Raw genomic sequence first — 70930 nt, 5'->3', positions numbered from 1 at the left:
AAAGAGGCTACTCACTGTCACAGGAAGTGCCGCAGATGTTCTCTGACTCGGGGACCTCGCTGCTCTTGCACCAGTGTTTGTTACTGATCTGGAAGAGGCCGTACTCTGTGCTGCCGTTGTTTCTGACCGTAGCTTCTGTGTTGAAACCACTGCTATGAAATATAACGCAGGTCCCTGAGGGAGATAGAAGAAAGGTGTTTCACAAAGATGTGTAGGAGCAGCGTAATTGAGGAACTAGTTTCCTGGCAGTGGACAAAGGCTTCCCAGCCCATCTCCAAAAGCAGTGAAGGACAACAGAGTGTCGCAATGAAGTGAGAAGGGGCAGACAATGGGAGAAAGAGGGACGGGAAAGCAAACTGAATGAGAGAGAACAGGAGTAAGAAGAACTAAGTGAAAGGAAAGAGAGAGAGAGAGAGAGAAGAGGAGAGGAGAGGAGAGGAGAGGAGAGGAGAGGAGAGGAGAGGAGAGAAGAGGAGAGGAGAGGAGAGGAGAGGAGAGGAGAGGAACTGGAGGAAGTGAAAGGCAGGATAATAAACTCACATTCAAGTGCCGTAATGCCTTGATGGCCATCCATGTCTTCCACGGCCTGGTACACCTCACATTTGGTGAGTTGTGTGGCTTGAACGGCAGGGAACAAAATGTACACCAGGAACAAAGGAATGAAACCCATCATTTTGGCTGCACCTGAATCTTGAAATGTGGACAGGACTCAGCTCCACCTGCTTTTATTTATGAAGGAAGCCTCCAGATCCCTGGCACCAGGTCTGACATCTGGGAAGATGATGAAGAAGGGGTGCTTACGCCGAAATGGAAACACAGAGCCTGCCAGCTTCCTCCCAACACTTCCCCCTAACTTTCCTCCCCGTCTCCCCACATCTCGTCAATGCTGAGTATTGTTCTCTGCCCACACACTTCCACACATGATCCTGCTTCTCATTCAACTCTGGTAAACCTTCGTTTCTTTTAGGGTCAGTTCTAGGAAGCAGGATGTCCCTAACCTAATTTAGACAATACGAGTGAGGCAAAGGGAAAACAAAGTCGGGGTTCACGGCCAACTTGGTTCTTACTCCAAAACACATACAGAATGTGGAAAGGGGATGCACCACGTCCTAGGATTAAAGTTGGCATTTGTCTGGCCAACCTAGCCATGGAGCAAAGTCCAGGAAGAACCCCTTGATATGGTGGCTCACAGCTGAGCCTCAGAAAAGGGGATGGAACATGGAGAACGTGAACATCAAATACAACTTGGATCCTAAGACTTCCTACAGAGGAAGATAGATAATTTGAAAAGTTTGTATGAAAATATCTAGCTATCCTGTGAGCCATTGCCAAGCTCCCAACCCCAGTCACCACTCCCATAAGTAACTACAGGCTACATTGGCACTAATTAAGACATTGTGTCAATCCAAGGCTAATTTCATAATAACATTGTTCTTCTGAAAGTAGCTTATGTATAGCCCCAGAGTTGACCACAGACAGAAAAGGGTGGCCCAAAACATAGAGGATAGTCCTTTCAGCTATAAAGTCATCTACCCCGAGCAAGTAAGGCCCAGGTGCTAGTTCTGAGTGATCTGTGTAACTTGTTGGCATCAAGTGCTGGATTCACAGTATCAGTAATCATTGCCCTGCTGCCTGCCTGTGCTCATCCTTATCCCAATCTATAAACCTGATTTCTTCCATTTCCTGAGGTTTCCATCCTAACCAAGCCACCTAAGACTTAAACACTAAAAGTCTTCCAATTTGTTATTATCTGTAAGTCTTCAGAGTCAAAGAAACGCTTCTCCGTTGAATCCCATCTCATAACAGCATGGATGGAGCCGGGCGGTGGTAGCCCATAGGTTTGATCCCAGCCCTCGGGAGGCAGAGGCAGGTGGATCTCTTGAGTTTGAGTCCAGCCTGGTCTACAGAGAAAATTCCAGGATAGCTAGAGCCATATAAAAAAATAAAAATTAGGGCTGGAGAGATGGCTCAGAGGTAAAAAGCACTGACTGTTCTTCCAGAGGTCCTGAGCTCAATTCCCAGCAACCACATGGTGGCTCACAGCCATCTGTAATAAGATCTGGTACCCTCTTCTGTCCTGTAGACATACATGTATAGAACACTGTATACATAATAAATAAATAAATATTTTAAAAAATAAATAAAAATGAAAATTAAAAAATAAAAACTGTCCATGAGTTGGCTATTTGAAACCTGGGATTTATACAGGGACGCTTGGCTCAATCTGGGAGAAGGGGACTGGACCTGCCTGGACTGAATCTACCAGGTCGATCTCAGTCCTCGGGGGAGGCTTTGCCCTGGAGGAGGTGGGAATGGGGGGTGGGCTGGGGGGAAGGGGAGAGGGCAGGAAGGGGGAGAACAAGGGAATCTGTGGCTGTTATGTAGAACTGAATGGTATTGTAAAATAAAATTAAATTAAATTTTAAAAAAAATAAAAACTGTCTCAAAAAAACAAAAAAGAGAGAAAAAAGGAAACACGGCATGAATGAAACTCATGTGGGAGATGTGAGAAACCAAGATGATGAACAGAAACTCCTGAATGGGGAGAGGTACATGCTCAGAAACACAGCTAACATGTTGCCACAAACCCTGGAAGGGGGCAGGAATGGGAATTCTGTCACACTGAGCAAGTCACATGGAGAATGTGAGTGAGGGTGGGGGATGACCTTGAGCCATGCAGGAGAACAGTTAGGCCTGGTGAAGTCTTCCCAGCAGTGGCGTCTGTACAAAATGCCTCTGGCCCTGGGCTATGCACAAAGTAACTATGACAGAGTGAAATGGGAGTCCAGAGTCTTAGGACCCACAGGGGCTTTCTACACTTCCAGGCACTCCCACTCGCCTGTAACACGATTGCATCTCTGCCAGTCCCGGCAAGCAATAAAAAAGCAGTATAAGGCCCAGGAATCACAGCTAAGCCCAGAAGAGACATCAAGTGTGCCCTAGGAAAGAGAAACCGTCATTTCCCTAGAAATGTTTGTAAAAAATGGGGCCACCTGGGGGTAGGTAGCTGATGGGAACAATTGCCAACATTCAGAGAAAGATGTCTGTTCCTGGAGGTGGAACACAGACAAAGATCTCGGCACCGAAGGAGGAAGAAACGGAAAGACGTAGGGAAAGACAACTGGCCAGCGTGGAAGGCTCCTGCCCAAATCTCCTTTCCAAGGTGTGGGGAGTTAGTGAGGATCCCTCACACAGAGGCTGAGATCTGAATCAAATGACGAAAAGGGATTTACCACACACTCTTCTGGACGTCTTCAAAGATATCCGAAAATACCTGTTCACTCTATCTGAAAAAGTTAGTGTTTCTAAAACCAGGAGTCATCTTTTGTGGACTTCTGGAAACCGAGTCCAGCTTCTGCTTCAGCAGACTGTCATCCGACCCAGTAGTCTGAAAGTGAATGGCACTGGATTGAGAGGCTGGCACCGCCATTTGGAGTGAACACCTGAAAGCCAGAGTAAAGTTATCGTTGCCTCTTACGGTTAACACTCCCATTCTGTTCCACTTCATTTCACAATTCAGGAAAACCACACCAGGTAGAGAACGAGACAAAATCTTGGACTTGACCCCCAGACTTTTGTTGTTTTAATTTAGTTGGGTTTGGTTTTTGAAGACATGGTCGTGAATTTCGTTTTTAATTTACAATCAAAATCTCATAAAGAAACGCCAAGATACATCACAATGGATCACCTGTCTTCTAAACACATTCTTCCTTGTTCTTATCCTGATCAGTAGGTCAGTCCATCTTCCAAGGATAGTGATTCCTCTGTGTCCGCTAGTCTCTTTCCCTGAGCAACATAGAAGGACTTAATCACAGCTGCGGCTTGAATTTTTTAATATTATTTTGTGCATGCGTGTGTGTGTGTGTGTGTGTGTGCGCGCGCGCGCGCACGCTTGCAAGCATGTAGGTCATAGAACAACTTGGGAGAGTTGGTTTTCTCCCTGGACTCCAGAGATCAAACTCAGGTCTCAGTCTTAGCGGCAACACTTTACCGTCTGGCCCATATGGCTGGCCTGGACCTGTAGCTTAATGTTTAAAATATTTTAAAATGCATCATGTGTATAAGTGTTTTGCCTGTATGTGTCTGCGCATGCCTGGTGCCCATGGAAGCCAGAAGAGGGCCTCGGATCCCTAAACTAGAGTTACAAATGATTGTGAGCGGCCACATGGATGTTGGAAATTGAACCAGGGCCTTCTCCAACTTTCTGTAGCTGGTGAGATAGTTTAATTAACTAAAGTTTAATGAAATCCCTATTAAATCTCCTAGACGCTCTTGTTCACAGGGCTTAAAGATGCAGAGACAAGAAACCATAGTTAAGAAAGGATGTCAGCGGCAGGGCTCGTGAGCAGGACAGCTGTTTGAACTACTTCTGGTTCCCAGGCCCATGAACTTTCATTACTAGAGATAGACCTGTGTAATGGTCATCTGTTCTACGAGGGAGGATGGTACATCATTCCCAAACAATATTACTCAAATCCAATTTTATTTTATTTTTTTGTTTTGTTTTGTTTTGTTTTTTGAGACAGGGTTTCTCTGTGTAGCTTTGCGCCTTTCCTGGAACTCGCTTTGGAGACCAGGCTGGCCTCAAACTCACAGAGATCCGCCTGCCTCTGCCTCCCAAGTGCTGGGATTAAAGGCGTGCGCCACCACCAACGCCTGGCTTCAAATCCAATTTTAAAGACTGCTTTCTTAATATGGGACACCAGCTGTCCTCAGTTCCTTGGGTATAGAATCTTAAGAGCTGCATGCAGTAAGTTTACTGGAGATGAACTTGGGCGTGGGGCCAGCAGCTGGGGGTTCTGGAAGTGGGATTGCCCAGAAGGTGGTGAATTGTATTGCTGCTACATCAAAAGCTTCAGATGACCCTGAAAGAGCCTCTCAAGCTTGCTGGCCCTGAAGAGTTGTCTCCACCAACAACACCTGTCTCAGCTTTTCTGTCTATTAAGTGGTCTTTGATGAGATCTGCTCCTGGGAAGTTGATGTGATCTTAGGTAAGTGGCTGTTTTTAAAAGAGGAAAATTATTTTTCTTCTCTTAAACTCATGGTGGCTTATTCGTGCATTTGGGAAATGTTTTTAGCTCATATTTTGCTAACTTAATCTGTAGATCTTCCAAAGAGGGTTTTATTTATTATATATGTGTGTGTATGTTTATTTATGTATCTATTTATTTATTTGTGTAGAGCCTGATGCTTCATGCATGTTAAGCAAGTGTTCCATCACTCAGCTACATCCCCAGCCCAAGGAGGAAATTTTAAATAAGCCTCTCCCATATTCCACTTTCTCAGCTTGGAATTTCCTTGACTGAATACAATAATGTACGTGTGAACTTCAGATTTGAGAAGATCAAGACGATGACTGTATATTCTCTTCTGAAAAATTTTACTGCTATAAAATTGTTTGTTTGTTTGTTTGTTTGTTCGTTTGTTTGTTTTTCCAAGTCTGGGTTTCTCTGTGTAGCCCTGGCTGTCCTGGAACTCACTCTGTAGACCAGGCTGGCCTTGAACTCAGAGATCTGCCTGCCTCTGCCTCCCGAGTGCTGGGATTAAAGGCATGCACCACCACCACCTGGCAATAGATAGTTGTCTAATGCATAAACTAAGTCACTGGCAAACACCTTTTTGGTATTTTTTCCTGTGGAAGCCAAATTAACAGAAAGTGCTTGCCTATCATCTGTAGTGACAACCTTAACCATCTACATAGAAATCTCCAAATATTGAAATTTATAATATAGTATGAAATTTGCAGTATTTTACATGGCTGAGGTGAGCATGTAGAATGTTCATTTGCAAAAAAAAAAAAAAAAAAAAAAAAAAAAAGTTTCTGCCCTCTGTATTACATTATAAATGACCAGAAAGGAGAAATATCTTATTCTTATTAGCAGTAACAAATCACACTGGGGCTGGAGATGGTTCAGAAGACTCTTCCAGAAGACCTGGACTTGATTCCCAGAACCCACAAGGCAGCTCACAACCATCTGTAACTCCAGTTCCAGGGGATCTGATACCCTCTTCTGGCCTCCACAGCCACTAGACATGCAAGCAGTACACACAAATACACACAGGCAAAACGTCATACACCTAAAAAAAAGTGGCACATGTTTAAGAATAAACTTACTAAAACATCAAATCTATATGAAAAGTACTATAAAATATTACTAGAGTACATAAAATATAAACAAGGGGAAATGTATTTGTTTTGAGATTAAAAGTTAGATGTAAAATATAAACTTTTTAAACTGGCATAGTAGCATATAATAATATAATATAATCCCAGTACTCAGGAGGCAGAGGCAGGAGGATCACTGAAGGGGATTCCAGCACAGTGGGGACTCCCTCCCAGACCCTAGACTTGGCACAAACCACACCCAAACACCCATTTTCACAGAGAGATCCTTTATTAAGCGGGAAAGAAAAGTTAAAGTGGCTGCTTTCTGATTCAGGCAGAAAACAGCAGCAAATAACCTTAACCAAAGAAGGGCAACATAACCAAAAGTTTCAAGCCCTTCAAGAATGAGGATATGAGGATAAGTCAGAGCATCATGTAGACCATCTAGACCACTGAGATCAGCCGTTCTCAATCTTCCTAATGCTGCAACCCTTTAACACAGCTCCTCAGGTTGTGGTGACCCCAACCATAATTCTTTGCTACTTGATAACTGTGATTTTGCTATGGCCATGAATAGTAATGCAAATATCTGTATTTTCTGATGGTCTTAGGTGACCCCTGTGAAAGGGTCATTTGACCCTCCTGGAGGGGTCATGACCCACAGGTTGAGAACCACTGACCTGGATCAACAGTGATAGTTCTCAAGGAGGAGAAGAATCTAAAAATTATAGGAAAGAAAGGAAATGAGTGTTAGTTGCAGCCTACAGACCAGCTTCAGCAGTGGAAGCTTTAATTTGTACCACTAAATGTCTTCGGAGTTTACCCAGAATCCCAAGGGCACGGTCCCAGGACTTAGTAGAAACAGGCAAGTCCAAGTGGCACACAGATAGGCTAGAGAAGACACTGTGGGTCAGCCAGGTTCTCTCCCCGCTTTCAGGTTAGATGCTCATTTCTCCAGAGCCAACGGGGCTCTGCTGGACCCCTCTGTGTCTAAGAATCCCTCCCCAGGGAAGAGCGCACCTTTGCTTCAGGGGGGAAGAACTGTTCAGGGCCACCCCAGCAACATAACCTTCCCATGAGGCTGGCTAAATGATCTACTCCTCTCCTCTCTCTCTCTCTCCCTCTCTCTCTATCCCCCCTCTCCTCCCTCTCCCCGTCTCCCCGCCTCCCCCTCCCCCTCCTCCCCCTCCTCTCCCTTCCCCTCGTTCCCCTCCTCCTCCTCCTCCTCCCTCCTTCCTCTCCCCCCTCCCCTTCCTCCCTCTCCTCCCCCTCTGCCGGGTCACCCTTCTACCACCTCTACCTAAACCCTACCATGGGTATTGACTCCGGATGCAGACTCCAACAGCAGGACTTCTTCAACAAACAACTCCGTTCTCTGCCTCTTCAGTGGCAAGACCATCATGCTTCATCCTTCCCAGATCCCGGTCGGTAAAGTATTCCAGGCAGAGACCCGGTGACGGCATCGCTTGCCCCGCTTACTTCCTTCTCCTGGGGCATTGGAATCTTGGGCCGTGCTTTGCAACAGCTGAAAGCAGATATCCCGTATCTTTTGTGCATTTCGTAGCTGCTCATATCAGGAGGGCTGGCGTGAGACCCATCACTCCTGCATAGGTGGAAAGTGCTGTCCTTTTTAACTCTTTAAAGCCTTTACTCCTCTCAACTTCTGACTCGTCCTTCTCATACTCCACTGAAGCCATCTACTTCTATTTCTGTAACCTCGGGGAACTATGCAGCTCTTTGGGGGCAGGTTATGTGGTACCGATGCCGATTGTACCCTCGTGAATCTGCAGTTAAGTCCTATGTCCTGGATGACCAGTAATGACTAACTTGTTGAACTCAGAAATAGTAATTTTCTGAGCAAATAAGATATTCCAAAAGATATTGTCTTCTGCTGAATAGAACTAGAGAATAGTAGTAACATGTTCCCTCCTCATTTAGTAGAAGATTAGAATACAATAATATGTTTTAAGATCCTTCTCACTCAGAAAAAAATAATTAATTCATTCAGCCAGGCAATGGTGGCACACGCCTTTAATCCCAGCACTCAGGAGGCAGAGGCAGGTGGATCTCTGTGAGTTCGAGGCCAGCCTGGTCTACAGAGTGAGTTCCAGGACAGGCTCCAAAGCTACACAGAGAAACCCTGTCTCAAAAAAAAAAAAAGATCCTTCTCAACTTACAGCTTCAGTGAAAAACTGTGCAAATTATGCCATATCTACATAATGAAAGGGAAATTTTTAAAAATACTTAAAATAAGTGAAACATCAGGATTCACATTGTATGTATGCTAATTGTGGCCGTGTAGAAAAAAATGCATATAAAATCCTACAAGGAACTCTACAGTCAAATAATAGTTGTTTTGACTTACATGTGCTAATGAAACATGTTTTTTTAATTTGGCACAGATTTTTTTTATTAATTTTTATTAGCTCTTCTCCCATATAGTACATCCTGACTGCAATTTCCCCTCCCTCCTCTCCTCCCAGCTTCTGCCCCCACCCCCAAATTCACTCCCTCTCAGATCCACTTCTCCTCCATTTCCCTTCAGGAAAGAGCAGGTCTCCCAGGGATATCAACTGAACATGGCATAACAAGATGCAATAAGACTAGGCACACACCCTCATGTCAAGGCTGGAAGAGGCAATCCTGCAGGAAAAGGGTCCCAAGAGCAGGGAAAAGAGTCAGAGATACCCCAGCTCCCACTGTTAAGATGAGTACTGAAAGACATTTTTGTCCTGGCTGCCTAACTTTCTTCATATATGATGACTTGGTATCATCAATTGTTCCACACCAATACTTATTTTTATTTCCTGTCTTCCAACCACATCCTGAATTTAGGTGATAGTTCATGTGGTCTTCTGAAAGCACATTTTCTCACTAGAGCACCTTTCAGAGCTCATCAGGAAGCTTACTGCTCACGGTGCTGGATTGAGACTGCTGATGATAGAGACCATTGTTCGATTACATCTACTTTATACATTGTTCCAGGATGAAATGTTGTCAATCAACCTACAGGAGACAAGTCAGCTTACAGTCTATGTGGTTCTGCTTATCTGGTGTCTGCCCTACAATGCTTACAATCAGGAGGTTGGAGGTAGCCAACATCTGAAGACAGTTTCTGTGGACTAACTTTTTCCAGGGCAACCCACCATGGCTTTGATCTTTTTCTTGGTGTCTTCTGTTTAACCTATCTCTGTTACCTAAAGAGAAAACTCATACTAGAGAGTTTTCTGACTTGAATTCTAGCTCCACCACTTGCTAACTGCATGATTCTGGACAATGGCGTTGACCTCTAACAAGTAGTCTCTTGATGTATATAAACCTTCTATGGGTCTGATGAAACCCTCTATTAGTTCTGTAAAAGCCTCAGAACATCTAGGGCAAAAGAAAGATTGAGAAAAGAATATTTTTAGCATCATTATTTTGCTCTCTGGTTTAACTACTCATTTTTTATACTCTCTCCATCCTCTCCTGAGAGTTGAGAAGAGAGCTAGAAGAAGCTGACCAAATGAGGTTGAACCAAACTATGTACCTACAATTGGAAAGTCTGCCTCTGAGTGTAAAGGGCATCTTATGAAAAAATTATGGTCCTGTTATTAAAGGGTAGATGATGTAAAATAGTAAGTACATATTCTACCAGATATTGTATTGTTTTATGATCTGTGCCTATGGCCTTAGGGGGGGGAAACGACTGTTAGGTCATAAGAATTCCATAAATATTTATTGGATTAATTAATGTGATTATACATGTTTGTACAAAAACATAATTTAATGCTTAAGAACAACACAGAGATCCTTCGTTTATCATTTAAACACGTACCATTTCAGAAGATGTGTTAAAATTAAAACAAATTTTTAAACACAAGTTCTATACTTTTATCACTATTATCATAAACTCTAAGTCACTAGACACTGGCTTTCTTTCCTGCACAGAAAAGAGCCTAGTCTGTGTTCCCCTCAGGCTACCCACATAACCCAAGGTCTATATCTCTCTATTTTATCCTTAGAGAAAATGTGCTCATTACTTCCTTCCCCGTCACCTTTTCCCCACCCAGAGCTCTGTACTCTGCCCTTCTGCCAAAACAAGACACTTGTGCAATGCTTCCAGGAAGAAACAACCCAGTCTATTATTAGGAGAGTCCAGCTCCCAGCCTTGCCGGCCCCTCTCCTGGTCCAGACCCGCTCTCCGACAGCAGGGACTTGGCTCTGCGGTTCTCTGTTCCCAGCTGTCATTCAGCTATTTGTTATTGATTCTGACTTCGAAGGAGCCTAACTTGGCTTTATTATGCTAATCTACCAAATTAAACAGAACAAGTCATCTTCAGGATCATACGGCCATCTCATCTACCCTCTTCCCTGATAAAAGACCAGAGCAGGACCAGGTTTCTAACCCATGCCAGATGTTAGCACTGCGCACAGCCATGCTGATCCATCCCTATCCTGCAAGAACAGATCACTACACACGTCACACTTCCTCTGAAGGTTGATTCTGAGAATTGATTAGTTACCAGATAAGTTAATGTTTGCTCTGTGGGGCATAAAATATTTGACAAGTGCTGGTTTTAATTATAGCTTCTCAATTTATTTAGTGTGTCTGTATGTGTGTGTGTGCACACGTGCGTGCGTGCGTGCGTGCATGCGTGCATGTGTGTGTGTGTGGGTGTGGGTGTGTGTAAACGCTCATGCCACAACACTGGTATGGAGGTTAGAGACTGATTTGGGGGAATCCATTCTCTCCTTCCACCATGTGGATTCTGGGAGATAAATTCAGGTCATCAGGCTTGGAGGCAAGTGCCTCTACCCTCTGAGCCATCTCGATGGCCTCACCATCCTGTGTTTTGCCAGTCTTTCCTGAGCTCAGACACAGCTGGTTACTGCATTCAAGTGAAAGTAACATACAGTCCCTTGAGAGCTGCAGCATCTCCTAGAACCAAGGCACAGAAGCAGCTGCTCAGCTGGCACCAAGCTCCATGTCTTCTCCAAGGAGGAGCCTCCCCGGCCTTCACACAGGAGGGATGCCGCCCTACCCACCCTATAAAGGGCGGCAGTGTCTGAAGCATACATACAGTACAGGGACCTTGATCTTCTGTGAGTGCTCCTGGCTGGGGGAGGGCTGTGACATGGAGGAGGCTTCATGAGAGAGAAGCAGGAAGCCTAGAGAGTTATCTGCTGGCAGAAGAGTTGAGTCCCAGGGTAACCAGAAGAGCAGCCGTGGACTACCGCCTGAAGAACAGGTCAGTCCACCCCACCACTGAATATCTAGAGTTCATCTGGGCCAACAATGCTCTCTGCTCAGAGCAGCCCAGCTCTGACCCACCCTAAACAGATGGAAAAGGGAGCATGCAAGATGCCTTCAGCTTCCTATGCTTTCCTATGAGAGTCCCGTGGATGAGGTCTACCTTCGCCAACAAACTTCATTCCCTCCACTCTGGTCCTGGGGCCCGTGTGTCCCTTATTTTCATAATCAAAACTAATTCTGTAAGCAGCAGTGGTTGTTTCCTGGATAGGCAGGTACCATTGTACCCCGGGCCTTGTTCTACCCTGAGTGTGTGTAGACTTAAATCTATTCCCAGTCTTCATAGGAGTCCCTTGATCAGCTAAGGGCAGCTTTCGTATTCTTCCATTAGTTGAACGCTACTACATCCTTCATAGAGTCTTCATATTCAGCAGTTCTCACATCCTAAATCATGATAATCAGCAAACAGATCCTAACCACTGTTTTGGAGCCTGTCCTAGATCTCACTCTGTAGCCCAGGCTGGCCTCGAACTCACAGGCTTACATGAAGCTTTACAGAAATTATTATGTCCTTTTCCACAGCTTTCTCCTGATTACTTCATTACTAATTGTCTCTGTAAAGGGCGTTATGTAAGGTTTCCTGTGGTCAGCGTTACAAACCTCTTGGTGATTCTTTATGAGACAACTATCCTATAAATACATATTTGAGAAATTCAGCGGCGGCGGCGGCGCGCACCTTAAATCCCAGCACTCAGGAGGCAGAGGCAGGTGGACCTCTGTGAGTTCAAGGTCAGCCTGGTCTACAGAGTGAGTTTCAGAAATAGCCAGAGCTACACAGAGAAACCCTCTCTCTCAAAAAAAAAAAATCTGTAACTCCAATCCCAGGGGTATGCTATGCCCCCCTCTGACCTCCACGGGCACTAGGCATGCACAGGGCACATGTACATACATGCAGTCAAAATAATCAGATACATAAAATAAGTATAAAAACTTTTAAAACAGCAACATTAAAAATATAATAATCTCACCAAGGCTCACCATCAAATTTACCACAAGGCATTAGTAACCATTTTATCTAAATCATTAGTTCATGTTATAGACTTGAGAAGTTTGGGGTTAGTTGTCCAGTTGGTCAGCTTTACTAGTCTGTTCCAACTCTCTGGCTAATCAAGTGTCCTATTTCGGTCTCAATTCAATTCCCTCCCTGGGGATTTTAGAATCCATTACTACATAGAAGGTACACCATGTTCAAATGCATTGGAGAGTGCTCAGGATGCTCTGTCTCCTTACCACCGTGACACTGGATGTGTGTCTGCACGATGTAAGCCCGCAGAGCAAAAGACAGGACCATGGCAGACACACAGAAGCCAGCAGAGCAAAAGACAGGACCACGGCAGACACACAGAAGCTGTGTGCTCTTGCCGCCGTCCGTAGATATGGAACGTTCTATTTTCAACTTCAAAATTGTTGCCTCCATATCAAGTTGGGTTTTCTAGCCCTCTCCATCTCTCTGTGTCTGTCTGTCTGCTCCCCCCTCCACATACACATACATGTCTCTCTGATTTTTGTCTCTATTAAGTTTTAGCTCCATCTCTAACTTTGAGTGGCAGAATTCCAACTTTCCCTGAGTTATGCAAAGGTCTAGAGATTCCTTCTATCCTTTGGTTCCCATTTAAATGCCTTTTTCTGCCAGGCAAGGTGGTTCATGCCTTCCCAGCATCTGAGAAGCTAAAACAAAAGATTCACCAGAAATCCAAAGCCAGTCTGAACCACAGGGTCAGTTCCGGACCAGCCTGGGCTTCAATGTGATACTTTGTCTCAAAAGACCGTCTTTTCTCCATCCCAAGTAGTAATTGTCACAGACTAGCATTTTCCAGCGGTTTTCCAGAATCTTTCTTGGCTAAAACATTTGTTCGTTTACTTCTTCCTTCCACCCATGCTTACCAAACATCCTCCTTGTATCTGGTGTGAAGGAGCCTGCAAGGCGAGACTAAACCACCCTAGGACAGAAATTCCTAAAGAACTCAGCTGAGATAGATCTGGCATTTGACCAGCACTGGAAAATATAAAGCAGGAGTCAAGAAAAGTAAAGATTCCAGATTCTCACAACTGACCAGAGCCCAAACCAGGTTTGTAAACAGCCTTTTCCGGCATTAGCAAACCACTTGTCCAGGAAAACAGCTTCCCAGAAGAGTAGGTTCTAGACTAACTCAGACCTACACGGAGTCTCATAGGGTAAATGATACAGTGGTTTGTCTGGTTTCCCAAGACTGCCGTGTGTGTGTGTGTGTGTGTGTGTGTGTGTGTGTGTGTGTGCAGGTGTGTGTGCAGATGTGTATACAGGTATGTGTGCTCACAGGTGTGCATGTGCACATGGTATGTGGAAGTTGGGGACACATATTAAGGAATTTCTTCAATAACTTTCCACCTTTTTGGGGGGCAGGGTCTCTCCCTGATCCTAGAGATCATCGATTTGTCTAGCATGGCTGGCCCCAAGCCTCAGGGGTCCTTTATCTCCTCCCCCTCCCCACACCCGGGATTACAGGTGAGTCACGATGCACATCTCTTTCTTGTGGTTGCCGGGAACCAAACTCAGAACAGCAAGCTTGACTGAGCTGTCTCCCCCTCCCATCCTAGAAGAGAAATAGACTGAAATGAGTCGCTTCCCTGGGGAGATGCATGACTTCAGCATAAGGCCACCTCTGTCGTGAAGACGTTCACCCAGTGTGGCTGTCCTCACCAGGTACACAGCTCACTGCTGGGATTCTCTCTCATGTCTATGTATCTGTCCCCAAGAAAAAGTTTGGGGAAAAACACTGCAGAACAGTACGTTATACAGGATTTGGAGCCAAGCAAATGGGTCAAACCTTAATCCCATCACAGTGAGCCTGAGTAACTGATGTCAACTCACTGGATATTGATTTCTCTCAAACTAACAGGAGACAATAAGGCTTGTCTCCAAAACTTGCCGTGATGTGTAAACATTAAGCCAAGCAGAGAGTGCGGCCCTAATAGAACATTCTTACTATTTGTTGGCTGTCTTCCTCCCTTTTGAAAGATCTCTCTTCCTCAGATTTCCATGAGGAAGTCCCACGGTGACTGTGAGAACCAGACCACCTGGCTGATCCTGGTGGGCTTTGGGGAGCTGAAATGCCTGGGCTTCCTCCCTTTCTCCCTCTTTCTAGCCATCTATGTGGTGACAGTCGGTGGCAATATCCTCATTGTGCTTGCTGTGGCCTCCAGTAGGACCCTCCACACACCCATGTACTTCTTCCTCTGCCACTTTTCCCTGCTAGAGATCGCCTACACATCCAACATCATGCCTCGGCTGCTACGGGGCTTCCTGGAAGGAGGGGACAGCATCTCACTGGCCAGCTGCCTCGTGCAGTTCTACGTGTTTGCCTCCCTGGCTGCCGCTGAGTGCCTCATGCTCTCTGCCATGTCCTATGACCGTTACTTGGCCATCTGCCATCCCCTTCACTACCCTGTCCTCATGAGCACCTGGTCCTGCAGCCGCCTGGCCACCGGTGCATGGCTCAGTGGCTTCCTCTTCTCGGCCTTCACTCTGGCCTTGGCCGCCCCTCTGTCCCTCTGTCCGGGCAGCAGGGTGATTGACCACTACTTCTGTGACTTCGCTCCGGTGGTGGGGCTGTTCTGTGGGGAGGTGTGGATCATGTGGGGAGCTGGCGTCAGCATCTCGGGCTGCCTTACGCTCGGCCCCTTCTTGTTGATCGTCACATCCTACGTCTTCATCCTGAGGACTGTGCTGAGAATACCTTCAGGCCAGGGGAGACAGAAAGCCTTCTCCACCTGCTCCTCCCACCTCAGTGTGGTTGGACTGTTTTATGGCACTCTCGTTGTGGTCTACGTGGCCCCCACAGACCACATGCCCCCCTTGCTCCGGAAGGCCTTCTCTGTCCTCTACACCGTGCTCACCCCCATGGTCAACCCCATCATCTACAGTCTCAAGAATCAAGAAGTAAAACAGTCTCTGCACCGGCTCTGGAGACGGCTCGTCTGAGGACGTGCCCGCACTGAGGTGTCCCTGATATTAACTTAGTCCATTCCTCAGAATAAGACAGAGAAGGCCCTTGTGTTGAAAAGACGGAGACAATGGGATCGAAAGCAAGTATCTCATAAAATGAGGTAACTTCAATTTTCCAATGTGAGTGGGCAGAGATCAAAAATGCATGTCCCTACAGGCTTCATTCATAAACATTCATTTTGATGAATTAAAATGGAAAAGAGTGAAAGAACTGGGCAGGAACTCCAGATGGAGACTGCTGACAGATTCTTTCATTTTATTATTTTGTTTCCTGTGTCGGTGGTTTGCCTGCATACATGTGTGTGGACCATGTGTGTGCCTCTTGCTTGGCACCATGGAGAACAGAAGGTGTCGAGCAGTTCCTTGGAACTCAGTTTATAGACAGTGTGAGCTGCCATGGTTAAGGCCGAAACAGGAACAAGAACAATACACCCTGCAAGTTAATGGGAGACCAAGACTGGAACAATAGACCTTGCAGGTTAATGGGAGACCAAGACTGGAACAATAGACCTTGCAGGTTAATGGGAGACCAAGACTGGAACAATAGACCTTGCAGGTGAAGGGTTCTGGTTGCAGTTAAGACAGCTGAGAATAAGTTCCTGCCTGTCCTGTGTTTGTTCGACCCATCTGCACCAGATGTGCTTGGTCACATGTGGGCAGGAAATATGCCATAATGTATGCTTGCCCCTAATTGGGTGCAGGATACATGCTTGCCCATGATTGGGCATGATGGGAAAGACGGTGACTCCGCACCATTTCCTAAGAACCCTGGAATGGTCCACCATTCTGTCCAGTACTTAATTAAAACTTGCTTCAAATTTGGCTCAGAAAAAAAAAAAAATGCAGAACCAGTCTTTCTCTCGATATTCTCAGGTTTGACAGCATGTGGGCACTGAGAACTGAACTCGGGTCTTCTGGAAGAGCAGCCAGTGCTCTTGGCCAGTGAGCCGTCTCTCCAGCCTCTCCTTTCAATTCCTAATCCAAGGCTGCCAGGTCTAAAGTTGGAAGCAAAGGAAAGAGGGGGTGAAGAGGCAGTTGAAACCAGAGTTAAGACAGGACTTCCTGCCATGCTCCAAATGATAGCTCAGAAATGAAGAAATAAACTCTTAGCCTTAAAGTCCACAGGGAGTACTAGCCAGAGGTTGGCCTTGGAAAACAAAGGTCAGTTAGGGAACAGTCAAATGCTCAAAGTACCCAAGCCTGGAGCCCAGGAGACCAATTAGGCCACTGCTCTATGAGTCCCAATTAGTTGCTATCATTGATATTGGAATAATAAGTAGTAGCAGACAGGAAGGAAGGAGAAATTAAACCCAGAGAACTAAGTCTTTCTGCCTCTCTCAGAGAGTCTTTGAAGACTTTAAAAATGGAAAAAGCTAAGAGTAGTGCCATGTGTCCTTAGCCCCAGGGGTTCAGGGCAGAGTAGACAACAAAGTCAAACTCCATCTCTTTAAAAAAGAAAAAAAAAATTCTGCCAGGCGGTGGTGGCGCAGACCTTTAATCCCAGCCCTCAAGAGGCAAAACAGGCAGATCTCTGAGTTCAAGGCTAGCCTGGTATACAGAGTGAGTTCTAGGACAGCCAGGGCTACACAGAGAAACCCTGTCTCATAAACAAAAAAAAAAAAACAAAAAACAGTCTGAGTTATGTCTCAATGATTGCTGAGACCAGGTGTGTATCAGGGGTGTCCCTGAATGGAGGCTTTGAGAGGCCATTGTGTGACGCTGTGAAGGTGAACCCTGGATTGCCTTGGAGACCCCAAGATACGGAAGATACCAGAGTTGTGGAATACCTGCTGAGGAGAGCGGCTAACAGGGAGTGGAACCAGCCCAAGAGAAAGAAGCATGCTGCAGTCAACAAAGCTGAAAGGAGCTGGAGATCTGAAGAGCGCTTTGACATCAGACATGGAGACGCAGAGTTTGGAGTTTGCCCCGTTGGTTTTCATTCTTGCTTTGGACCGTATTTCCTCACTATCTCCCTTTCTTACATTTTGGAATGCTAATGTATATCCTGTGCCACTGTATGTTGGAAGTCTGTGATCTGCTTTTTTATTTTGTTTTTACAGGGGATGACAGTTAAGAGATTGCATGCATCTCAGAAGAGACTGTGAATTTGGATTTTTAAACATTGCTGAGACTGTAATAGACTATGAGGACTTATTAAGTAAGACTGGCTGCATTTCTGCATTACGTTATAGCTGCGAGCCTGTGGGGGACAGGGAGTGGAATGTGGTGGTTTGAACAGGTATGTCCCCCATAGACTCATGGACCTGAATGCTTGGCCCATAGGAAGTGGCACTATTAGGAGATGTGGTCTTGTTGGAGGAAGTGTGTCCCTGTGGTGGTGGGCTTGAGGTTTCATATGCTCAGGCTACACCCAGTGTGGTACACAGCCTCCTTCTGCTGGCTGCTGATCAAGATGAAGAACTCTCAGTGTTAGGATCCTGTGTATGTGCAGCATCTTACATCATCAGTGGGCACTGGTGACTATGTACCCGCCGCATGGTCGCACAATCCCCGCCTTAAAAAGCCAGACACCAACCCCCACCCCCTCCCTCCCTCCCTCTCTCTCTCTGTTCCCTCCCCCCAGGCCTGGCTCTCCTCTCTCTCCCTCCTTTCCCTTCTCATAAAGCCCTCTGTAACTCTGATAGTCGTGGCTGTGGCTCATGACTTTTCCACCAGTAACCAGCTCCGCCACCAGCTCTGTCCATCCTTTCATTGGTGCTATGGACTTCATAGGAAATTCTGCGTACTCAGCGTCTGGGGCTGAATGTTGGAAGCCTGCGACTGCCCGGCCGGCTATGCATTTGCCCACCACCACGATACCACGTCGGGATTGTGCTCACGACCCCCGAAGCTCCTACCCACTGCCACATCTCCCCAAGATTGGTGAGTCCCAACAGCTGCAGCCTGAGCTATATCATTCACGCCGCTGGTACCACGACACATTCTAGCTTGATGAAGTATAGGATGCCGTCCAGCCCCCAGGGGGTCTTATGGGTACATAAGCCCCAGCCCTTACCCCTACTGTGACAACGGTCTGAGAAACCTGTGCTGTTAATGCCGATTCACAGACTGCCTATTCCCAGGGACGCTTGAGATAAGAGCCTGGGATCCCTGTTTGTTATTTTAATTTTTTATTTTTCTCTCGGCTACAGCCATGGGACATAAGGGAGGATACCAGTAAATTTGGTCACATAACAGCTTCATGGGAACTTCTGCCAGCAAATGGGCAAATAAAAAGAGTTACCTTATCCCCAAGCTTTCTACGAAGCTCTGAACCCTCCTCCCTCCCCCTACAGCCCCCTGCCATGTGCAACCACGTCTGTCTGTCTGACTTCCGCTTTCTGTTCTCCAGCAGTGGGCGGGCTTTAACTCACCTTAACTCTTCCCACTCATTCTCAAGCTGCCCTGAGAAGCGCAGATGGGTCTGAAAGCCAGCTAGGATGCATGCAAATAAGTTTACAGTCAGGACCCACATGGGGATCACAGTAATAAGGATGGCTCTCTAGCCAGAGATCAGTTTATAGCCTGCCTCCTGGCAGGTCTTGCAAAAGATGTCCTCAAGTCAGCAGACATCAAAAAATTCAAGACTAGGAGTAAAATACATCTCTTGTTTCCCAGAACCTCCCCCCTCAACATAGGACTAAAACTTAAGCATCTGGAGAGCAAGGCTCTTGACCCCAAAGGCGAAAGTTTCATCTGTGGCATTCAAGGTGTTCCAGAGAAAGAGAAAAAAAAGCCTGAGAACAAAATTGCTAAGTGCTGGTGCATGCTGGGATCTCACCTCTCCTGTTTCCCTATTGTTGGGGTAGGGAGGGCAGCCTTACACACACACACACACACACACACACACACACACACACACACACACCAGATTTAATTGTACTTTCAGGGTTACTTTATGGATAAAGATTTTCCAGCTAAGGTAGGGGCTTTCATTTCACTGCTCCCTCCATGTGCCTCGCTCCAGACCTGTCACAGTGCTTCTCCTCCTCGCGCACACAGACAGGGCCCTGATCTCTGCCCTGTCCCTAATTCCAAAGAAATGAGTTCTCATGCACCACAAGCTTTTCTCTTCCCAGTTCCCTCTCCTAACTCACTGCTCAGCTAATGGTACAGGACCACCACAGAACTAGAGCTCAGGGATCATCAAGTAAGAAACAGTAATAATCAAAAGGTATTTACACCCCCAGACCCAAAAGTGTCTGGGCTCTGCAAAAACAGACTCTAATGTAACAGTCTATCACTGTTGAATGCTCTCAACAATTGGTCACCTGTGTCTCCTGGATGCTAAGCTAGTAAAGGAAACAGGTGCCTTAAATGATCTGTCTCTGATAAAGCTTAAAAACATGTTCCAATCTCTCTGTCTCTCCCATTAACACTAACCAATATGAGCAGAGTACTAAACGATACAAATGGTCACTAGTTTTCTCATGGCTGCTTAACATGTTCAAAATTTTTCCCAAGCTCCAGAAACCAGCTTAAATCCATCTGGACAGGTAGGATCTACTTCAGGCTTTTCCTGTCTCACCAGCATCCTGTCAGACACAAAAGAGGCCAGAGTGCCAAGCCAAGAGGGATGGACAGCTCCAGGGCAGCAGGACAGCCTTACCCACCATCCCAGGACACCTGTCTGCCTCAGAAGGCCTCCTTCCTTACCCCCCACCAAGAGCCAACCGATGCCCACCAAGTCAGCTGGAAGCAGTTTTTCCAGGAGAAACAATGCCCCTGTTTCTATTCACTCACTTTTTTATAATAAGCAAAAGGTGTGGAATGTTAGGATCCTGTACATGCACAGCATCTTACATCATTAGCGGGCACTGGCATCTAGTACCCACCATGTAGTCATGCAATCCCTGCCTTAAAAAGCAAGACACAGACCCCCTACCCACCCCCCTCTGTTCTCTGCTCTCTGCTCTGCTCCCTCCCCCCAGGCCTGGCTCCCTTCTCTCTCCCCCCTTTCCCTTCTCATAAAGCCCTCCATAACTCTGATAGTCGCGGCTGTGGCTCATGACTTTTCCGCAGGTAACCAGCTCTGTCCATCTTTTCACTCAGCTCCTTCTCCAGCACCATGTCTGCCTGCACGCCACCATGTCCTACCATGATGACAATGGACTAAACCTCTGAACTGTAAGCCACCCCCATTAAATGTTTTCCTTTATAAGAGTTGCCATGGGCCGGGCGGTGGTGGAGCACGCCTTTAATCCCAGCACTCGGGAGGCAGAGGCAGGCGGATCTCTGTGAGTTCGAGGCCAGCCTGGGCTACAGAGTGAGTTCCAGGAAAGGCACAAAGCTACACAAGAGAAACCCTGTCTCGGAAAACCAAAAAAAAAAAAAAAAAAAAAAAAAAGAATTGCCATGGTCATGGTGTCTCTTTACAACAATAGAAACCCTAACTAAGACACATATTAACTCGGTCCAAGGGTTCCCCCTCTCCTCTCTCCAGCTCTCCTGGGTCTTGCTACCATCTTCTACAGACTGATGGAAACAGCAATTTAAAATGCAAAACATGGAACTGGAAAGATGCCTTTTTGGTTGGGGGGGTTGGTTTTGGTTTTTGGTTTTTGGAGACAAGGTTTCTCTGCATAGCCCTGGCTGACCTGGAACTTACTCTGTAGACCAGGCTGGCCTCAAACTCACAGAGATCCACCTGCCTCTGCCTCCCAAGTGCTGGGATTAAAGGTGTGTCATCACCACCTTTGATGGGGACCTAGTTTGGGTTCCCAACACCCACATGGCAGCTCCCAACCATTTGTAACTCCAATTCCAGAAGCTCAGACCCTCTCTTCTGGCCTCTGAGGGCACCAGGAATGTATGCAGTGTGCTCACATGCATGTGCTCACACACAAGCACACAAGACACTCACACACTTACAATAAAAATAAATATTTTTTAAAAAGTAAAAAAAAAAAAAGTTAATCAGGTTCCCAGAATCTCTTTTGTAAGTATTTACAGTCTTACAAATTTCACTTTAGAAAGTGGCCTCTGTTGTCAGAGGACTCACATGAAGTGAAAATGAACAGATTTCCCCCTTAATCTCCCGGAACATCCTTTCAAGTTTTACAAAACACTTTAAGAAACCAGATCCTGCTGGGTGTGTTGGTACACACCCGTAATCCCAGCACTCAGAGGCTGAGGCAAGAGGATCAACAGTCCAAGGCCACTCTTTACCCCTCCCTCGGTCACATGATGTTCCTAGTCCCTCCTGTGGACAGTGTATATTTTCTGCCTTAGGTGAAGGGTGAGCTTTGGCCACATGACTTGTTTTGGTCAGTAGAATATCAATAGATGTGATACTAGGAGGAACTAGAAAGGTGTTTACATACTGTTGTCTGAGTTTTTGTGCCCTTATGATTACAGAAAAGAACACAGCCCCACACTCAGGTATTAAACCCAAGGCACAGGCCTGATCTCAACCCAGATTCTCCTGTAGCATCAGATCGCCAGCAGCACCACAACCTGCCAGACCCAAGAGCCAGGAAACAGTGATGCTGGAAGCCACTGAGTTTTGGGGGGGCGGGGGATTTACAACCAGCAAGGAAACTAAATACTGAAAATTTCCCACCCCAAGATGGCCTCAGAACCATGTTCTTTGTGTTTTCCCTTTTTAAATTGCGTGCATGTATATATGTGCACATTCATGTGCACACATAAGTGAGCGAGCCCTCCCCGTTCCGTGTGTGTGGGATTGGAAGGTGGACCCCTAGTTTGCTGCTGTGCACAGTGCCCCCCCAGGCAGGTGCGGCCAGGCTGTGGGAGAAAAGAAGCTCAGCAAGCCACAGGAAGCAGAGCAGAGTTCCTCCGAGGTCTCTGCTTCAGTTCCTGCCTTGGCTTCCCTGGATGATGGACTGTGACCTGTAAGCCAAACAAACCCCTTCTTCTGCCAAGTTGCTTTTGGTCGTGGGGTTTATCATAGAAAGAACACTAGCACAGCCTCCTCCAAATTCTGTGCACACGTGGAATGCGGAGGGCTCCCTTAGACTATCAGCCATATTGCCCTAAATCAGGCCCCCTGGCCGCCTTGACCAACTCCTGTTTCTGTCCAAAGGGCATCAGTGGACAAGGGCACTGTCACTCCTTCTCTGAGGCTTATGCCCCACTGTTGAACCGGTACAGCAGGTGGGGGGTTGTGGCGGTTTGAATAGGAACGGCCCCCATAGGCCCATAGATTTGAACACTTGGTCACCAGGGAACGGCACAATGTGAAAGGATTAGGAGGAGGTGTGGCCTTGTTGGAGGAAGTGTGTCATGGCGGGGAGGTGGGGAAGGGGGCAAAGTTGAGGTTCAAGGACCCAAGCCAAGCTCAGATCCTGCTGCCTGTGGATGCAGATATAGAATCCCCTTACCTTCTCCAGGACCGTGCTCCCCTCCATGAGGATGATGGACTAAATCCTGAAACTGTAAGCCAGTCCCAATAAATGCTTTCCTTTCTAAGAGATCATGGCGTCTCTTCACAGCAATAGGACAAACACCGAGACAGGGATGCAGAGCAGTCCCTTTCCTGGGGGACTTGGTTCTAGGAGACCCATCTCTTAGGAGCCTGTATCTTATATTATCACATATATTGGTCTCAAGACTCTCCTATGTCTGTTGTTAGGTGACTCCTACTTAAGTGTGCCCTTCCTTGGTACAAACAAACCAGACACACTTTGGAATAGTTCAACATCCATCTCTATGAGTTTTAGAGAAGTTCCCAGAATAACTCTCAAACTCACAGCCATGGATTTCAAATCAAAGGCTAGCATGATAGATAGATAGACAGACAGACAGAGAGAGGGAGGTATACAGACAGATATATAGATAGATAGATAGATAGATAGATAGATAGATAGATAGATAGATAGACAGACAGACAGAGAGAGATAGGTAGGTAGATAGACAGATAGGTAGATAGATATAGATAGATAAAGTGACCATCACCTCAGGCCTTTCTCAGGACACCAAGTCCTGAGTCTCCAATCCACAGCAAATAGTAGGGCTACATAGAAATCCCAGAGGTGGGCCTGGAGATGTGGCTCAGTGGTTAAGAACACTGACTGATCTTCCAGAGGACCCAGGTTCAGTTCCCAACACCTACATGGTAGCTCACAACTGTCTGTAATTCCATTTCCAGGGGACCTGAAAACACCAGTGCACATAAAATAAAAATATGTTTTTTAAATCCCTGGGGTAACACGATCCAAAAAGTGTCCATTGCCGACCTTCCCAGGTGAAAACAAATTGCTCTTCCTACGCCACAAAATGGTGCTGACCCAAAGTCAGGGTTAATTCATGTGTGGTCCCAGAGCTGCGCGCACTCTTGGCAATACAGGCCTTTCGCCACACGGGGGCGCTGTCTGGCTGTGTTTTGCCCGTACTATATCAGCTTGTCTGCCAAGCAACCAAATACTGCCGCAAACAGACCACCCCTCTTGGTGGGAAGGGGTGACCCCTCACCACAGGCTTTATCGTCTTTTCAAAATATCCATCCCTAGACTATACTCAACCACCAGGAGACACACTGCAGTCTGCTTGGCTGGAGTCCCAGCCCACCAAGACCCAAAATGTAAACACGTTTATAAAGTTAGGTGTGTCTCAGGAGCCAGGCTCGGTCCCACACAGCATCAGCACCTGCAATGAGGCCAGAGGCAGAGCTGGGGGCTGGGGGAGCCCCCGACTGCTCGGCCCACAGAAGTCAGCTCTTTCCAGCTCCTGCAACCCTGTGCACCTGCTCATCAAGCATGGCCCCCAGAGGAAGTCTGGCACATTTTTAACTCTCAGACTACCCACATTAAGTCGGTGCAGAATTCTGTTTGCTAACTATCTCTGTCGGCTCGCCAGCATCGGCCTACAGCAGATGCATCCCAGCTGTCACCTGGCTCAGTAGCTAGTGTTTCTCCCTGATTCTCTGGTCCCAGGATCTGTAGGCTCTGCTTTAAAGAACAGGTTATAATGGAGACTAATTTTTCTACACCCTCCACAGTCAGCAAGGAACTATCTGCCCGTCCCAGGAACGCAGTAGCCGGGTAAAGAGCGGCTCCTCCGCTGGGCTCTGAACCACTGCTTTCCAAGCTCCCGCAAAGCCGTTACAGTACAAGGACTGTATGTAGCTCAAGTGTTCTGTGGCCGTTCTCTGCTTCCGGGCGGACAGTTTTGGCCCATGCACTGTCTTAAAGAGCTCATTCTCTAAAAGACAAGCCCAAGCTTCTCATTTCCCTCTGGGTTGGCGTCTTGTGCACGCTCTGGCTTCTCAGCCCTTGGCCATGAGAATGCAGATTCTGCACTTCCGTGGGTGGGTCTGCAATGCCCCCACCCAGCACTGGGGACGGACCCTCGGCACCCACATAGCTGGTTTGCCTCTACTGCTGAGCTACAGACACAGGCCGTCCTTGAGTTATAGTTACCTATACGTTTCCTATACCCTTATTTTGTGATTGTTTACCCCAAATGGAGGTTGAGGTGGGGCTCCCTGGCCTTAATCCCAGTTATAGTCTGATGAAAGGAATTTAAAGTCCACGCCTAGAACAATCCACCCATTAACTGACAGGCTTCCATTCTTATCCAAAATCTAATCTAATTCCTTTTTTTCTCCCTATATAAATCTACCAGTGCTGAGTTTAGGTACATGTTATTGTAGATGCTAGTTCTGTATTTCTAAAATAAAAGCATTATTTTATATACAGCTTAAAGTGTATGTGTGTGTTATTTTATATGTAGTTTAACTCTCTGTGTGTGTGTGTATAAAATGTCAAATTAGAATCACCTGAACAGGGAGCCACACCTGAGGAAGTACCCTGACTGACCTGGTTGCTGTGGGAAGGCCCGCCCCAATTGCGGGCCTAGTATAGCGTAGATGAAAATCTTTTTTTTTTTTTTTTTTAAGCTGAGGATCGAACCCAGGGCCTTGCGTTTGCTAGGCAAGATCTCTACCACTGAGCTAAATCCCCAACCCTGAAAATCTTCTTTGGAAGGAAGTTGTCTCCCTCTTGCCCGAGTGGCCTTCCCTCTTGCCACTGAGTTTATTTACCCTGTTGCCGAGGATGATTCCTTCCCTGATATCAGAATCAGCATGTTAAAGCTGTCAGTTCTCCAGGAACCTCTGGACTTCTGGTGCCACATTAGGACTGAGCCACCCTGTCTAGGTACAGAGCAAATAGCAGCTGCCCCCCAGTGGGAGACAGCTCTTGTGGACTACTGAGAGGCATCCAGCTTCAAGCACCAAGTAACTTCTGTGGCCTCAGCTCTCTGGTGGGATGCTGCTATTGTTACTATTTTCAAACTGACCTAATACAGTCTTATGTATGTATACATATGTTCATCCTATTGGTTCTGTTCTCTAGAGAACCCTACTAACACAAAGGGCTAACGCCTTCCACGTGACTCTTTAGTGGGCATCTTTTGACAATGCTTTGATGCAGGATGTTCATACCTCTAGAAGTCCATCATGGCAGCGTGACAGCTCCAGAGAGTTTGAGTCCATGATGATGGAGGGAAGGTTCCAGAATGAAGGCAAGGCGGAAGGGGCAGGAAGCTGAAGGCGCACATCTGGAACCACAAACAGGAAGCAGAAGGAATGAACTGGAAATAGTTCATGGCGTTGAATCTTCAAGGACACAGCCCGCCTGGCCCCCAGTGACATGCCTCCTCCCACCAGTCCCCACCTAAACCAACCCAAACAGCAACAACTGGAGACGGAGAATCCAAAGGACTGAGCCTCCGGGGGACCTTCTCATTCAAACCACCCCACGACCCCAGTGCCTTCATGAAGGTGTTGAGCCATCGTTCCAAAATCTGGGAACCAAATCTAGCATAACCTTGTCACCTCCAAAAGGACCTACAATGGTGTTTTGTGTTTGCTAAGGCTAAGTCACAGTTAGCTGTGTGTGATCAGGAGACAATTGTTTTGGAGGACAATTTGAGCCTTTTGGACACTATCCCCTTGAATCCGTGAAGTTTAAGGTCTTTATGGTATTTTGTTAGAAGTCTCTGACTGGCCCGGTGGTGGTGGCGGTGGCAGTGGCGCACCCCTTTAATCCCAGCACTCGGGAGGCAGAGCCAGGCGGATCTCTGTGAGTTTGAGGCCAGCCTGAGCTACAGAGTGAGTTCCAGGAAAGGCGTCAAGCTACACAGAGAAACCCTGTCTGGGGTGGGGGGAGACGCTGACTGCAGATCACCCACATACTAGAAAACAGCCCCTGCCTCTAAGTTATCCAAGGTCCCTTTCCAGGCTCTGGCAAATCAATGGGTACTACCTCTGAATGTCTAGGTCAACACAGCCCGTGCACACTGCTTCTTTTGACAGCTCCCCATCAAAGGCAAATAGAAACGGAGTTGGGGCATCTCTAAGGTCCAGGACCAAAAACTGGGCACCTCCCGGGAGTTGACTTTTGTGAGGCGGGGGCTTAGTAGGAGGAAGTGGGGAGTTCCTGGAGGTAAGAAGAGGGCTAGAGAGGGTAGAGGGATGTGCATGACCAGAGTGGATTATAAACACGTATGAAATTGTCAGAGTAAACTATCTTTTAGAGTATGTGGATCTGCCGCTGGCAAGTGTTTAGGTGCCACAGTCTCATTGGTTGGCCTCAGGTCATGAAATATCCCATATTCCCCTGCAGGTTTTAGGGCTTATAGAATGGGGGCTGGTGGGGTGAATGGCGAGTTTTTAATAGATCAGATCTCAGGAAGTGATCTGTAACGTGTTTGAATCCTCTTCCAAGTGTCTTCCTACTCTGGTATTATTCAGGGTTTTTTTTAAATATTTATTTAGTGTGTGTGTGTGTGTGTGTGTGTGTGTGTGTGTGTGTGTGTGTGTGTGTGTGTGCCTGTCCTAGTTAAGGTTTCTACTGCTGTGACGAAACACCATAACCAAGCCAACCTGGGGAGGAGAGGGTTTATTTCCGCTTACCCTTCCATGTCACGGTTCCTCATCAAAAAGTCAGGACAGGAACTCAGACAAGGCAGGAACCTGGAGGCAACAGCTGAGGCAGAGGCCAGGCTGCTTACTGGCTGGCTGCTATAAAATCAAAAATAAGTTAACTACTTTCTTACTTCAAGAGAGAAGAACCAGGACACAGTCACCATTAAATCAAAGCAAAACCAAACTCCAACTGTGTAAATAACTCAATGTTCAATATCTGGGACCCATTCACAATCTTCTGGACTCTTCCAAGGAGCCTGGGTCACTTCTCCGGCTCTGCCCTCTGCAGCACACACAGCTTGTCTTCTAGGCTCCAGCTGGCTCCGCTCCACCAATGCTGCTGTTCTTGGTGGTCATCCATGGTACTGGCATCTCCAAAACTGATGGGTTCCCTTGCTGCAACTGGGCTACACTTTCACCAGCATCCTCTCCTGGGCTCTCTTCAGGGACTCCAGCCCTGCCTGCCACACAGTGCCAAGCCTCAGCTGCTCTCCATGACCCCTCCATGCCTTCAAAACCAGTACCACCTGGGTGACTCTTACACTACCAAGTTCAGCTACCAGCACGAGGTACAACCTTGGCCGCCTCTAAGAACACAGTTTTTGTGGCTAACCCTGAGGAAACACTTCCCAGAAGACTTCACCTCAGTGAAGCTGGTCTCTTCTCAATCCACAGCTGATTCTTCAGGCCCCCAGACCCTATTCAATTGTCTCAGCAAAGCAAAGGTTTTCCTTTAGTGGTTTCTGGCCTCTTATCGATCACAGCCAATTCTTCAGCTCCAGCTGACCAGACACCACAGACCTCTTCACACAAAAGGCCTGGTAGAGGCTTCCCTCTGAAACTTCACAGGCCAGGCCTCCATCTCTGCTCTGCTCTCAACATTCTTATCTCCCAAGCTCCCACAGAACACCCCACTGAGATCTCAACACTCATTGGCTTTTCTAGTTTGTCTTAGTTAGGGTTCCTGTTGCTGTGAAGAGACACCATGACCACGGCAACTCCTATAAAGGAAAACATTTAATTGAGGTGGCTTAAAGTTCAGAGGTTTAGACAATTATCATCATGGCAAGACATGGTGGCATGCAGGCAGACACGGTCCTGGAGAAGGAACTGAGAGTCCTACATCTTGATCTACAGGCAGCAGGAAGTAAAGTGAACTAGGCGTAGCTTGAGCATAGGAGACCTCAAAGCCCGCCCCCACAGTGACACACTTCCTACAACAAGGCCACACCTACTTCAACAAGGCCACACCCCCTAATAGTGCCACTCCCTATGAGTTTATGAGGGTCAGTTACATTCAAACTACCACATAGTCCAAAATTCCAAAGTTCTTCCACAGTGCCCTAGTGTATGCATGCTTACCATGTGTATACAGGTGCCTAATGAGATCAAAAGACAGCACCAGATCCCCTGGAACTGGAGTTACAGGTAGCTGTGAGCAGCCATGTGGGTGCTGTGAACTGAACTTAGAACCTCTGAAAGAGGAACAAGGTTCTTAACCACTGACCCATGTCTCCAACCCCATTCTTTTTAATTTTTATTTATTATTGGTGTGTGTGTGTGTGTGTGTGTGTGTGTGTGTGTGTGTGTGTGTGTGTGGTGTGTGACTCTGTGTTTGTATACATGTGCAGGCTTGTGTGCCTCATCACGGATGTAGAAGCCAAAGGACAACTTACAGAGGAGTTGGTTCTCTCCTTCCACTGTTCCAAGAAATCAGACTCTGATTGTCAGGCTGTGACAGTTGTTGCTAGAGTTTTCCCGCCTTGCCCACAGTCAGGACAAATCTTTGTCACCCGCCAGTCCCACAGCCGCTCAGACCCAACCAAGTAAACACAGAGACTTATATTGCTTACAAACTGTATGGCCGTGGCAGACTTCTTGCTAACTGTGCTTATAACTTAAATTAGTCCATTTCCATAAATCTATACCTTGCCACGTGGCTCGTGGCTTACCGGTGTCTTCACATGCTGCTGGTCATGGCGGCGGCTGCAGTGTCTCTCGGCCTCAGCCTTCTGCTTTCCTGTTCTTTTATTTCTCCTCTCTGTTAGTCCCGCCTATACATCCTGCCTAGCCACGACCAATCAGGTTTTATTTATTGACCAATCGGAGCAACTTGACATACAGACCATCCCCCAGCACAGCCAAGTGCAGACCATCTCAGACACCTGCACTCAGGCCCATGGTCCTAATCATCCTCTATGCGGACCTGCTGGGTAATGTCACAAAGAACCCAAGAAGGGCTCCCACAGGACATACAGAACATCTCAGCTTTTATCTGCTGAGTCATCTCACCAGCCCGAGGGCATTCTTCTCTTTCTTTCCTCTCCCTCTTTCCTCTTCCCCATTTCCTCCCACCCAGATCCTCTACCCTCCCTCTTCGCTGAACTTCACATTCTTTCTCATGCTTATTACAAAAATTATTGACTGACTTGATGTGTGTGTGTGTGTGTGTGTGTGTGTGTGTGTTCCTGAGTGTAGGTATGTGCACGCTGTGTGTGCAGGGGCCTGAAGAGGCATTGGACCCCCTGGGACTAGTTACCAGTTGAACCTCCATTGTGAGCCATGGTGTGGGTTCTGGGAACTGAACCCAGGTCCCTTAACCAGTGACCATTGTAGCTGGAAGGCTTCTCTCCAGGTTCCACCAAGCCCCACAGTCCCACAATCCACTTATAAAATAATCACTCAGACGCTTATATCACTTACAAACTGTATGGCCGTGGCAGGCTTCTTGCTAACTGTTCTTTTATCTTAAATTAACCCATTTTTATAAATCTATACCTTGCCACGTGGCTGGTGGCTTACCAGCGTCTTCACATGCTGCTTGTCCTGGCGGTGGCTGCAGTGTCTCCTTCCTCAGCCTTCTGCTTCCCAGAATTCTCCTCTCTCCTTGTCCCACCTACTTCCTGCCTGGCAACCTACTTCCTGCCTGGTCACTGGCCATCAGTGTTTTATTTATATAGAGCAATATCCACAGCACTTCCCCTTTTCTTCTTTTTTTAAAAAGGAAGGTTTTAACTTTAACATGGTAAAATTACATATAACAAAACAATTACCGAGCAAGAATTATAGTTACAATATTAAAGAAGATGTCCTATCAATCTTATATTTGTGAGTTTAAGGTTTTATATCTAACTTATCTCTTATCATAACTGAGGAAATTACAACTATCTAGTTTTCAACCACATCAAAGACCTGAGAAGGAACATAATGGTAGATGGATGCAAGCAACTTTCGGGAATCTTGCAAAAGTAGACCAAGACAGCTGGCAGCCTCATTAACAGGGTCAAGTAGTGGTTCCATCTCTGGGAGTGGGCCTTGAATCCAATTAAAAAGAAAATGGTTGGTTACTCCCATATTTATGCCAATATTGTATCAGTGGGCGTAACTTACAGAGAGGTCACTATTGTGGAAGCTGGGTAAGATTCATGATGACTTTTCCCTTTGGTAGCTTGTATTGTACCTTCCAACACTATGAACATTACTCAGGGAGATCAAATATTCAGTTGAGCACTAGTTCAGTTTCTTCACATTCAAGGACATAAGTTTGTGGGGTCCTCGGCAATAGGGTCTTACTGTCAGGTTATAGAAGGAAACTGCCTTAGCTCCTTTCTTATTGCTGTGATGGAACACCATGACCAAAACAACTTACAAAATAAAGCGTTTAATTGGGCCTAGGGTTTCGGAGAGTGAGAGTCCACAGTGGTGGAGTCATGGTGCCAGGAACAGCTGAGAGCTTACGTCTTGATTTTCAAGTAAGGGACAGAGAGAACACAATGGGAATGGCATGAGTCTTTTGAAAACTCGAAACCCACCCCGCAGCAACACACTTCCTCCAAGGCCACACCTCCCATTCCTTCCCAAAGAGTTCCACCAACTGGGGTCCAAGTTTTCAAACATACAAGCCCATTCTCATTCAAACACCACATTCTACTCTCTGACCCCATAGGCTCACGGCCATATCATCCTCCGCCCCCCTACCCCCTCCACTCGGAGCTGAGGACCGAACCCAGGGCCTTGTGCTTGCTAGGCAAGTGCTGTACCACTGAGCTAAATCCCCAACCCTATCACGGTCATATCATAACACAAAGTGCATTCAATTTAACTTCAAAAGTCCTTATATTCTCTCTTAGTCTCTTTAATCCCAGCACTCGGGAGGCAGAGCCAGGCGGGTCTCTGTGAGTTTGAGGCCAGCCTGGGCTACCAAGTGAGTTCCAGGAAAGGCGCAAAGCTACACAGAGAAACCCTGTCTCAAACAATGTGAACAAGTTTACAAGTCCAAAGTCTCAGGGCTGGAGTGATGGCTCAGTGGTTAAGAGCACCAACTGCTCTACCAGAGGACCTGGGTTCAATTCCTAGCACCCACATGGCAGCTAACAACTGTCTGTAACTCTAAGATCTGACACCCTCACACAGACATACATGCATACACCAATGCACATAAAATAAAGATAAATAAATTGTTTTTTTAAAAAAAAAAATTCCAAGTCTCTTCATACTCAAGGCAATCTTTTAATGTACTATGAGGGCTAATGTTATAATTTAAATTTAAATTACTGTGCTTAAGAGATCTATAACACAGACATGCCTCTAACATGTGAGCCCCACCTGCCCAAGGACAGGTAACTTCCTGGAATGCTGGGGGCTGCTGTTCATGTAAGAAAACAAGCCACATGTTTTTACTTCTGTAAACAAGTTTTCGGTTGCCCCAACTGCACAGGATGTGTTGATCACACGTAGATGGGTGGGAAGAGTATGATCAAAGTATATTGTATGAGATTCTCAAAAGAAATAAATAAAAACAGGTTTTTTTTTTAATTATCTCCTAAAATCTTGATTTTTTTTTTACAAGAAGATGGTGGGCTTGCACAGGAAGGCAAACCACTGACTCACCCCAGAGTAGAGGGGACCCCTTCCCCCACACACAGAAACACGCACAGCAGAGGGGACCCCTCCCACATACATAGAAACTTGCCACAATGGAGGGAGTTGAGTTCTCTAAACATTAAAAAAACTATTCTAGTCGGGTGGTGGTGGCACACACCTTTAATCCCAGCACTCGGGAGGCAGAGCCAGGTGGGTCTCTGTGAGTTTGAGGCCAGCCTGGGCTACCAAGTGAGTTCCAGGAAAGGCGCAAAGTTACACAGAGAAATCCTGTCTCGAAAAACCCAAAAAAAAAAAAAAAAAAAAAAAAAACTATTCTATACACAATTAATACTTCGATGTTTTAGTGTCTAGTGTAGAATATTGTTTTAAGATGTGTTACATTTATTTATTGTTTAATGATGCAAAGATGTGTTGCATTCTTTTTTTTTTTTTTTTTTTTTTTTTTGGTTTTTTTCAAGACAGGGTTTCTCTGTGTAGCTTTGTGCCTTTCCTGGAACCACTCTATAGCCCAGGCTGGCCTTGAACTCACAAAGATCCTCCTGCCTCTGCCTCCAAAGTGCTGAGATTAAAGGTGTGTGCCACTACCGCCTGGCTAAATTTGTTGTTGTTGTTGTTTTTTTAATGTATGGATGTTTTGCTTGTATGTATGTGCACCATGTATGTGCCTGGTGTGCATAGAGGCTGGAGGACAGTCAGAAAAGCAGTTATAGACTTTTTGAATTGCCATGTAGGTCCTGGGAACTGAACCCAAGTCCTCTAGAAGAGCAACTAGTGCTTTTAACCACTGAGCCATCTCTCCAGCCCCATGTGTTACTTTGGTTTTTGTTGCATTTGTTGAACTCAGTGAAGCTGTGTTACTGTGCCTGTCTAAAACACCTGATGGGCTAATAAAGAGCTGAACGGCCAATAGCAAAGCAGGAGAAAGGATGGGTGGGGCTGGCAGGCAGAGAGGATAAATAGAAAAAAAAAAGGGAGAAAGAAGAAGGAATGAGAGAGGAAGGAGGAGGACTTTAGGGGCCAGCCACACAGCCGCACAGCCGCACAGCCACACAGCCACACAGCCACACAGCCACACAGCCACACAGCCACACAGCCACACAGCCGCACAGCCGCACAGCCACACAGCCACACAGCCACACAGCCACACAGCCGCACAGCCGCACAGCCACACAGCCACACAGCCACACAGCCGCACAGCCGCACAGCCGCACAGCCACACAGCCGCACAGCCACACAGCCACACAGCCACACAGCCACACAGCCGCACAGCCGCACAGCCACACAGCCACACAGCCACACAGCTGCACAGCCACACAGCCACACAGCCACACAGCCACACAGCCACACAGCCGCACAGCTGCACAGGCAGACACAGAGTAAGAAAGAAAGAAAAGGTCTACAGGAATAGAGAAAGATCAAAGCCCCGAGGACAAAGATAGATGAGATAATTTAAGTTAATTAAAGCTGGCAAGAAATTAGCCAAGCTAAGGCTGGGCATTCATAAGTAATAATGAGCCTCCATGTGTGATTATTTGGGAGCTGGGTGGCGGGTCCCCCAAAGAACAAAGAGCAAAAACAACCAACAACAGTCTCGATTTATTTCAAGCCAGCAAACTTTCTCTTTTCTGCAGAAGACAATTGAGATTGTAGTTTCTATTCTTAGAAATCCTTATTCGAGCAATTTGGGCTCTCCAGCTCAAGGAGAGGAAAGAGAATGGATGTCAGGGTTATAGATCCCATCCCCGACTGTGGTGGAGAGACTGTGAACAGAGACATCCCTAAAGAAGGAACATGATGAGACCCAGACACCTGACAAATGATGCCCAACATCACTGACCGCCTGTCTGTCTCCTCCAGTCATTCTACTTCTAAACATGTGATCAAGGAGAAGGGGAAATATACGTACACACAAGCTCACATACACACATTTTTACAGCAGCTTTACCTGTAATTACCAAAAACTAGATACAAGCTAGATGTCTACAGTCCTAGACTACATAAACAGCTTGTGATTCATCCATTTGCAGGGGTCCCGTTTAACATGACCACAGCCATCTTGGTCATAGTTACCATTTTGCTTGCTGGTGACCCCTATATCCATCTCAAGGACAGCCAGCTAAATACAGTATGGTGGCCATTGGTGCCCAGACTGTTTCTCAACCAAGACAAACAGGCTAACAGGTTTGGTTTGGTTTCCTAAAAATCCAAGCATATTCTGGATGAGAATGACTTATCTTTAGCTAGGTTGGGAGCTAGCTTACGGCTACCTATGATCCACTCCTGTCCGTAAGCTCCCAGTAGATTGCATTTTGTGTAACTCTGGATCTGCCTGCCTCCTCTTTCAGTCTTGTGGCACGATGCTGTCAGTCTTCACACATGAGGATCTCAGTTTTCTGGAGCAACACACAATAGCACAGTTCGAGCAATCAAAAAGGAGCAAACCATTGTCACCTACGATGTACCCGATCTCAAAATAGACCAGTGGCACATACAATGTATTTGAGTCAAAATATTTATACTAAGAAAAAGAGCACAATTACATAATTCCACTTACATAAAACTCCAGAAAGTGCAAAATAGTATCCAGTACCACAAACCAGATTGGTAATTGCTTTGGGAGGGGGAATAGGAGGTATGGGAGAGAAAGGTGGCATGGGGGTTTAAGAAAGGGTTTGGGGTCAGGCTGTGGTGGCGCACGCCTTTACTCCCAGCACTCTGGAGGAAGAGGCAGCAGATCTCTGAGTTCAAGGCCAACCTGGTCTACAAAGCAAGCTCCGGGACAGCTAGGTCTACATAGAATGACTCTGTCTCAAGAAAAATGTTTTAGATGGTTTCTATTCAAGTGTATTCCCAATATATCTGGACATGAAGAATGAAAGGGTTGGTCTAGCCTGGACTGGTTTTGGGTGCATGCACAGTAAAACAAAAGCTGTGTCCTCTTGCAACCTTTAGGGAGATCCCCCTGTTCACCTTCATACACCCTCCAGCACATATGCACACAGACACAAACACACACGTACACACATAAATACAAACAAGAATATTAAAAATTTCTACCCACCAAACTGTATGTTTTAAATATGTGCAGCTTACTGTGTGTTGTGTATGCTACAATAAAGCTGTTAGTAAAATAAAACGGAGAGGGTTAGAGAGGCAGCTCAGTTTATAAAGTGTTTAATAGCAAGCATGAGGTCAGTCCGACCCCCAGAACCCACAGTAAAAACAAAAATCAAACCCAGCGGTGGTGGCGCATGCCTTTAATCCCAGCACTCAGGAGGCAGAGCCAGGTGGATCTCTGTGAACTCGAGGCCAGCCTGGGCTACAGAGTGAGATCCAGGACAGGCACCAAAAAGTGCACAGAGAGACCCTGTCTCAAAGAAAGGAAAAAAAAAAAAGCATGGCAGCTTGCTTTTCTAATTCCAGCGCTGGTGAGGTAAAGACAGGTAGGTCCCTGAGACTCCCTGGCCAGCTAGTCTAGCCCATTTGACAAGTTCCAAGTCGATAAAATAAAGGTGGATGGTTCCTAAGGAATGACACTCTAGATTGTCCTCTGGCCTCTGCAAACATGTACGCACACACTCATGCACAGCTCCACACACAGATGCATGTATGTACAGCTCTACACACACAGCTACACACAGATACACACACAGCTACACATACAGATGCACACACAGCTCCACACAGATGCACACACAACTCCACACACAGATGCATGCACAGCTCCACACACAGATGCATGCACTGCTACACACACAGATGCATGCACAACTATACACACAGATGCATGCACAGCTCCACACACAGACACATGCACAAATAAAGAAAACTTCTCTCAGCACTTGGCAGGCAGATCTCTGTGAATTCAAGGTCAGCTGCTCTTTATAGCTAGTTCCAGGGCAGCCAGAGCTACACTGTGAGACTTCATCAAAACAAAAAAACACATATAAATATACATATACATATATATGTATACACATATACATACATACATATACATATACATATATATACACACTCTGTCTGCCTACAGGAACTCAGCTAGAATTCAGAGTTATGACCATGTATGTAACCCAAATGTGTTACAGACACAGGAACTCATATAAGAGCACCATGAGAAAAGACTACACGTGAGTCTACTTGGGTCCTGAGGCCAGCTTTACCACTAACAACCTAGTGGTAGGAGTTGCAATGTGGCGTTCAAAGTAGAAAATGCTGATGTCCTGGCCCCAGGACTGTAGACAGTGTCTTTGTCTGGGACAAAGGTAACTACAGACACAATTAGTCAACACAAGGTTATAATGCAGTCTGGGAGTTCCCCGTATTTCTAATATCCTTATGTCCTAGTTAAATTTTGATTGCTATGATAAAGACCATGACCGAAGCAGGTTAGGAGGGAAGGGTTTGTTTGTCTTACAGTTGACAGTTTCATCATCCGGGGAAGCCAGGGCAGGAATCTAGAGGCAGGAATGAAGCAGAGGCCATGGAAGAGAGCTGCTTACTGGCTTGTCCTTGTGGTTTGTTCAGTTTGCTTTTTCATACATCCCTGGACCACCTTCCCAGGGGTGATACAACCCACTGTGGGCTGGGCCTTCTCACATCAATCATTAATCATGAAAATTTCCCTACGGACTTATCTACAGGCAAACCTGATGGAGGCATTTTCTCAGCTGAAGTTCCCTCTTCCCAGATGACTCTGGCTTAAGCCAAGTTGACAAAAACCTAAGCAGGACACCTTATAAGACAATGTCCTGGCCAGGCGGTGGTGGCACAAGCCTTTAATCCCAGCACTTGAGAGGCAGAGGCAGGTGGATCTCTGTGAGTTCAAGGCCAGCCTGGTCTACAGAGAGAGTTCCAGGAGAGCCAGGGCTACACAGAGAAACCCTGTCTTTAAAAACATCAACAGCAACAACAAAAAGTCAACCTCTGACCTCCACATGTGTGCCATGACCTATGCATCCACAATAATAATAAAATAATATTACATTTTAAATCATCATCACTCAATGTGAATACACAGTAGGCACTACCTTGGTGCAGTATAGCAGGAATTTTAAATGGTCTCATTAATGAGATCAAACCTGAGGTCAGTTTTTGGGGTGAATGCTGGAAGATCAGAGAGGCAGGACAAGCCACAGCCACCTCACCTTGCCAATTCCTCAGCTGATCCTGTTTCCTCAGACTGGAAGCCTCTGAGTCATCATCCAGAATGGGTCTCAGCTGAACTGTACTGCTCAAAGCCTAAAAGCTTAACCAGCCAAATGCTTCTAGTTTCTGGTCCTCACGCCTTATATATCTTTCTGTTTTCTGCCATCACTCCCTGGGATTAAAGGCTCACTTCTTGGGATTAAAGTGTCATGTGTCACCATGCCTGGCTGTTTCCAATGTGGCCTTGAACTTAGAGATCCAGAGGGATTTCTGCCTCTGGAATGCTAGGATTAAAGGCGTGTGCTACCACTGCCTATCCTCTGTTTAATATTGTGGCTGTCCTGTTCTCTGACCCCAGATAAGTTTATTAGTGTGCACAATATTTTGGGGAACACAATACCACCACAGTGCAGGTATAGAACAGTGGGAAGATCAGAGAGTCCTCTTATTTGGAGAGACAAACACTAAATATAGATTTGCTCAGCACTCTACATTCTGATGATGCTTTTTGTTTGTTTGTTTTTTTGTTTTTCGAGACAGGGTTTCTCTGTGTAGCTTTGCGCCTCTCCTGGGACTCACTTGGTAGTCCAGGCCTGATGATGCTTTTAAGTCACAGCACACACACCTGGAGTGAGGAAAGCCTCCCTGAGGAAACGAATTTTTAAGATGAGACCTGCTTAATATTAATCAGGAGAAAGGCATGGAAGAGAGAGATGTTTGTTAGAGGAAGCACTCCAGGGAGAAGGTGGCATGTGCAAAACTTAGGAAGCACAAGGGACTTTGTGCTACATTTGGGAAATGCAAACAGGCCAGGAGAGACGAGGCTGGAGACAGATGGCGTGGCCACCGCCATCCGTAACAAAAAGTCACCCTCCGCACTGTTTCCAGACTTGGCAGGAGGCCCAGGGTCTGGTGCCAGGGGCTCTGTTCTGCTTCTTGGAATTTCTAAGTATATAAAGCTATAGATGGAAAATTTGAAGGCATGGCCAAGACGGAAAGGCCCATTATGAAAGAGGAACGAAAACCTAGTTTCCTCCTCAAGAGGAAACAGAAATGAAGTTCGTGCCAGACGAACTCAGGAGGCCAAGGCAAGAGTTCAGCGACCGCCCAGGCCATGTGGGGTCTGACAAGCACCAGCAGGTCACAGCAAGTTCTCCTCAGCGGCGGTTCTCGGCCTTTCTAACGCTGCCGACCCTTTTATACAGTCCCTCGTGTGAGGTGACCCCCAACCATAAAGTTATTTCCGTTGCTACTTCGTAACTGTAATTTCACTACTGTTATAAATTGTAGTGCAGATACCTGATGTGCAGATGGTCTTAGGCGACCCCTGTGAAAGGGTCATTCGACCCCCAAAGGGGTCGCGACCCACGAGTTGAGAACCGCTGAGCTACAGGCTCCCCACCACACCCAGAGGAGCTTATAATGGTTAATTTTGTTGTTTTAATTACTTTTTAAATTTCACGAGTATGGGTGTTTCACCTGCATACATGGCTGTGCGCCATGTGCATGCCTGGCGCTCTCAGAGACCCAAAAAGGGCGCTGAGCCCCCAAGAACTGAAGTCACAGACAGCTGTAAGTTGACATGGGGGTGCTGGGAACTGAACCTGGGTCCTCTGGAAAGGCAGCTAAGTGTTCTTAACCACTGAGCCATCCTTCCAGTTCTGTGATGGTTAATCTTAACGGTCAACTTGATTGGCTTGAGAAATAGCTAAGAAGAGATCAGTAGAGTGTACCTATGGGGGTGTCACTTGAGGACATTTTCAGAGATGATTAGGTCAGGGAGGTTCCGACCAGATGAGCCAAATGAGTGGCTCATGTGACCAAATGATGGAGTCTTGGTGTTACGACGTAACTGGAAGATGTTCCAAGGAGATGGAACCCAGAAGTTAGGTCCCTGGCTTGTCCTGGGTCCTTATGTTCCCTTTCTTCTGGTTCCTGGCCACCATGATGTGAGCTGTTCTGCTTCTCCACACCTCTGCTGCGATGAGTCTGCGTCTCCAAGGCTGCGAGCCAACATCAATCCTTCCTGCCTTAGCGGCTTTGGCCAGCTGTTTTGCCACAGTAATGCCAAGTAACTAGTGGAGGCTCCTTGGGCCTTTCCTTTGCCTTGTTTGGACTATGGTCTCAGGATCAAGGGAGGTCATCCCGACCTTCTCGTCAGCTGTGTTCCCAAGAAACTGGGGAGATGGGGAAGAACACGGTTGTGATCTGCTGTGATGACAAAAGCTTCGTCAGCTGAAGGCTGACGAACTCCGGGAAAACAAAGAAAATAGACTGTAGACGAAGAGCCAAAGGAAGGGCCAAGGCAGCTTTAAAAGGGCACCAGCAAGGCTGGAAAAAGAAAAAAAGACTAGGAGGATAAGATGAGATGAGGATGAGAGCGCCAAGAAGAATGAAGAGGAAGATGATGATGACTACAGACGATTCTGATATAGTTTTTCTTTGTCTATAAAACACTTAACCCTTGGACTGGAGAGATGGCTCAGCAGTAAAGAGCACTGGCTGCTCTTCTAGAAGTCCTGAGTTCAACTCCCAGGAACCACATGGCGGCTGCTCACAACCATCTACAATGGGACCTAACACCCTCTTCTGTCATGCTGACATATAGGAAGACAGAGCACTCACATACAAAATAAATAAATTTAAAACAAAACAAAACAAACAACTAATCCACTTGTGCAAAGTTTTGGTGGTTTGAAGACAGGGTCTCTCTGTAGCCCTGGCTGTCCTGGAACTCACTCTGTAGACTAGGCTGACCTTGAACTCCCAGAGATCCACCAGCCCCTGCATCCCAGGGCTGGAATTAAAAGTGTGTGTACCACACCCAGCTTGCAAACTAACTTCGTTTTGTTTTTTCAAGACCGGGATTCTCTGTGTAACCTCTGCTATCCTGGAACTCAACCTCTAGACCAGGCTGGACCAGGCTGGACCAGGCTGGACCAGGCTGGACCAGGCTGGTCTCAAACCTAGAGACCCACCTGCTCTAACGCCCATGTGCTGGGATTAAAGGCTTCAGCTAACTTTTTGTTAAAAGTTTTGTTTACTTTATGTGTTATGAGTATTTTGCCTGTATACACATTTGTGCACCCTGTGCATGCCTAGTGCCCTCAGAGACTAGAAGACGGTGTTGGATGCCTAGGAACCAGAATTACAGGGCGAGCTACCATGTGGGTGCTAGGAATCAAACCTGGGTCCTCTGGAAAAGCAGCCTATGCACTTAACTGCTGGGCCATCTCTCTAATTCCAACAAACTAACTTATTTTAAAAGAAAACAAACAAACAAACAAAAAAGCCAGATGTCTTTAATGCCAGTTCTAAAGAGGCAGAGATAGGAGATCTCTGACTTTGAAGCCAGCCTGGTCTACATAGGGAGTTCCAGGCCAAACAGGGTTACATGGTGAGACCCTGTTGAAAAAAAAGAAAGGGGGGGGATCCCTAAAACTGTAGGATGATTTGTATATTTTGTGTGTGGATCTTTTCTTGTAATGGCAAGAATCAAATGATGCTTAGAGCTATTAGCCTTGCTAATGCAAGTTATAAATCACACGGAGCATTACAGCAAATTCTTGTCTGTGCACAGCAGGAATGATCAGCATATGGGGACAGCACCTTTCTCTCCTTCAGTTGTCTCTGAGGTAGCTCACTGAAGTAAACTGTTCAATAACCCAGCGGCATGCTACAATGGAAAGACTTGAGCTACTCTGTAGACACTGAATGCTTCTAAACATCATCTGTATTTTTCTTTCTTTTTTTTTTTTTTTTTTTTTTTTGAGACAGGGTTTCTCTGTGTAGCTTTGGAGCCTGTCCTGGAACTCACTCTAGACCAGGCTGGCCTTGAACTCAGAGATCCGCCTGCCTCTGCCTCCTGAGTGGGATGAAAGGCGTGCGCCACCACCGCCCAGTGAAACAGGACTTTGAAATGAAGGTATGTGCCAGGCAGTGTTGGCGACAGCACTTGGGAGGCAGAGGCCAGCCTGGTCCACAGAGTGAGTCCCAGGACAGCCAGGGCTGCACAGAGAGACCCTGTCAGGAAGATCAAAGTGCTTCCCTGCCTTGTTTTTCACTTACTTTCCTCCCCTGAGTAGGCTCTGGCGTCCCTGCTGGGCTGCTGGAGTGGTGCCCACTTCTCTGCAGTGCATCCTTCACCTCAGCTTCTGCTCCTTTAACCTCCCACTCTGCTCTCTTCCCACTCTTACTTCCACCTCTGCCTCCTCTCTCTCCCACTTTTCCTGGACTAGCCCATTTCCCGACCTGAGAGGTTGGCTGGGACTCGGCACCGTCTCCCTAGCTCCCTCTTGTGGTCAGCACTAGCCACTGCAGAAATGCTGTGTTGGCGGGGGTAGTGACGGAAATGGGACAGACAGGACGCCAGAACATCTACCACCTCAGACAGGACACCAACGACACACCCAAGAAATTATTCCACCCGAGCAGTTCAGTGGACTGTTGAGTTTATTGTTTACTGACAGCATGGATGACTCACAGAGAGGTACATCACTGAAATTTCCCCAACACGGTGACAACCCGCACAAGTCGATCCCTGGAGCTCCCTACACAGCTTGCCGAGAACTGGTTTACAGCGTTTGCTCATTTTGGAGCCTCCTCTCCCCAGAAATTAATTACCGCTTGTATATCTCTGGGAAGGTGAGACTTAAGAACCTTGTAGGCTTCAGGAACTTACTAAGTTTCATTTACTTCCCGGCTAAGAGGATACTAATGAAGGAATGTTAGCAAAGTCCAATATGGCACAAAAGTACCTCAGTACTTGTATCCATCTCTCAGTCCAAAAAGGCAATGTTGGGTGCGGCAGCGTGAACAGGAGCCACTATCCACTAGCCATCATCTGCATTTCCCATGAAATCCAGCCTTCTCATCCTGCAGCACTGTGAGGCTTGTCTCCCTACCTTTGATGGTCCTGATGGGGTGGACTGCAATTTGGCCTGGCTCAGATCCAACAAATGCACTCTGCTATTTGGACCAACTCCCTTCTAACAATCTCTGTTCCCGTACTGCGGTTCTGGACTTTCCATTGGCCAAACCTGGTGTGGTTATTTATATGCATGGAAAATGTCCACCAGCCTCTGGCCTTTGGACACTTGACGCCCAGTTGGTGGCAGTTTTAGGGGATGCAGACTTGCTGCGGGAAGTTGGGCTTTGAGAAGAAAAGCCTTGTACCACTTCCGTTTGCTCTGTTTCATGCTTGTAGTTAGACATGAGCTCTCAGCTTGCTGATCTTGCCACATCTCCCCCGGCTGTCACGCCTCATGGCCATGGCCTCTTATTCCTTCTGGAACCATAAGCCTTAGTCAGAAGCAACAGGAGAGTAACTGAAAACAGCCAGGGCTGAGCGCATGCTCTTCACCTCAGTATATTTTCTCGCAGGGAGAAATGTACAGCTCATACAGTAGGGGATAACTGAAGGACAAGCTCAATCTTCTTCCTCGCGGCTTTATTCCTTGTTTTCTGTGAACTGTTATTCAGACTTTAGAAGCATCTGTCAAATGTTCCCCTAGAACCAGCATGACACAGACCTCACCACTGTGCCCTTTGACGGCTCTGCCATGTTCTCCCCCTCCATGGGGCCCCACCAAGGCCCTACCGCACTGTAGTCTTGAGCCCACTCCTGAACTAAATCTTAACTCTCCAGGGAACACAGTTCTATCTGGCCTGTGAGCTAGGTAACAAGTACCACTTCTCTCCTGCCGTTTCTCCAGTAATGCCTGTTCAAGGACAGAAATACTAGGGACTTTTCCCATTTCCTTCTTCCCATCAGATGGCATTGGAAGTCCCAGAAAATAGACACTCTCAAATACAAAAACAAAAAACCCAAATTCAATTCACACTACTTTACATTTCCATAACATTTTACCATTTAATAGAAACTATATACAATAACTTTACTATATTTTACATGGGGGGGGGTCCACCAGACATTTACATAAATAAAAAGCAAGGATAATTAAGGAAAGCCCAGCCCTGTGAGCTGCTTTTCAGTCAGTCACTGGGAAAAGGGGTTTATATTGCCCAGTTATGTGGAGCTGAGGAAAGGCTTCAACACAGGCCTTTAGATACAGATAGCCAGACACTGAACAGCCAGCACCTGAGGAGCGCCATTCCTGACCACAGCCCCTGCCTAGTAGCAGGAAATCACATCACAAACACCGTCTCTTTCTCAGGCATCGTCTCCACTAATCATTCCATCCCAAAGGCAGGGACTATGGTACTCTCTTCCTTGCAAAGAATTCCATAACTTTTAAATACTAGAGATCCGTTCCTCACAGATTTGGTTTATGTTTGCTTACAGTACTCTACAGCCCCGAAGAAAAACAATGTAGTCTGGGTTGTCCCTGTTTAGTGAGAGATGAGCAGAGATATACTTGTTTGAAGAATGGAAAGTTCAGTCCACCAAAGTCAAACAATGTCCAGAAGGAACTGTCAACTGATGGAAGTAGGTTCTGGGTTTCCGTTTGCAGCAGCCAATCCACGCTGAGGGAATGATGCACAGGCTTTCTCTAAATTCCGAGGTCCCTGGGGTCTGCACCCATCCCCAGCCACCTGCATCTGTCCCTATTGAAACAAAGGCACCGTGGTTAGAGACCCGGCCAATGGTTCTGAAGCACAGCTCTGATTCATCAATGTCCATTTATAGCAGCTACAAGACACCAAGAAATACAGTCACTTTCCCCAAAATATTCTCATGTCCCTGAGACTGAAGCTGAAGTCATGACTGAAGCTTCAAAGGAGAGAACAGGGAGCTGTTTCTTCCCAATGGAATCGTCATTCTCTACTGAGGTTCCAGAACAGCTGATAACCACGGGAAGACAGTTCTTTAGGCCTCTGCTTGAAACCAACAGCTACAGTCTAACTGCTAGTCTTCAGTAAGAGCCATTAGTAAGCTGAGTCAGTCTTTATGATAACAACAATCATAACGATGAACTCTGCCTTCCAAGGGACAATTTACCTACCCCCTCTCACTCAGGTAAAGGTACGCCCTACTCTTGAGGATTAGAAACCATGAGGAGCTAGCTCTGCAGCTCATCTGGAAACTCGCCCAGACAAGCACTCTAAAGAAGGTCGTTTGTGTTTGGCAGTGCTATGCATGGAACCCAGGACTTCGCCCCTTGACTGTAGGCCTAAGGTCTGCACTAGCTGGTCTATGTCCATTTCACACAGGCTAGATTCACTCTGGACGGGACCCTCAACTGAGAGGACAGCCACCACGCTGGTCTGTGGACAAGCCCGCAGTGCGTGTTCTTGACTGAGGTGAGGGCTGAACTCATTGTGAGCAGCGCCACTCCTGGGCAGTCCTAGATGGTCTAAGAAAACTGGCTGAGCAGGCCAGCAAACAGTGCTCCCCCACAGCCTCTGCCTCAGTTCCTGCCTCCGGTTCCTGCTTTGACTTCCCTCAGTAACAGACCTAAAGCCTAAGGTGAAATAAATCCTTTTCTCCCCAAGTTGCTTTTGGTCATGTCGTTTTATCACTATGGAAACCCAACAGCAAGATCTGTCAGTCAACTCTTACGTAGTATTTGGGAACACACCCTTCTCCCTGGAACTCATGTCAACCCACAGGGAAACCTCCGCCTAGCCTGGTCACTGTATGAGGGAACCTAGTTGAGATTCAACTGTCAAGATACCCACTGGGCCTCCAGCAATGTCTCTGACGGAATGATCTTCAAGAGTCAGCGAAGGATCAAAGAGCAAGGGTGATGGAGGGCACGGCATGCCATCACCCACAACGTCCAAGTCCTAGGAAAGAGAAGAGAAGAGACCATCAGCAATAGTCAGGAAATCATGAGCTAAAATTGACACAATTTTCAGCAAAGTTCAAAGTAACTCTCAGGTCCCTCCTTTCTCCTTGCTTAGAATGCTAAACCAATTCAACAGGAGCCAACAAGATTGAAAACTTTCTCTCCGCTGATAACAAAACATAAATCAACAAGCAAATTCCTAGGAGAAATCACAGAAAGTAGAACAGTGACTACCATGAGTAGAGGGAGAGAGGGCTTAAAAGGTATAGAATCTGGGTCAAACAATAGAAAAATTCGAGAAAAAGATACTAGTACTGATTACACAACACACTGAATGTCAACACCACCAAGCTGTAAACTTTAAAGTGGTTACAGTGATAAATTCTATCACACATGCTCTATTATAGTGAACACCAGGAAAACCCTCCAGGGCCAGCAGGATGGTTCAATGAGCAGAGACACTTGCTACGTGTGATGAACTGAGTTTGAACCGCAAAATCCACATGGAAAAGACTCCCACAACTGTTCTAATGTACATATACACATGCATGTGCACAAACATATACAAAACCAATAACTGTTAAAGTATATAATGTATTTTTTTTTTGTTAAAGTATATTTTTAAGAAAAAAAAATACAGGGCTAATAAGACGGTTCAGTGAGTAAAGTCATTTGCCACCAACCTGATGACTTTATACATTCCCCACCCCGACACAGTGGAAGGAAGGAAAGAACTGGCTTAACACGCATGCACGCACGCACAGGCACACACTTACAAAAATAAATGTAATTAAAAAAACTCCCATATTCCCTGAGGTTAATTACAGTTAATCAGCATCAAGATAAAATAACATGGAATTGTGTGGAAAACATGGCAATACAAGACTGACCAACATTCACAAAGCAAGCAACTAAAAGAGGAAAGGAAGGTAGGAGAGAAAGACAAACCACAGAAACTCAAACTTCTCTGAATGGCCAAGACATATTTGGTTCATCCCTCTCCCTAGCATAAGCTTCTGGTAGAACTGGAGTCAGGGCCTCTCGCACAGCAGACAAGTGATCTATTCGGAGCTACATTCCCAGTCTTCTTCCTCATTTCTACTTGGAGATGGGTCTTACTAAGTTGACCACACTAGCCTTGAACTCACCCTGCAGCCCAGGCAAGACTTGAACTTATGATGCTCCTGCTTCACCTCCCAGTAGCTGGGATTACAGGCCTGTGCCACCTGGCCCAGCTAAGCCTCTGAGTCTTAAACTTAACATAGTTCAAGTATTCTGTTTAAAAAACAAACAAACAAAAAAAGACATTATATTCTAGACTATACTTTTCCCATATGAATCAGCCATTCCCAAAATAATGAAGGGTCAGCAGATCAAAGACACCATTCTTGGCTCCTGTCTGAAACCAACATTGATTTAGGGCCCACGTCACCGTAATGATTCAAGTACTATGACAACCTAAGTTCCACGACACTTGGCACAAGCTCAGTCAATGCTTAAGTTACGTCTAAGAACTTACAGGTCCCATATTAAAGAGCAAGCAGGGGAGGGAAGAGGAGAAGGGACAGTAAGAAAAGGTGATAGGGAAAAGTAAATAGGATCGAAGTATGTTATAAGCATGTAAATGACATCACAAGGGCCGGGCAGTGGTGGCACACGCCTTTAATCCCAGATGGATCTCTGTGAGTTCAAGGCCAGCCTGGTCTACAGAGCGAGTTCCAGGGCAGCCACGAAAACTACACGGAGAAACCCTGTCTCGAAAAACCATACCAAACCAAACCAAAAAACAAAAACAAAGACATCACAAGGAAATCCATCATTTTACACAACTGTTATGTACTAATAAAAAATCAGTTTTTATTTTTAGTGTGCTAACTAACAACCAGGAATAAAAATCATAACCTTTCCATAACTAAGGGAGGGAAAAAGTCAAATTATCTACTCCCCTTAAAACTCTAGGGGCTGGAGATGGCTCAGTGGTTAAGAGCACTGCCTGCTCTTGCAGAGGTCCTGAGTTCAACTCCCAGCAGCCACATGATGGCTCACAGCCATCTCTAGTGGGATCTGATGCCCTCTTCTGGCACAAAATTGTACATGCAGATAAAGCACTCATATATAAACAAATAATAAAATCTTGAAAACAAAAAACTTAAGTCTAAAAGCTAATGCTGGGCGTGGTGGCTCACAACTTTAAAACCAGCAATCAGGAAGCAAAGGCAAGTGGATCTCTGTGAATCTGAAGCCAGCTTGGTCTACAAAGCAAGACCTTTATCTAAAACAAATAAATAAAAAGTCAAACATAATTCAACTGGGGGCTGGAGAAATAACTCAGCAGTTAAGAGCACATGCTGTTCTTCCAGAAAACCCAGGCTCACCACCTAGCACGCACATGGAACTCCACACAGAACTGTAACTCCAGATCCAGATCTGACACCTCTTTTGACCTCTTAGAGCAACAAGGCATGGATATGGTGCACATACATGCAGGCAAAACATCCATACAAATAAAATAAATAAATCTTAAAAAGCCAAGCATGGATGCACATACCTTTAATCCCTGCACTCTGGAGGTAGGTAGAGGCAGGCAGATCTCTACAAGAGTTCAAGACCAGCCTGGGATACATAAAGTATTCTTTTAAAACGTCTTTAAAAAAAACAGCAGTAATTTAAACAAACTGCCCAGTGTAAGCAGAAACACAGAGAAACAGTCACTTGTACTCATGTCCACCACAGATACACTGGAAATATCTATGCTATCCACAGAAAGCAATGTTCTCACACCACTGAGACTAGACACTTTGTTTCCTGCGATCTTTTTAAAAAGCTTGGGATTGTTCAGCAGCTCTTTCCACCCACAGGTACACAACACACACAAAGTCTATTTGTGAGAGCAATTCCTCTGAATGCAGAGACTGTCAAGATTCTTGTGCATTGGGTAACCAGAAAACATCTGCAGGAGTGGGCAGGAGGAGCAGACACACTCAGGCAGGAGGCGCCCTGGGCACTACTCCATTGTTTCCCGAGTCCATCCCCAGGTCTTCCCTTGGGAAAGCAGGGTCTCTATTTTAAAAGCTTCCTCATCCCTGAGCATTTTAACTCACTAGAAAGAGTAGACTAGACATATTGAGTCTCTAGTTCACAGTAGAAAAAGAAAAAAGCCTAAGATTTATTTATAACATGGACAAGCACTCCAAAAGGCTTCACTTCCTAAGGGTTGTGTAGGGAGGTGTTTAAAATGTAACTCCATTTCCCCCTTAAAATTAGCAGTCCAAATTTACAGCTAAGATTTATAGACTGCATCCCAACTAAGCTACCAAACTGAGGGCAAAAGGTATCATCTCTCTCGAAGCCATAGTTTTCTATAGAACACAAGCCTTCCCAGGAACTCCATCCCCTGAAGCAGGCTTTAAAAACACAAGGCCAGTTTCTCTTGGGAAGAGTTTTATATCACACATCAATTGCCCCATCAAGTATCTCCCAAGAGATTTCATTCTAAATCCCTTAGCTCTGTGAATACAGAAAATCATGCAGGCTCCGTGGTGAGGAACACTTATTACTATTGCAGAGGACCCAGGTTTGATTACCAGCATCCACATGATGGCTCACATTTAACGTCAATCCTGAGGGAATGTAAGCTCATCAGGCCTCTGATGCCAGACATGTACAGGGTGCACATACATGCAGGCAAAACACACACATACATGTAAAATAAATAGGAAAACTGCCTAGCTACAAGAACAGCAATGTTTAAAAACTACCACGACAAATACAGAATCATGTTTTATATTCATCACAAAAACCAGGGAGAAAACAAAAACCAAAGCAACAACAACAAAAACACCACACAGAGGCCAGGCATGGTGGCACACATCTTTAACCCGAGCACTCAGAAGCAGAGGCAGGCAGATCTCTTGATGAGGCCAGCAAGGACTAGCGAGAGACCCTGCTTCATACTTTCTATTGACCACTCTGGTTTACCAAAAAGCACATAAGGCTTGTGATGGAGTTTAGTGTTCAAACACTGACCTACCTAAAATGCTTGAGGCCTTAAAAACAACAACAACAAAAACAAAAAAACAGAGGGGAGGAGCTGTACAATAATGTGAGTAGAGGATCACCTAAAAAGAGTTTTTAGGCCAGGCAGTGGTGGCGCACCCCTTTAATCCCAGCACTTGGGAGGCCGAGGCAGGTGGATCTCCGTGAATTTGAGGCCAGCCTGGTCTACAGAGCGAGATCCAAGAAAGTCGCAAAGCTACACAGAGAAACCCTGTCTTGAAAAACCAAACATCATCAACATCATCATCATCACCATCATAATAATAAATAAAGTTTTTTAAAGTCCTACTTTACTGCTGGGTACGTTGGCCCATGTCTTTAATCTGAGTACTCAGAGGTGTAAGGATCCGAGCATGAAGCTAGTGTGGTCTAATACAGCAAATTCCAGGACAGCCAGAGCTACATAAAACAACCTGCAACCCTCCCTGCCTTTAAAAAGAGGGAAAAAAAAAAACACCATGCTTTATTTTAACGTGTGTATGCGCGCGCGCGCGTGCGTGCGTGCGTGCGTGCGTGTGTGTTGTACACCTCCATATGGATGCTGGGAATGCCTGGAACCAAAAACATAAGTCCTCTCCAAGTGCAGCAAATACCTTTCGTTTGTTTTTTTGGAGACAGTTTCTCTCTGGAATAGCCCTGGCTGTCCTCGAACTCAGAGAGATCATCTGCCTCTGCTTTCCCAGTGCTGGGATTAAAGGTGTGCCCACCACTGCCCAGTGTAAGTGCTCATCACCACTGAGCACCTCTCTAGCTGCTTGTTGTTTTTTTGAGAGGTCTCACTACATGACCCAGCCTAGCCTCAACCTCAGAAATCTGCACGCCTCTGCCTCCAGAGCTACAAGGTGAGACCCTACCTCAAAAATAAATAAAAAGTCTTAAATATTAATACAAGCTACAACGTGAATTCTCAAATCACTATATTTGGCAGAGTATTTCGACACATGCTTTAATCTGGGCACTCTTTGGAGGTAGAAGCAGCAGACCTCTCTAAGTTTCAGGCCAGTCAAGGGATACATAGTAAGACTCTGTTCCCTGACATACCTATCCTCCCACAGGAAAAAAAGAAAAAAAAAAAAAAAAAAAAGCTAAGCACAAAAAAACTATAGATATGCAGGTCAGTGGTGGCACACATCTTTAATTCCAGCACTTGGAAGAAGCAGGAGGATCTAGGATCTGAGTTCAAGGCTAGCCTGAAGTCAGTTCCAGGACAGCCAGGGAGAGCAACACAGAGAAATCCTATCTTGAAAACCTAAGAGGGGTTATAAAAAAAAAAAAAAGCTTGACACAAAATTCACTAATTTATATGAAATGCCCAGAACTGGCAAATCCATCAACAAAAAGAACACTTAGGTGGCCCACACCTATAATTCTCGCACTTGAGAAGCTGAGACAGGGGTAGGTTAAGGTCAGGGTGAAATAATGCCTCAAGAAAAAGGAGGAAGAAAAGAGAAGAGAAAATGAAGATAAAAGTTCTCTTGTAATTGGCAGGCAATTCCAGGAGTAAGGGCTCAGAAAGGAAATTTCAAAACGTGAGTATTAAACCAGGCAGTATCCCACCACTTGAGAGGGAGGCAGAGGCAGGAGGCTCTCTGTGAGTTCCAGGCCAGACTGGTCTAGGCTACACAGGGAAACCCTGTCTTGAAAAACAAAAACAAAAACAAAACAAAAAAAAGTGTTGATAGGTATTATTTCTTTTTGAGGTAGTAAACACATCCTCAGATAGTAATGGTAGCTGCCTGCAAATAAATACCTTAAAAAAAAAAAAAAATCACTGAATCACACACTTCCAATTACATCCCAAAGTAACAAAGGAAGCCAGGCCTGGGTGGTACACGCCTCTGACACCAACACTTAGGAGACAGACATAAAGGATCATGAGTTCGGGTTCAACTCGGGCTACACAGTGAGGTCCTGCCTCAAAACAAGAAAAGTCTGGGGAAAAGGAAAGGTAGGACACAAAGTGTCTAATAAATACAGTAACAGACTTATTCAACTACATCTGTATCAGGTCACAAGCTTTATCCATTCTCTTAGCTGAAAACCACTAACTGTTCTCACCACTACTAAACAGGGCCTTCTTTCAAGGGCCAATCAGAGCAGAGCTTCTCTAACTTACATCACTGAACTCCAGTGGTAAACTCTCAGTGGGCTGAAGCTCGGCAGCACTCAAGTACAGATCCATGGGGCCGGCTTCCAGATCGTCTGGCACAGACAGTACCTGCTCGGGCTTATACATCTGAGGAGGCAACTGGAAATGCAGTGGACAGCAGGGATCCTCAGAAAGGCTTACAGGAACTGGTTTGTTGCAGGGTACTTCTTCAGATCCCTGGCAGCATTTGAAGAGAACCTGATTTGTATCCTGGCAAATATCTGCAGAAACAGTTAAGGAAATAGACCCAATCCACTGGAGGTGCACAGCAGAGAAGAGTTTGCCACGCCAAACACATACACAATCACTCACACACTCAGAAGGGCGTTTTTATAGAAAGCCAAACGCAATGAGTAACCTTTAGTTCTCTAAATAAGTATCATTTTGTAACACGTAACTTTAGCCTTACCGATAATTTATAGCTCATCCTCCATCTCTTTTCCAGGATTCTGGTCAGTTAAACCAGACACTAAGCCCCTCCGGCAGTGCTAAGAGGCAACAACACCCCAAGGAAAATACACCGACAGAGAAAACCCACATGGTAACAAATAAAAACAGCTCAATACAGAAGCACCTACCAACCTCGTCCAAGACACAATGTTGTTTCTGCTCTTAGACTAAGTCTGCAGAAACATTGCTCCTAATAACACGATACAATCCCTTCAAACCCAAGAACTCACTATGTAGCCAAGCATAACCTTTACCTCCTGATTTTCCCACCATTGCCTCTCAAGTGCTGAGGTTACAAGCATGAGCAGGCATGCCTACTTCATTTTAAAAAACTTTCTTTTTTTTTGGTTTTTCCAGACAAGGTTTCTCTGCAGCTTTGGAGCCTGCCCTGGACTAGCTCTGTAGACCAGGCTGGCCTTGAACTCACAGAGATACGCCTGGCTCTGCCTCCCGAGAGCTGGGATTAAAGGCGTGCGCCACCACCGCCCGGCTTTTTTTTTTTTAAAAAAAAAAACAAAACAAAACAAAAAAAAAAAACTTTTAAGGTAAATTTTTAAAAGGTTGTTTGTTGACATAGGCTTTCTTTACATAGCCCTGGCACTCACTAGACTGGTCTGGCCTCAAACTCTGCCAGCCTTCTGCTTCCTGAGCATTGGGATTAAAGGTGTGCACCACCATGCCCAGCTAAGAGGTACTGTTCTGTTGGTTGTTTTTATTAGCTTACAAAGCACCAGGTTTCCTTAAGTATTTTCATAGGTTTGTCTTGGTTGATTCCCGTCCCTACCCCTCACCCTCTCCATTAAATCTTCTCACTCCAGCATTCTCTCCATTCAGTCTCATGTGCTCTACAGGCCCTCCCCCACTTACAGCCCCTTCGACCTCCACCCACCACAGGCCTCTGCAGCTCCCTGGCCTTTACCTAGCCCAATTTATGTTTGAAGCATTCCTCTTCAGAGCTCATTACTTTGCATAAGCTTTTACATACTAAAAGCAGTAACTCTATAAACAAGGGTGGTAGTGTACACCCGTAACCATTCAGACATTCATGTAAAATTCCACTTCAAATATTTCAATAATGGAACAGGGGAAGGAAAAAACAAAAATCAACAAGACCAAGAGCAGGTTCTCTCATCCTCTTCCTCTCTCTCCCCCATACGGCCACCACAAGTTTTGTAGCCCATCAATCAGCAATGAATGTAGTTCTACACCAGAAAGTGTTTCATGTAACAGTTTAAATTTACAAATCAGAAAGAATGGAGGGATAGCCCATTATGTGAAAGTTTCTAATTTGAGTTAATTAAAAACATACAAGTTAGGGCACTAACCATATAAAAGGACACTACCGCATAGAATTTCACAATATAGACTCATGTTCTGGGCAGAAAACCCATGGCAATCTTTCTTTCTTGGTAACAGATTTAACATATGGCCTCAAACTCACAGAGATGCACCTGGCTCTGCCTCCTGAGTGCTGGGACTAAAGGCACACGCCACCACTACCCAGCTTAACATATAACTTAATGAACAAAAGCTAAATCAATAATGTAGAAGTATTATACAGAAATCTTGGAATGTCATTAAGACTAGCAGTCACCCACATCTGTCACCAATGACTCATTGTTTCTTCAGCTCCCCTCCCCTTCACCCACTCCAGACAGGATTTTGCTGTGGCCCAGGGTGGCCACAAACTCCCAATCCTCTGGCCCAGCTGCCTCCTCTAGCTAGCTAAGTGCTACAATTATAGAGCTGGATATCACATCCAGTCAGATGTTTCTTTCTAATGAATTGACCATACCATTTTTAAATTTCTGAAATGGCCAACAGACCATAGAAAGACATTTTATTTAGGCACCTGCTTGAAACCAACAGCTTCAGCAAACTGCTGGTCTTGATTCAGGGCCAAAGTAAACAAAATCTTCAGTTCAACTGACCGACATCATTCCCAGCCTGTCTTAACTGGAAATCGGAACCGAAACGAGCAATCTGAAAAGATACGGGTAAGGCAGTGTCTGGTCATTGGAAGAGACTGATTCGAGCAACGGACGTCATCCACAAAGGCCAAGCACCTCTGACTGGAGCGAGTGGTGTGAGCCTAAAAGTGAGAGAACACACACACAAATGCACACAACTATAATATCATTCAGTCATAAAGCAAAGTCAGTTCATACAAGGTGGCGGCACACGCCTTTATTCCCAGCACTCGGGAGGCAGAGCCAGGTGGAGTTTGACTGTGAGTTCAAGAACAGCCTGGTCTACAGAGTGAGTTCCAGGACAGCCAGGGCTACACAGAGAAACCCTGTCTCAGAAACACGCCCCGCCCCCCCCAAACCCACCAATATTGTAACAATGAAACCTCATGTATAAACACACCTCTCCAATTGTAAAAGTATGACAAAGTAGTCTGTCCCTTAACCTATAGTCAACCTAGGTCTGAAAACATTAAATACAAAATTATAGAAATAATTTCAAAGTTGTAAGTAGCTTATACTACCTTCATATTGTCAAAATTGCCCTATTTTGTTGTTATGAATTAATTATAAGTTTCACAGGTACACAGAGGAAGTAATATGGCACACCTGCATTTGATACCTACAGTTTTAGGCTCTGCCAGGGACCCCGCAAACTATCCCTCACAGATAAGGAAGAATAAATCTGCATCCTAAATAAACAATGGTGTTTTTAGCCAGGCATGTGGTCTATGTCTCAATCTCAGCAGGGGCAGCAGCATATCTTGAGCCAGTCTGGTCTACACGGCATGTTCCAGGCCAACCAGGGGCTACATTATAGGACCTTAACTCAATTCTTAGCGATGCTAGGGAATAAACCCAGAATCACAAGCATATGCTCTAACACCAAGCTAAATCAAATCCCCAGTGAAACGAATTTATCTTTTAAGAACAAAACTTTTTTTGGTGGTGGTACTGAGCTAGGCAAATGAAGTAAAAAGGCCCTGGCTTATGACCTGCCTACCTCAGCTGCCACAGCTGCTGTGATCAGACCTGCATCAAGCCCAGCCAACAAAATCTGTTTTGTGTTTTAAAACTTGGCTCCCTAATGGTTCATCCCAACTGTCAATGTGATGGGACTGAGGACCACGTAGACTAGCGAAGCACTTCTGGGATCTCGAGTGTCAGAGGACTGAGGAGGAAGGAACTGACTGTGGTCTGCACTACCGCACAGACTAAGAGCCCAGATGAAGTAAAATGGAGCTAAAAGAAAGCTAGCCAGCCAAAATCCAACTCTCTGTTCTTAGCCACCCAAAGGCCAACTGCTCTGCTCTGCTCTGCCATGTTCTCAGCCATGACGGACGGACGGACGGAAACCTCTAAAGCTGGGCCACAATCAGCCCCTCCTCCCTTAGGTTGTTGACTTCGGCCACTTTTTCACAGCCACACAAACGAACGTAAACCTATGTGAGGCTTCAACAAATACAACAAGAAGAACCATTATGTATTACTCTGTCAACCTTACTTTTTTGATATTTAACTGCTACTATTCTATCAATGTTTTTTAACCTTTATTTTTATGTATTTCAGGGGAGGGGAAGGGGTTGGTTTTGGTTTTTCAAGACAGGAATTCTCTGTGTAACAGCACTGGTCATCCTGGAACTAGCTCCGTAGACCAGGCTGGCTTTGAACTCAGATCCGCCTGCCTCCGCCTCCGAGGTGCTGGGATTAAAGGCGTGCCCAGCTACCTTTCTTTAATTTTAGGTGTATGAGTGTTCTCATGACGACCCCATCAATACAGAGAATGTGTGCACCCGAGTGATATAGCAAATACCTGCTGAGCAGCCCCTTCTGTGGCCAGCATCCTGCGTTCCTTCAGCTGCCTGTGGAGTAAGGCCTCGACGCCATAGCGCTGGCGGTATCGCCTGAGGCATTTCAGTCGCTTTAAGTTCTCTCTTTCTTTGGCTAAAAGTCCCTCTGGGCCGGTCAGGAGACTGCTACCTGCGAGGCACAAAAATCAGTTTTTTAAACAGGACGTCGGTCTAGCTTGTCTAGGACTCACAGCAAACCCCCCCTCAGCCTCTCAAGCACTAGGATACTTAACCACAGTCACCACTGAAAAGCACACAGGGACTCACTGGCTGTATGAGGCAGACTCAAGCACATCACACTTGCCTAGAGCTTCATGTTCCACTTTCCGATTGTGTAAGTACCGGCGCTTCTTCTCTTTGAGTAAGTGCTGGAGCCGTTTAAACTGATCAATGTACAGGGACTGCAAACGAATTAGCTTCTCTCTCATAATAAGAGCCACTTCTTCGGCTGTGTAGACACCAGCATGTCTGGAATAAAACAACACATTCAGCACAGCATTAAAGCAGCAGCAACGACCAGCTTGGGGATGCATGCCTGTAATCCCAGCACTCAGGAGGTGCAGAGACCAGTTCAAAACCTGACTATGTAGCAGATTCAAGGTCAACCTAGATAAGAAACCCTATCTCAAAGAAACACAAAACTACAAAACAGTAGAAGTCTGAACATAGACTCAGTTTGTATTTAACAAAGTCAGTGTTGACACATCTTATTAAATAGCAATATTTTTACAGTGTTTTACTAAGACATTAAAAAATAAAGAGCTTGTAGGTACAATATAGCTCAGTAGTAGAGGACTCAGCACGTGTAAGGTCCTTAGTTCCATCTTCAGCACTAAAAACAAAATAAACCAACAAAACACCGCAATCCAGTCTTTTCCCCATGTGTGTTTGGGACCTGCATGTGTGCAGATGAAGCTGTCAGGTACCCTGGAGCTGGAGTCAGAAGTGACTGTGAACGTCCCACAGGGGCGCTGGGACCAGATCACAGATTCTTTGTAACATAACAGGAAACACAAGAGAGGGTAGTCTCTCCACAAAAGGATCCCAGTGTGTTATCTCTCAGAGTGGGATGGGAGGAGAGATATCTCATTATTTACATATTTAAAATAAATAAAGATGTGCAGCATGAAAGCCATGCTAACTAATCTAGATTCTACTTTACACAGGGATTTAACAGAGACCCCCCTGGTCTGAACAACTCAGGATTTTAATTATAAAATACAAAAAAGATGATTCACAGTCAAGAGCAGAGGCCTCTGGCTGGTTCCCAGCACTCACAACTGACAACCCTTGCTCCAGGTCAGGGGCTCCAGCACCCTCTTTGGGCCTCCGAGTGCAGACACACATTCAGACAAATACTCACAAAAATATCAAATGACCATGACTTCTAATTTTCCTTTAAATACAATCTTATACAGAGACTTTTTGGCCTTCAAAGACTAACTACGGTTCAAGGGATACAGCTCCTACCCTAATAACAAGTTTATTAAAATGAAATTAAACCAGGTATGGTAATGCATGCCTGTCATCTCAGAACTCAGGAGGCTCAGGCAGAAGGAATGCTTAAGTCTGAGGTCAATCAGCACTTAAGATTAGGAAGACTCTGCCTCAAAAACCCAAAACTAAAAACAAATAATTTGAAATTATTTTCCCTCTACCAGCAGAAAATATAAACAGTATGGAAGTCAGAACTTATAAAGAAAGCAAGACTTAACCATTAGGCTTTGGCTAAAATGTTATAAATGCTATAAACAAGCTTTAAAAATGAAATTGTTAAGATTATGTTTCACAAAGCAATTTAGTGGTTACATTGAAGAAAAATCCCATCTCTATAAGCACAGTGAGAAAAAACTAGTCACTGCAGTGTATTCAGTGTAATCAACACTACAAATACCTGCCCAGCAGCTGTGGCCTACGGCCTTAATCCCAGGACTGAGGAGGCAGAGGCAGGGGATCTGAGTTCCAGAGCAGCCAGGGCTACACAGAGAAACTGTCTCAGAAAGCCAACATATATAATATAGATGCACTCTTCTGTAATATGTAAGAGAAGACAAACATCTAACAGCTAAGATGATCCAAAAACTAGTACTAGAGGAAACAAAGACTGAGCCAGTCAGAGATACATGAGAACTTGCCTCAAAAAATTAAGAGGGGCAATGTTTTGATAGTTCTACAACTCTTTTTTCTTTCTTTCTTTTTTTTTGGGGGGGGGGGAAGGGGGGTTTCCAGACAGGGTTTCTCCATGTAGTTTTGGTGTCTGTCCTAGATCTGACTCTGTAGACTAGGCTGGCCTTGAACTCAGAGATCCACCTGGCTCTGCCTCCCAAGTGCTGGGAATAAAGGCATGCACCATGGCCGCCCGGCTATTTCTCAATTCTTAAGATGACCAGGAGTTACAGAAGACCTTAACATATAATTAAATTTTGGATTTCTAAATCAGTTTTCCTTTCATTAGACATAAAACCAAAACAAACTACTGAACACTTTTATTTCCCATTTAAAAAGTCAGAACCATAGAATTTTGCAGCAACTGTCCAAGTATAATTAGCTCATTATTTCTGAGATTTAGGACAAGTATCTATTTAAATCCATTTTCTCTTCTCTAGCCAGCCTGTGCTTTCTGTCTCCTTTTTCCACTCCTACGTCAAGAAATCTGCTTTCTTCCCTAGCATCTCCTGGGCATAACTCAGTTCAAGTCACAAGACTTCCACAGAAGAATCAAGAAATCTTGCCTTGGAGCAAGATGGTGTTGAACCGTGACACTTAACCCACCTCTGTGTATCAACCCCACGCCTACTCCATTTTATATACTAACTACATAGAGCACGTAAGAGCCTTAGGTGGAGTTACAACTTACTTCAGGGGGTCTTCTTGGTCACTGTCTATGCTATCAGCTTCACTGTCAGGGTCACCTCTCCATGTCTGATCCACAGTGATGGGTTCCTGGTCCCCATCACTCCAGCTGTCTTCATCTGGGGCAAGGAAGGAGAGCAGCCATTAAGACTTCCCACCTCTGTAACTCCACACAGGAAGCTACGGTACTTACGAGACCAACCCAAAACTTTACAATTCAAAGTTTTTAACTTTTTAAAGAAGGAAAGGTCACCAGTTTGGGAGAATATAGCTAAACAAACTCCAAAGCAAAACAGCTAACAACTAGCAACAGCAGCCCTGGTTTCTCACCAAATCCCCAGTAACAACCACAAATGCACAAAGCGTTGCACTATGCCTAGTTCATTGGCAAGCCTCTTCCCTTGTGACCCCGGCAGAGAAGGCCCTGACGTTCTTACCCAGGAGTCCTTACCCAGGATCCGGCTAGCTTCACTCCGACTGCTCTCTGGGGTCTGCGAGCCCAGCTCTGGCTTAGCATATGAGCTCAGCTGACACAAGAGGGTTTCACCCACAGGGCCTGGGTTGTTCCTCTTCATTTGAGCATGAAGTGCTAGGGCATTCCTTCGCGCATGTTCGGCACAGAAAGACACCCTAAGGAGACAAACGGTAATATTTAATAGGTTCTCTGTTGAAAAGAGTAAGCAATGTTCAGTCACCAATTAATTTTTTTGTCTTTAGGAAATTTCAAATGATTATGTTCACACCTTGAAGACCAGTGTGAAGGCCAGGTGTGGTGGCGACGCATTAATCCCAGCACTCAGGAGGCAAATGCAGGTGAATCCCCAAGTTCGAGGTCAGCCTGGTCTACAGAGTGAGTTACAGGACAGCCTGGGCTACATAATGAGATGCTGTCACAAAAAAAGAAAAGAAAAAGGAATTCAAATCAGAAACTTAACTGCCCCCAAGTCAACACACTTGGGCTTTTTTCTTTTGTGTGGTGTGTGTGCTGCTCTGGGTCAAACCCAGAGCCCCAAGCATGGAAGGGCTCTAACACCACTCTACTTCCCCAGCCCACACAGCTGTTAATAAAGGGAAATGCAAGTAGCTTAACCAGTGTTCTAGTCCTTGAACAGAACATTCTAACCATAAAAATGTTAACAGCAGCTCACAGAAAATCAGAGAGATGCTTTTATTTTTCAAAACTAATTCTGGAAACAATTTTACTACCACCGCAGATAAGTATGGTTCAATTTTAAAATTGAAAGATGTACACAAATTATCTAGTAAAACCACATTCCTGCACGGGTAAGTACATACATGAAAAAGCTAAGAAGACCCTTCCAAACACACACGTATACATATTGTGCCTATTATTTAGCAAGGAACGAGGCTGGGCAAGTGAGTCAGCACTCCAGCATTAAGAATTAACTTAGAAGGCCAGTTCCATGACTCAGCAAACAAATGCACCTCCTGCTGGCCAGACCACCTGAGTTCCATCCCCACATGGGGGAGGAGAACCAACTCTGGGAGTTGTCCTCTATGTGTGGGGTGGCCCGTGTATCCACATCATAAACGTTAAAAAAATAAAAAATTTAAAGCTGAGTATGGTGCAGACAGTAATCCCTGAGGCAGGAGAATTAGGAGTTCCAAATTAGTCTGGACTACAATCAGAACCTGTCTCAAAAAAAACAAAAAAAAAACAAAGCCACTTAATTTCACAAGCAAGCAATTAACTAAATGACCCTGCCTCAGGTGTCCCTCCAATTCTCATCACCGGGGAAGGTGTTTCCAGACAGGTTTCTCTGTGTAGCCCTGGCTGTCCTGGAACTCAGATCCACCTACCTCGGCCTCCCTCCCAGTGCCGAGATTAAAGGCGTGGGCCACCACCTCCCAGCTTCAGTTCTAATCTTTTCATGTTTGGATCCCTCTCCCAAAGAATATATCCTTAATCGTTCACAGATATGACCAAGCCTACATATTAAGTTCCTCTTTCATTTTAAAACTGAAGGCAGTGGACAGGCATGCTGGTGCACCCCAACACTCAGGAGGTAGATCCCTATATGTTCGAGGACGGCCTGGTCTACATAATGAATTCCAGGGCAGCCAGGGCTATGTACATTGATCATATCTTTAAAAAAAAAAAAAAAAAAAAAAAAGCAGGATGTGGTCCACATCTATGATCCCAGCACTCTCAAGGCCAAAAGGCTGCCAAGATGGAGCTGAAGAGAAGGCTCAGTGTTAAGAGCAAATGGCTGCTCTTCCTAGAGGATCCGGGTTTGATTCCTAACAACCATTTGTAATTTCAGGTCCAGGGGATCCAATGCCTTCGTCGGACCTCTGCTGGCGTCAAGCATGCACGTGGCACACAAACATACATGCAGGCAAAACACCCATACATATGTTTTTTTTGTTGTTGTTTTTTTAAACTGTCAAAGATTGCCAAAAGTGTTCCAAGCCAGCCCGGTCCACACTGGGAGTTCAGGGCACAGAGAGATAGTCTCAAAAAAAAAAAAAAAAGCAAAACGACAGAGGAGCCGGCCCCATGGCTCTGCGAGTCAAGCCTAACGACCTTCTTCTATCTCGGTACCCACGAGGTAGAACCGACTCCAGCCAATTACACTCTGATCCCCACACATGTGCCGTGACGAGTGCACGATCCCACACACAACACACTACGAACTGGAAATAAATGCTTCAACGCGTAATTAAAAAAAAAAAAAAAAAAAAAAAAAAAAAAAAAAAAAAAAAAAAACCTAAAGGCAGGAGGGTTTGGGCTTTCGCGCGCACCAGGCCTTGGGTTCAAGTCCCAGCCCTGAAAAGACATGGCACCAACGCACGCACGCATTCTATCTACACATACCCATCTTTCTTCTCGGGCTTGGGGGCAGCGCTGGGACACCGTTTGCCATTCTTGGTGGAGATGTAGCTACATTGTTTGAAGGGTGCATTCTTGTCTTCAAGAATATGCTTAATGCAAAACTCCTGCCCCTCCAGGCGCGGTTGGGAGCATGGGCGGTGAGCGAAGGAACAAGAAAGGGGCTCCTGCGATCTGGGCACTGGGGTGATCCTCCCCCGATTCGTTGGCAAGACGTGAATCCGAATCCTGTTCATACCAAAACCTGCGGGGTCGGGGGTGGGGGAGGACGGAGGGGGTCACACGAAACATCAACAACGGCCTTAACCTTGCCGAGAGTCCTTGTCTGCGCTGCTCCGCAGGTCGGCCCCGCCGGCCAGCCAGCCAGGCAGCCGGCCGTCGGTCCAGGCGAAGGTGGCGCCGGGGCTCCCGCCGCCCTCCGAGCTTCTGTCGCTAACCCAGCCACCCGCCCGCCCGCCCGCCCGCCGTTCCGGCCCCTACCACGCTGGCCGAGTCTTCGCCGCCGCCGCAGACCGGAAGCGCCGCACCAGCCCCACGCGGCACTCCTGCAACGGCGCGCCCCGCCCCCCACGCCCCGGCTCGCCGCCGCCTTTGTCCCCGGCCGCCTCCAGGGCTCACGGCGAGCCCCGGCTCGCGGCGCCCAGGCGTCCTGCAAGCGCCATCTTGTCCTGCGGCTCCCGGCACCCGAGAACCTGGTTCCCGGACGCCCAACAACCGAGAGTGGCACCGGCGCGGCGGCAGGGGACGGAGTAGCGCGCTGACCCGACAGAAAGGGCGAGCAGCCACCTAACCGCACGGCGGAAGCGCCGGGCGCGGCGCCATCTTACCTCCCCGCCGCGCTGCGTCGCGCAGCTCGCCCTCTGGCCGCTCTGGCGGCTCGGGACGCGGCCCTGCGGCCCCTTAACGCTGATTGGCCGCTGCGCTGCCGGTGGGGTGCTTCTATTGGCCAAGGCCAACACATCAGCTCGAGGAGGGCGGGACAGTGAGAAACTACGCAACGCGAGTGGCTGAGGTGAGCTGTCAGTCAGGAACTCGGCCCGTGAGTGGACCATCGGAAAGGCGGGCCACAGCCAGTCGCCAGGTCCGGATATTTTTCCATCTCAGCGTGGTTTTCTGAGGGTCCTGGACTCCAGTCCTCCCGGGCGGCTACCTCCTTACGGTCCCTACACAGCAGGTAGAACATTGGACAGAGGCTGACCCTGTTGATACATGAAAAGGCTTTATTAGTTTTCTATTGTGTGCAGTTCAAATCATTTTCTGGTCATTTCATGTACAACACTGGAACGTTTTTTTGGCTGTCTCGAGAATCCTATGCACTAATTCATTTTTTTTTAGAGCAGCCCTAAGAGGTAGAAATTATTTTCTCCGTTTTATGGATAAGCTGACTGAAAATCAAAATGAGTTCTGGTGTAGACCATGCTTCTTATGAACTCTGTACCCTGCTTCTCTAAAATCCTCTATAGTGTATTATATAAATGGCAGGCTATTCCGTTTCCATGCTCCTTTAAAGATTCCAACCACACCTCCTATAGAAATCCAACTCTCCAGACATTCTTTGTTTTAGTTTATTCCGTTTGTTCTATAACCTTCTGTATCTGCTGTCAGATTCATTTAAAGAAGGTCTAGCCATGAACCAAAGAGCAGATGTAATTGGAATGATCGATCATAAAGAATCTTTTGAGAGAATCTGCAACCAAATAAATGTGAAAACCATCTGTAACTCCAGTTTCAGAAGATCTGACGCCCTCACGCACACATATATGCAGGTAAAACACCAATGTACATGAAATAAAAATAATAAATCATTTCTAAGTGCCCTTTTCCTCTTACTCTTTATTATATTTATTTGGGTGTGGGGACGTTAAAGGGTAACCAGTGGGAGTCAGTTTTCTCCCACCATGAGGATCCCAGGGATTGTGAAGCTTGGCACTGAGTGCCTTTACCCACAGGGCCATCTCATCAGCCCCCTTGTAAAGATCTTCAACTACGGGTAATCCTAAAGTTGGACATACTTGTACACAGTTCTTTTCCTCTAAGTGTGTAACTTGTAAGAGCTACCTTATATAGTGTTCAGTTTTTCCACATTATCAAGAAATTTAACTTTTCTTCTTCAGAATGTAATTCTACCAGGTGTGGTGGTACATGCCAGTAATCTAGCTCAGCACTCAAGATCTTGGGTGTAGCAAAAGGATGCCCTCTGAAGGCAGCTGGGCTGAACAAAACACACTGTCTACCAAAGACTTCCTTGTGGCTGTCTTAACTGTTCAGCTTTTCAAAGATGTGAGATACAATTATGAATTGTATCTTGATGCTTGCTAGATGAGTGCTTTTAGGTGTTGCTATCATAGCAAAGCTGTAACTTTTTTACTCTTCCAGGTACTCATGCAACAGTATAAACAGTTTTCCCCTCGGACTACAACTACCAGGTTCATTGTAGTTAAATCTTAGATCTCCCAAAGGACTCAATGTCCATAGGATACTGTGTGATAGGAACTTAATACCAAAGTGGTAATGATTCAACAAACTAAGTCAAAGACTAATTTAAGGACATGGAACATATGAACAACAATCAGGAGTTTATTATCATTAACGTTTATTGATGGGATGGATAAATACAGATTGAGAAACATACTTGACAGCAAGATATCAAACTGAGAGCCAGACTATAAAATGTATACAATATCCTTCTTGAAAATTTTTTTGAGTTTTTAAAGTTTTTTACAAAGAGCCCTTATGATAATGGTCACTTACATCCTATCATCATTCACCTAACAGCAGTAGAGATCCCAGGAGTAGCACCCAAAACTGAGGTGCCCCACGGAGGACAGAGGCAACAGCAGAATAATATGCTGAGCAGTACAAAAATCAGACAAAAAACAACACAACAAAAAACCACAAAATTGTACCTGAGTGACATAAACTGGTAAAGTGTGTTACTTTGTTTTTCATTTTATTTTTTCTTTTCGTTCTTTGGTCTGATAAGAAAATGGACAGTTTTATGTGTGGAAAGTAAGATCATACAGATCAGTTTCAGTTCAGAACCCTAAGTTACACCTGCAGTAACTGTTTTCTTTGAGTTCTTAGGCCAGACAGTACTTCTCTTTTCTATGTGATTTTACTGTGGTCATCAGCTCATCACTTCCTCTGCTTCCACTGGCATTTCCACATCACCTGATGGGAGACATACTTGCTCTGGCTTCAATTAACATGCTGTCAAGCATCCCTCTCCACAATTGGCATGGCAACACAAAACCCATGAGTTTCTCCTCATGTAACCAGGAGTACTCACTCATAAAGAGAAAGAGCAGACACTGATTTTTATTAAACATTCTTTTCCCTCTCCTTCCATTGCCAAGTTCATATCAAAAAACTTTAGCTATATTAAAACGGAGAGCTTACCCACTTAGAAAACAATTCTCAATTTAGACTACTCCATCAAGTAAGATTACAGTACCATTCTTCTTTCAAACTTACATCCACTGAGGAATAAGAAATAAATGACAGCTTGGTGCAAAAAGAATGCTTCCTAAACCATCAAGATTCAATACTCAATCAACACCAAGACATTTGGGGAGGTATGAGTCGTTGAAAGCTCAGTGGAGGATGGTGGAAAGCTATTTCTCACTAACTGATGGGTTGCATAGACTGCTTAAATTCTCCCAAACTAAGGAGAATAAAATAAAATAGGCATTCCAATCTCAAGATGTCTTAATTTCTCACTTTTCCTAGCATGAGTATCAAAATAACTCATCAACAAAAGAAAAAAATCTTTAAAAAATAATCAGTTCCCAAAATAATGGAAACGCATATATGTAGATTCCAACCATACTAGGATAGACAGGACCCCTCCAATTGCCTTTGTCTAGAAGCAAGGTGTGAGAGGTAATGAGGAATTAGGTTGCAAAGGCTTCAGGAAACCCAGCAGTGATGTTACCATGATTTTGTTTCAATACTCAAATCTACTGCTGTTTGCAATTGGAGAATTCGGTTTTTCTATCATTGCCGGTGAACCTAACTAACTATAGAAATATGTGGGATACACTAAACCAAAACACTAAAATCATTTACGAGAAGGAAAGGTTGCTGAGAGTCTCAGATACAAAAACACAATGATTCATGAATGAGAAAAGTAGACTAGTATTTAGGTATTTTTCTAAACCCAAAGGCATAACTGGATACTTCAGAAGACCACACTGGTTTTAGGTTAATGATTCACCAGAGTTTAGCCAACAACACAGGTATGATTAAAAGCCCTAAAGACAATCCACAGGTATTTATTTCTGCCAACATAAGAGTCAAGCAAATTCTAGGCGTGAGATTTACAGAAGTTGAGGCTCCAAGCCTGCTTACCACTGTCACTTCTTCTTGACAGTTTAGATCAAAAGAAAAAACAAAGAGCCAGTTTACAAGGCTGACTTTAGATAGACAAATACTACTTCTCAACCTTTGAAGGTCTGAAGGTGGGAGACACACACATGGCTGAGAAGCCTTATTTATACAGAAACTGCACAATATGCATGCTAGCTGGCAGGTATATCTGCTAACCCAAAAACAATGCAGCAGTTCATGCAGAGCCCACAAGGGGGTTCAGAAACTATGCACAGACCTAAAAACAGATACTGTAGCTATCTGGAGACAAAACCAGAAGGAAATAATACAGGAAAAGTCTATAAAGTAACCAAACTCAGTGTTGATCTACAGTAGAAAGACTAGACTACAGCATCAAATAGCTCTTTAGACTCGAGTAAGCACTTTTTTTCTAGTTCACTACTGACAGAGTCCTAAGAAATTTAACTACAGTATTACCATGAAGAACTGCTACAACAGCAAATATGACAGCCTTTGTGGTAAGGGAGTGCATGTGATTAGAAAATATGTGACATTAATGAGAGTAATTAAAAGCCAGAACATTTCCCCAAATTAATTATTGTCAATCTCACAGATACAGATGCAAACTAAATGGCAGATTCCCTTTTGAGAAGGACAGGATGGGAAACAAAGTCTAAATAAATACCAAGCCTAAATTTAGTAATCATGATGACACATCTATCTTGCACAACACAGGAAATACCAAGAAAGAAAATGTCACTTGTAAAGTTGCATACCAAGAAATATCACTGGCTTATAGATGAGCAAGGAGCTCCTTGTTTTACACAGCAAAGGCAGGCACTCCGGACAATTCAAACATGCAGATTAATAACCACATAGTCACCCTAAGATATATTCTTCCTATACATTCTCCTCTACTAGGCCATTACATCAATAGTAACTGCCTCAGTGTTTTCCTAGTCTGTTCTTGGCAAGCAGCACCCGTACAACTTCTGTTTCCCTATGACTTTGAATGAAAAGAATCTGACCTCTCCCTAAAGACTACTTGGCATGACAAAAGCTTCACTAATTAAAACAAGAGACAAATTATTCTCATAGCACCATCTTTTCCATAGCAAAAAAAAAATGTACACACACATATGCATGTGTGTGCATATATCTATATATATGTATTTTTTTTCAAGCAATGAACCAAAGAATAGCAATGATCTGTGGCTAGGTAGCATTTTCAGTTAGATAGCTTGGCTTTGAATTTTTTTTTTCTAGCCATTATCTCTTCAAAGATTTCCTTCATCAAAAATATTCCCTAATATCTGGAATAATCAAGCCCCATAACAGCATTCCTGATGCACTTTTTTTAAAAACAGGACTCTTAAGAAACAATCTAAACACAAGTGTCTGTTGGCCAGGCTTGCTCACTCATTACACCAGTGCTGTTAAAGTCCCACTCGTCTCTGAAGTCATACAGGCTGCGATCACAAGTATGCAGTTGTTTCCCATTAGATTTACAGATAAAAAGCAAGAATTACATTCATAATGTAACTTAAAATGCAAAGTCTTAGAATCCCAAATCACAATTTCATTGTCTTTAGTATCGTAACTCAATGGCTTCTCCCAAACCTATCACCACACATGGTCTGGTCCCCGACAGGCAGGACATGTGAAGCACACCCTTCTTCCCTTCAGAGACCTGAGCTTTCCCAAAGCCCAACCTGAAAAGGCCCAATTCTGTAGGGCAGAAGCCGGCCTTGCTCTATAAGTTTCTTCCTCAATCCCACCTCCATCTGCATTGAAAACACAAAAAGGGGTAAAAGGGAAGTTTTCATAATAGTGCTAGAGAGTCAGGTCATTGGCTACATCTGTCCAAACTACAAACTAGAGGGCCACTACTCAATTACAACATAAACATGTGTTGCAGTATGGGGATGATTTACAATATCAATACATGCCTCTTCATGTTTTCAGGCCAACTATGCTCTCTAGTAGAATGTTGGGATGTGAAAATGGTTAAGAGTGGGAAGAAAAAGGTAACATGATTTTTTAAAAACACACACACACACACACACACACACACACACACACACACACACACACACTTTAAAGGTCTCAATACTTCAAGTGGCCTGAGCCTATTTCACTCTTGGCCAAAGCCTACCCTCCCACCCACCCTGCACACTCCCACCCTCCTCCCCACCCCAGTCATTGCTATGTACCTCATACACACAGCAAAATCCCTTCCCCTTCCCGATTATATAAAAAAACTAAACAGATAACTTACTTTCTTTAAATTACTTTTTAAAAGTCTCTTAAAGATCTGACGTTTAAATACTTCCTCTCTTCTGATACGTTAAACACAATTGCTTGATTACCCCCCCATGTTTCAGTTCCGGCAAGAAGAGGGAAGATAACTACTCCAATCAACCCCATCAGGATGAGGAGAGGCCAAGAACAGAGTGTTCTGAATCCTTCACAGCTTCAACATAATCCTACCTCTCTGATACCAGTACAAACTATAAGAAAATAGATGTATGAGGCAGCAGATATAATAACTGAGGCCCTCCACCACCCTCCCACCTGTCTCAATATCAATTTATTCCTTAGTCCAAGGGTGACATATTTCATAAGGGATGTAATTTTCGTAGTCCAGTATCAGTAGTCAAAACAAAAACAAACAAAACCCCAAAACAAAAGGTGTTTGTTTTTTAAGTTTTCGCCTCACGTTGTTCTCACTTAGGAAGAGGGGGAAGTGGCGGGGGCGGTTCTGATGGTAGGGGTGGTGGTCGAGGTTTGTCTGTATTGCCAGATCTGGAGACCCCACCAGCTCGTGGATTCATATATTCCCCGTAAGAATGAACAAACTCAAATGCAGGGGGCTGAGTGGGCTGAACACCTTGGGCACTGAGCAGGGAGTGGAGCATATTCACAGTGTCTTGATAGTCTATTGACTGAGCTGTGTTGTGACCGTTAGCCCCAGGAGGGCCTTTGTCCAGTTTCATATGAGGAACTCGAGTTTTACAGCTAGGCTGTGAGAAGGGCAGGCCACTTGTGTCTGAGCTATGCCCAGGCAACTGGGTCATTGGAGGAAGAGGAGGGAAGGGGAAATTCAAGGAAGAGGATTTAGTACTCTTGGCAATCTTGGCTGGATGATCAAACACTGCTGCCCCCGTCTCTTCCGGGGGACCCCTTTTACGAGTAGAGCTCGAAGAAGACAAAGTACTAGACAAGCTGTAGGTTTTGTGTGCTAAGGTGCTGGTCTGGCTGCTATGTTTTGGGTCACCTGGACGTTTGTTCACAGTACCAACAGGCAGCTGTAAGTGAGCGTGCTTGTGTGAATGGTGATTGTGATGGTGGTGGTGATTGGACGGGTGAGCCTTGTGCTTTTCTTTGTGTTCCCGGCTCTTGGTGATACTGTCTTCTGCGGCATTGTGCTTATCAGCTGCAGAGTGGACTTTGATGCGCATCTTTACCTCCTCTGGTTTGGAGGAGGCTGCTTTGTCTCCACTAGCCACCGGGAGTCTCATTTTCAGAGCTGATTTGTCAGCCTTTTCCAGAAAAGGACGTTCAGGGTTTTCTGAGCCCTCAATGGGCATCTTCAGGATGACCGAAGAATGGCTGTCATGGTGTGACAGGAGATTCTGGGCGGCATATGCATACTGTGACTTCACGTTGGCCTCCATATTCTCCAGCTGCCTCTTCTGAGCAGCCAACTCCTCAGCGTGCTTTGCACGGTATTCTTTAAGTGAAACTTTAGCTGATGGCACGCTCTTACTAGTCTGCTTCTGGGAAACAAATGCATTCGAGCCATCATGTTGCAAGGAATGATCAACTCCAATAAGTGCTAAATTCTCACTAGTCCGATGACCCTGAGAAGATTCGAGTTTAAAAGGAGGTTGGGCAGACAGCCATCGCTCGCCTGGCAGCATATCCACATTAGACAGACTGCCTGACGACTCTTCAGAGACAGGAAGGGAAGGCACTGCACTTGTAGTAGAAGTAGTCGACATGCTCATTAAGCCTGCAATAGTTGTATCTGAGGAGGTCTGAGAAATCATATTGAGGATTGTCTGTTCCGATGTGTTTTCATCTGCTCCTCGGTCATCTGGTTTAGTTTTCATAGCCGCCTGGTATGCCTAAAATGAAACAAACAAAGTCTATTCATTCCAGGCAATCCACTAAGTAGAAGTATACTGAAACATCAACTAAGAACCTTTTTTTTTTTTTTTTTTTTTTTTTTTTTTTTGCTTTATAATGTATTGGAGGTGGGGTTTCTTGTTTTTATTTAGAGACAGAATCTCTCTGTGTAGCCCTGGTTGAGCTGAAACTCCCTATAATAGATAGGCCAGGCAAGTCTCTAACTCAGAGATCCACCTGTCTGATCCTAAGGACTTAAAGTCATGCACCATCATCACACCCAGAAAAAAGCCATTCTTAAGCATTCAGTGTAACTATGACTGTAGTTAGCCTTTAAATAAACTCTAGAAAATTTGTTGAGGTTTTATATGAAAATTAAAGATTAAGCACATGCTCTTAAGTCTACTTCTAACCCTAAGCTTCTAGAGACAAACATCGATCTCTAATTCCTTAGACTTAGGGAATTTCCATGTATAGTGGCACATGTTTGCAATCCCAGTAGCTAGAAGGTAGAGGGCAGGAGGATCAGGAGTTTAAGGCCAGCCTCTACTAACAGCAAGGCTCAGGGACAACTGCAGGGACATAAGACTTGTCTCCAAAAGGGGTTGAGGGAGGCGTTATTCTTTTTTCTTTCTTTTTGAGTGCTGGTGATTGAGTGCAGGGCCTTATGCATGCTAAGTACTTGGATCCTACCACTGAGTTGTACCCCAAGTTCATCTTCTATCTGATGCTGTGGGGAAAAGGAATGACTATTATTCATAAGACTAAAAATATCTGCATTTAGAGAACTTTAGACTGAAACCCATACAGAAAGAAAAACCTAGGGCTGAAGAGATGGCTCAGCAGTTCTTCTGCTCTTACAGAAGATCTAGATTCAGTTCTCAACAGCTCACAACCACTTGTAACTCCAGTTCCAGGGGATGTGACACCCTCTTCTGGCCTCCAAGGCACTGCATGCACATAAATGCAGGCAAGCACGCATACACAAAACACAATAAACCCCCACCACAGTCTTACTATGTAGCCCCAGCTGATTTCAAGCTCACAGAGATCTGTCTCCTAAATGTTGGGGCTAAAGGCATGCACAACCATGCACAAATGTAATGATAAATCTTTTTAAAAGGAAGGAAGGGAGACAGAATTAAAAGAGAATAATAAAACATTTTCAAAGTGGCTAATTTTAAGATAAAACTACAATCAACCCTTGTAATTACAAACATACCTTTCTTCTCTC

The 70930-nt window shown here is 45.5% G+C and overlaps 4 protein-coding genes and 2 non-coding genes across 13 annotated transcripts in view; 1 reads left to right on the top strand and 5 right to left on the bottom strand.

Moving 5' to 3' along the window:
• Lalba (lactalbumin alpha) overlaps nucleotides 1–770 on the bottom strand; it is a 2245-nt gene extending 1475 nt beyond the window's left edge. Inside the window, exons 1-2 of the mRNA XM_028891873.2 lie at nucleotides 541–770; nucleotides 16–174 (exon numbers count right to left, since the gene is read on the bottom strand). Of these exons, the coding sequence (XP_028747706.1) occupies nucleotides 16–174; nucleotides 541–673 (292 nt within the window). The 5' untranslated portion in view covers nucleotides 674–770. The remainder of the gene's footprint in view (nucleotides 1–15; nucleotides 175–540) is intronic.
• Nucleotides 771–14418: 13648 nt separating this feature from the next.
• On the top strand, nucleotides 14419–15360 carry LOC114708549 (olfactory receptor 11A1-like). The gene has a single exon (XM_028891904.1). It carries the CDS (start codon nucleotides 14419–14421, stop codon nucleotides 15358–15360), a length of 942 nt encoding a protein of 313 aa, XP_028747737.1.
• Nucleotides 15361–41740: 26380 nt separating this feature from the next.
• On the bottom strand, nucleotides 41741–62164 carry Kansl2 (KAT8 regulatory NSL complex subunit 2). 7 transcript variants are annotated; one of them, XR_005089596.1, is made up of 11 exons: nucleotides 61717–62085; nucleotides 61222–61480; nucleotides 58834–59012; nucleotides 58387–58501; nucleotides 55834–55997; nucleotides 55493–55659; nucleotides 53708–53804; nucleotides 51230–51483; nucleotides 46206–46332; nucleotides 44948–45055; nucleotides 41741–43873 (listed from the first exon to the last, which is right to left on the bottom strand). XR_005089596.1 is itself a non-coding variant. In XM_028891848.2 (10 exons), exons 2-10 carry the CDS (start codon nucleotides 61470–61472, stop codon nucleotides 43742–43744), a joined length of 1467 nt encoding a protein of 488 aa, XP_028747681.1. In that variant the 5' UTR covers nucleotides 61473–61480; nucleotides 62064–62164; the 3' UTR covers nucleotides 41741–43741. The 7 variants fall into 7 exon arrangements, 6 of the variants coding, with proteins under 6 accessions (XP_028747681.1, XP_028747685.1, XP_028747683.1 ...); XM_028891848.2 differs by lacking the exon at nucleotides 46206–46332 and having other exon boundaries at nucleotides 62064–62164; XM_028891852.2 differs by lacking the exon at nucleotides 46206–46332 and having other exon boundaries at nucleotides 51332–51483; nucleotides 62064–62164.
• LOC114708582 lies at nucleotides 44060–44195 on the bottom strand. Its single transcript, XR_003736819.1, has one exon. It is a non-coding gene; the product is annotated as a small nucleolar RNA SNORA2/SNORA34 family (small nucleolar RNA).
• LOC114708581 lies at nucleotides 53478–53615 on the bottom strand. Its single transcript, XR_003736818.1, has one exon. It is a non-coding gene; the product is annotated as a small nucleolar RNA SNORA2/SNORA34 family (small nucleolar RNA).
• A 5600-nt stretch (nucleotides 62165–67764) lies between the features above and the next one.
• Nucleotides 67765–70930, bottom strand: part of Ccnt1 (cyclin T1) — a 19832-nt gene continuing 16666 nt past the window's right edge. The window contains exon 9 of one of the 2 annotated variants that reach the window (XM_028891881.2): nucleotides 67765–69695. In XM_028891881.2, the coding sequence (XP_028747714.1) occupies nucleotides 68292–69695 (1404 nt within the window). In that variant the 3' untranslated portion in view covers nucleotides 67765–68291. The remainder of the gene's footprint in view (nucleotides 69696–70930) is intronic. The other variant, XR_005089595.1, reaches the window with a different exon arrangement.

The sequence above is a fragment of the Peromyscus leucopus genome, chromosome 20, assembly GCF_004664715.2.
Source record: "Peromyscus leucopus breed LL Stock chromosome 20, UCI_PerLeu_2.1, whole genome shotgun sequence".
NCBI lineage: Eukaryota > Metazoa > Chordata > Mammalia > Rodentia > Cricetidae > Peromyscus > Peromyscus leucopus.
This window is presented reverse-complemented; position numbering and strand designations above follow the sequence as displayed.

Bases quoted from the DNA above. Each gene is read 5' to 3' on its own strand.
- LOC114708549 (XM_028891904.1), top strand. From the start codon at position 14,419: ATGAGGAAGTCCCACGGTGACTGTGAGAACCAGACCACCTGGCTGATC.
- Kansl2 (XM_028891848.2), bottom strand. From the start codon at position 61,472: ATGAACAGGATTCGGATTCACGTCTTGCCAACGAATCGGGGGAGGATC. The intron at 59,013-61,221 runs GTATGTGTAGAT...TTGTCTCCTTAG, and splicing joins AAGCCCGAGAAGAAAGATGG to GGTGTCTTTCTGTGCCGAAC. The intron at 51,484-53,707 runs GTATCTTTTCAG...CTGTTTCTGCAG, and splicing joins GACCAGACACTGCCTTACCC to ATATTTGCCAGGATACAAAT.